This window comes from Ranitomeya imitator, chromosome 2 (genome assembly GCF_032444005.1).
Source record: "Ranitomeya imitator isolate aRanImi1 chromosome 2, aRanImi1.pri, whole genome shotgun sequence".
Taxonomy (NCBI): Eukaryota; Metazoa; Chordata; class Amphibia; order Anura; family Dendrobatidae; genus Ranitomeya; species Ranitomeya imitator.
Window position 1 is genome coordinate 834,312,927 of NC_091283.1, and position 71,042 is coordinate 834,383,968.

Below are 71,042 nucleotides of genomic sequence, written 5' to 3' on the forward strand. Positions count from 1 at the left end.
GGATACAAGTGCCCTGGCCCATGCGTCCTCTACTGAGGAGACCCAGACGTCCCTGAGGAACAGGAGACGGTTGCCCAGCCTGAGAAACGGGCTGGGGTCTAGTCGTGGGTCGTGCCTAGGTGGAACTTCCAGTCCTGGACCTGGAGAATCCACCTTAGGAGTAGCGGGCATGCCAGGAAAGAGTGAGTCGAAGAATACCTTCTCTTAACGTGCCTGTGGCCTCTGCTGTTGCGAAGAGGAATCTAATGCCGCGAAACTACGAAAAAGGTCTAAAAGACCGAAGTAGCCGCCTAAGGGGAAGTAGGCGAGGTCTGGAGAAGGGGACTGGTGCCGCTAGTGGCGTCCTTAATAATTTGGTCCAGCTTGGAACAGAAAGGACGTGAACCTTGAAAAGGCAGGCTCATAAGGGACTTCTTCGATGACTCTTGAGCCAAACAGTGCGACGGCTGGCAACAACATTACTGGGCGCCTGTGCGGCAGAAGACGCGACGTCCAGGGAACAAATTATTCCCCGGCGCGAGTAATCTGGGAGGCAAGTTCCGCCAGCCGGGCTGATGGAGCTCCAGCTTGAATGCCCCAACGGAGTTGTTTAGCCCCTCGGATACAGACTTCGAAACCCAAGTGGAAGCCAAAGCCGGGCATTGGGATGATGCGGCAGTTTTGAAAGCCGACTTCACGAAGGATTCCATGATCCCATCGATGGAATCTTTCAGAGCCGCCCACCGGACAGCGTAAGGACTGTGGTGGTGGCAAGTCTAGCAGCCGACGGATCCACAGGGGGAGAGGTCGTTCTCTAACGCCTCTCATTCCGGTTGGCAATGAGATCCGGAGGAAAGAGATATGAGACTCCAAGACGCTTGTCTCTTTGAGAACGTCTGGTCAAATTCGCTCTTTCTCTGGACAGAGGCTCCTTGAATTCAGGATGAGGAGCAAATACCTTGGGAGGTAGTTTAGACCGTCTAAACGAAACCGCCTGATCTGCGGGTTTCGTAGAGGAATCTTTGATGCCACAGGTCTGATTGGTCGCTCCAATGAGGCTTTGAACCATATCCCTCATGTTAGCGATTTGGTTCGAATCCGGCCCCAAATAATCCTCCGAAGGCGCATCAGAGAAAGCCTCGCCTGACTCAGGGGAGGAGGATCGGGAGGACGCCGACCGCAGAGGAGGACCGAGTGGCGAGATGGAGCGAGAAGAGGACTCAGACTGGCATTCCTGTCTGGACCTTTGCAGCTAGCCTTGGAGGGCTCAGACGGAGCTTCCTGCGACCCGGTGGCTACTGCGGGGGTCTGCAGGGGTAACCGATCCAGCACGGACACCAGGGTTTGAGACACCCGTGTTAAATTGGCCACCGATTGAGACAGAGAGGAGGCCCAGCCTGGGATGGGGTATCACTCTCGGGCGGATCGGCCGGGGGATCCTGGGCGGTGGGGACAATCGGGTTGCTGAAGGACTGACATAGCGGAGACCAGAAGGTTAGGGGACATAGCGGAGACCAGAAGGTTAGGGGACAGAACGGCGGAGGAGAGTGTCAGACTGCAGAGCAGAGCTACTCACGGCAGGTGATGCGCTTCAGTGGTCCTTAAAGGCAGGGGTGCAGGCAGAAGGAGCAGACCTCTGGAACTCTCCTGTCCGGGACCAGCTGTGGGGCTGAGGCGACCGCAATTGAGGAGGATGCCGGTATTCACGTACTTTCGGGGGGAATAAGGCGCTCCTGGATCGAGAATATGGAGGTGGTGGGCAGGGTTAATTGCCTGGCCAGGAGCACCAAGATGGTGCCGGGGGGCGGAGCTTGTTGAGACAGACGGGCGGGAAAAAAGCCCGCCCGAGAACTCAGGAAGTGGGCGGAGTCACGGCCGAGAGTAGGCCCCGAGAGAAGCCGGGACCTAAATTAGAAGCTGGTGGGCGCCGGAGAGGGCCACAGGACCGGAAAACGGTGCGGCCGCCGGAGAACGCTGTGCGGCCTCCGGAGAACGCTGTGCGGCCGCCTGAGAACGCTGTGCGGCCGCCGGAGAACGCTGTGCGGCCGCCGGAGAACGCTGTGCGGCCGCCGGAGAACGCTGTGCGGCCGCCGGAGAACCCTGTACGGCCGCCGGAGAACACTGTGCGGCCGCCGGAGAACCCTGTACGGCCGCCGGAGAACACTGTGCGGCCGCCGGAGAAAAACGGCACGGCTGCCTGTAGGGGCTGCGCTGCATGGGACAAAGGTACGGCCGCAGACAAGGCAGTGCCGCTGCCTGTAAAGGTGCGGCCGCCAAGCATGGAGAAGCGGCGCAGCAGCAGCGCAAACCGCCACGTCAGGGGGAAAGTGCAGCCGCAGAAAAGGCAGCGCGGTTGCCTACAGGGCGCCGCACAGAGCAAAAATGTGCCGCAGTGTGGAAAACTTTCCAATAAAGAGACGTCCAACGATCGCCTAGGGAATCAGGGACCCCCCATGACTGTCTTTGAAGAGAGACCGAAGGTTAGGGGGATTGGTGGGAAGGGAATACTCACCTAAACATCCCACGCCGTCCGTTACTAACCTCGTGAAGATATCAGACGTCCGTGGAGCTGGACGTCCTCGTCTCCTCCAACCGACAGGCTCTGGTGGGCGAGTGGGTGGGGGACGGATGCAGGACCGGACTTCTGAGCACGCTTGTGTGCTAGGATCTTGGTCCTGGAGAGGGATCTATGAGGATACGGGGTGGCAGTACACGCCGTACTCATAGTCCGCATTGTGGGAGTACAGGTGTGACTGTTCACCCTGTATCCCTCCGGAAAACCTGAAAGAAAACGACGCACATTGAGGTAGATATGGGTCTAATGAAAGACCCGTGTCCACCTCCTACTGACACTAAGCTAAACTGAATATCCTACTTCCTGTCGGTAGGGTGTACACTGCAGAGGAGGAGCTAACTTTTTTATTTGCATAGTGTCAGCCTCCTAGTGGCAGCAGCATACACCCCATGGTTCCTGTGTCCCCCAATGAAAGGCGATAGAGAAATATATATATACATACATACATACATACATACATACATACATACATACATACATACATACATACAGTGGTGTTCAAAAGTCCTGCATAGGATAAATTGATTGATTTTTCAAGTTTTAAACGTTTTCTGTCGAATATTTCTCCTTCGCCTCATTGGGGGACACAGACCGTGGGTGTATGCTGCTGCCAATAGGAGGCTGACACTAAGTGATATAAAAAAAGTTAGCTCCTCCCCTGCAGTATACACCCTCCTGCTGGCTCTCGGCTCCTCCCCTGCAGTATACGCCCTCCTGCTGGCTCTCGGCTCCTCCCCTGCAGTATACGCCCTCCTGCTGGCTCTCGGCTCCTCCCCTGCAGTATACGCCCTCCTGCTGGCTCTCGGCTCCTCCCCTGCAGTATACGCCCTCCTGCTGGCTCTCGGCTCCTCCCCTGCAGTATACGCCCTCCTGCTGGCTCTCGGCTCCTCCCCTGCAGTATACGCCCTCCTGCTGGCTCTCGGCTCCTCCCCTGCAGTATACGCCCTCCTGCTGGCTCTCGGCTCCTCCCCTGCAGTAAACGCCCTCCTGCTGGCTCTCGGCTCCTTCCCTGCAGTATACGCCCTCCTGCTGGCTCTCGGCTCCTCCCCTGCAGTATACGCCCTCCTGCTGGCTCTCGGCTCCTCCCCTGCAGTATACGCCCTCCTGCTGGCTCTCGGCTCCTCCCCTGCAGTATACACCCTCCTGCTGGCTCTCGGCTCCTCCCCTGCAGTATACACCCTCCTGCTGGCTCTCGGCTCCTCCCCTGCAGTATACACCCTCCTGCTGGCTCTCGGCTCCTCCCCTGCAGTATACACCCTCCTGCTGGCTCTCGGCTCCTCCCCTGCAGTATACACCCTCCTGCCGGCTCTCGGCTCCTCCCCTGCAGTATACACCCTCCTGCCGGCTCTCGGCTCCTCCCCTGCAGTATACACCCTCCTGCCGGCTCTCGGCTCCTCCCCTGCAGTATACACCCTCCTGCTGGCTCTCAGCTAACCAGTTCTTGCTTAGTGTCTGTAGGAGGCACATGGGTCTGTTTCAGACCCCAACGTTTTTATTTTATTTTTTACTGTAAATTTTTATTCTTTACTTAACGGAGTGAAGGGGGCCACGGATCCTTTCAAGGTTCCGATCTCCCCCGAACCATCAACAGGCGAGCACGGCGAGTATACCTCCCCGTACCCTTTCCTGCGACGTGGGAAGCCATGCCTGAGCTCACTTCAGGGGTGACGGTTCCTTCACGGTCCCGATCTCCCCACACCAGCAGCAGGCGACCACATGGAGTGTCGCCTCCATGTATCCTCTCCTGGAGCCAGGCCTAATGCCGGACAACTGGCCCTGTCCACCCGGGGACTGAACTCCGTGGCTGTACAGAGGCCCCTCTCTATGGCGTCCGAGCAGCCCCCACTGTCCCACCACGGTGAAAGCGGATGGCACAAGGAGGCGGACGGGTCCTCTCCACCTCCCTAACAAACGGATGATGGATTGAGGCTTATCCCTGCACCGTCCACGCTGCACAGAACAGCGCTGAAACCCACATCCGCGGTGGCTCCATGCCGGGACGCGCACCGATGGTGAGTGAATCCATCTTCAGTGGGATATCCACATGCTGACAGGCAGCCTCAGCCACTTCCCTGTGGCCCACCTCTCTGAGGTAACGCTCTGGATTGCTGCAAAAATTTAGTCCCCGGCTTCGGCCGATTTGTAGGCCGCATCCTGGAAGTCTTGCCTGGAACAACCCACTGGTGACGTCCGCCGGCTACAGAAATTTAGGCCCCGGCTTAGGCCTATTCAACATCGTGTCTGTGGCTCCGCCCCCCAAATTGGCGCTTCTCGCTCTCTGCGAGATTTTATCAACTCTGCAGCTCCCGGTGGCCATCTTGGTCCACCCGGCCAGCTCACACTGGGGTGACAGTATTTTTGCATTAAAGGGGCACATCGACTCTACATCAGTACCTGGGTAAGGAAGTACCTGGTCTTAAAGGCACATGACCAGTATTCTCTGGTCTTAAAGGCATATGGCCAATATTCCCTGGTCTTAAAGGCGCATGACCAGTATTCCCTGGTCTTAAAGGCGCATGACCAGTATTCTCTGGTCTTAGAGGCGCATGACCAGTATTCTCTGGTCTTAGAGGCGCATGACCAGTATTTTCTGGTCTTAGAGGCGCATGACCAGTATTTTCTGGTCTTAGAGGCGCATGACCAGTATTCTCTGGTCTTAGAGGCGCATGACCAGTATTCTCTGGTCTTAGAGGCGCATGACCAGTATTCTCTGGTCTTAGAGGCGCATGACCAGTATTCTCTGGTCTTAGAGGCGCATGACCAGTATTCTCTGGTCTTAGAGGCGCATGACCAGTATTCTCTGGTCTTAGAGGCGCATGACCAGTATTCTCTGGTCTTAAAGGCGCACGACCAGTATTTCCTGGTCTTTAAGATCAGGAAATTATGGTCATACGCCTTTAAGGCGCTTGATCAGTCCGAGGAGCCCTCCGCCACCGACCCCAGCTTTATCCTTTAGTTCCCCTCAGTGGACTTCTTCACTGACCAATCCATGGTTCTCTGACCAAGAGATTGAATCCCTCTGTGTACCCTCTGTGTTTGGAGTGCTCGCAGGACCAATATACATGGTCCCTATCCTACATGGGAGCCGTCGGCTAGCAGGGGCCGCAAGTATTCTAGAAACGTGCAGGCATCTAGAAACATACAGGCATCTAGAAAACGGAAGTTTTTCGTTTCCTGCTCCCTCACCAATGATTTGATGACAACAAGGCTCCGAATATGGATTGGATATTGCCTGAGCTTGCCAGGGCTTCAGAGACTAAACTCCCTCGAGAGCATTTGCCATTCAATTCGGATAAGCGATTCACTGGACAGAAGCCTCTACGTGGGATGCCATGCCTGGCCTGTTTTTTAAGGGCGACGGGTCCTTTAAAGGGCATCGATCTCCCCACACCATCAACAGACGAGCACACGGAGTGTCGTCTCCATGTTTCCTCTTCTGCATCCAGGCCTAACGCCAGACAACCTGTCCTGTCCACCTGGAGACCTGTACTCTGTGGACATATAGAGGCACCATTTTTGGCGTACGAGCTCCCCCTTCTGCATCACCACTATTTAGTGGATGATGCAAGAAGGCGGACAATTCCTCTCCACTTCCCTGTTAAGAGGTTGATGGATCGAGGGTGCCTAATTTTTATCTCTGCACCGTGAAAAGAGGAGATGGCAAGAGACTATGACCTGCTGCCGCACATTCTGCCATGGGGCAGATTAACCGGGTAGAATCTCCTGTGGTATTCCTACCAGTATCCCTACCTGATGGGTCATCAATTAAAAATACCACGGACTGTCAGATAGCAAATCTGGTTCGTTCCGTCTTGCGGCTTCGAGTCCAGCGCTCTATCCTCCCTAGCGGCCGCATGGATTGCTAGAGCAATGGTCTCCTGGCTGGAGACCTTAACTAACTTGATTCACACCAGCAACAACTGGCCAATCAAATCCTTTGAGCGGGAGACTGACAAAGGATTGTATAAGGATTGTCAAGCACAGTCTAGATCTAGATTTAAGGGATCTTGGTTCCAAACAGGGGAACGAAAAGTAAGATCGACCCTGGACCTCAAACTTCTAACAACCTTTGACATGGTCCTCCTTCTTTGGATGGAGTTCCTCCGCTCAGCCGTTACTTCAACAGAAAAAGGTGCAGTTTCCGGCATCCATCGACATTCGGGTTGCTTGCCCTCTGCAAAAATTCCTTCGCCTTTCCATTCGTCAACAGCATTTTCATGTCACAACCTTGTCCTTTGGCCTTGCTTCCGCACCCAGAGTGTTCGCTCGGGTCATGGCGGATGTCATGTTTCTCTTGCACTCTAGAGGCGTGCTCGTCCTGCCCTGTTTGGTCTGTCTAGCCGCCCTTCCAGGACTACGCTGAGTCGTCTATATCTCTTGCGATACCTTCTCTCCTGGGCTGGCAGCTACACTTAGACAAGTTCTCCTCATTTCCAGCCCAGCAGATATCCTTTTTGAGGATGATCCTGCACACTTCTAGAAGGATGGTAATTCTTCCTCGAGACAAGGTCATGGCCCTTCAACAGGGATCTCGCGCAAGGAGAGTTCTGAGGACTTGATTACTCACCCCTCATTTCATTCGATTTGCTAAGAGAGTTCTGAGGAAAAATGGTGACGACAATGGAAGCGGTTTCCTTCGCTCCGCTCGTTTTCAGCAAGTCAAATAGACTTTCAGACAATAGTCTCTGAGCTCCTTCTTTATCCAGGGCCTTTCTCCCGGTTCAATGGTTATTAGTAACTACCAATGCCAGTCTTCTTCTCCCCATCATTTTTCTGGAGATCCGAACGGTAGTCTTACATCAGGTCCACTGCCTTCTGGCGGGTCACCCTATCCGAATTCAATTGGATAATGCCACGGCGGTGCCTTACGTCAGTCATCTAGCAGGTACCCACGATCAGGCGTCATGACCGAGGTACCTCACTTTCTCTGATGGGCCGAAGTCTATTATTCGGTGATCTCGGCAGTATATATCCCAGAAGTAGAACTCTGAACGGCAAACAAATTCAGCCGTCAGGGTTCCGCCTCAAGTCAGTGGGAACTTCACCCCGAAGTCTTCCATCAGATCTGTCCTTACTGGAGCTCTCCAGTTGTAGGTGGGATGACATCCAGACTGAAGGCCAATGTACTCGAGTTCGTGGTTCGGCCTCGAGATCCAAGAGCCATCGCTCTCCATGCTCTGGTTCTGCCGTGGTACCAGTTTCCATAACTCCCCTTCCACTGCTTCCGAAAGCCTTTCGGAAGCAGAAAGGGGCCCCAGTGATCCTCAGAGATCCGCACTGACCACGTCCGTTTTTTGTTTGCGGAGCTAGTATCTTCTCGCCTTATCGCAGCACAACTGCAAGTAGGGACTTTCTCACAGGGAGTTTTCACACGTAGTTCTTCCCTATCGCATACCGTTAGATCATTGGGACCTTATTATTCCTAGGAGCCTTACAGTAGGCTCCTTTTTCATCCGGGCAGACTTTACTATCAGGGAAAGTCGTCCCGTTCTCCTCTGCGATATTCTCACTCTGACGAGTCTTCGGAGCTAGCTTCTCTGCTCTTTCAGACTTTTTTCCCTTATTACCTTCGAGGCAAGGTTGTCCTCAGGCCATCTCCATCCCTTGTTACCAAGGTGGTACTGTATTACCACTGTTATGAGGGCATAGTTCTTCCCTCATCTCTTTTGGCTCCAGTCCACAAAATGGAATGAGATCCCCCATATTCTGGACAAAGTGAGTGCTCTGAGTAGGTACGTCTTGAGGACAGCGTCCTTCTGAAGGTTGGACGTTTTATTTGGGCTTCCTGACGGTAGAGGAAGGCTTCCTGACATTTTCAGGAAGGGTTTAGCCGTTTCATCGACCATGATAACATGGTGAATTCTTTTCACCATCCAGGAGTCCTTCCGTGCTAGATGTCAGCCTATCTCCCTGTCTATCAAGGGTTCTAGGCACCAGGCGTCAGCAAGGCACGCCTGCAAGCTTGCGGATTCGTCCAGTCCGCATGCATTCTTGAAGCACTATAATTCCCACACTTCCACAGATGTGAGTCTGGGCAGGCGGACTCTGCAGGCCGCGGTGGCGCACTTGTAAGTAGCGGTTACACAGGGCCTGATCTATTGTTGTCCCCACCCAGGGACTGCTTTGGGACGTCCCACGGTCTGTGTCCCCCAATGAGGCGAAGGAGAAATAGGGATTTTTGTGTACTCACCGTAAAATCCTTTTCTCCGAGCCATTCATTGGGGGACACAGCTCCCACCCTGTTATTAGCTTATGCTTGTTTTTTAGAATATGACATGCTATACGCTCATATATTGTTATTGATCTCCTACTGCTTTTGCACCGAACTGGTTAGCTGAGAGCCAGCAGGAGGGTGTATACTGCAGGGGAGGAGCTAACTTTTTTTGTATCACTTAGTGTCAGCCTCCTATTGGCAGCAGCATACACCCACGGTCTGTGTCCCCCAATGAATGGCTCGGAGAAAAGGATTTTACGGTGAGTACACAAAAATCCCTATTTTCGATGCTAAGATGACATATTATATATCGTTTTGTTCAGAATACAATTTTGCATTCTTTCCCTGTAATATTTTTAGCTTTTGAAGCAGTTTTGCCTGAAATTATTGCAACAATATGGGAATTGAAAGCAGAACTAAACATTGTACAGCTTCAGATCCAAAATTAGCCAATCACAGATGAGGTTCTTGTGACTATCATAACCGGGATATGACAGCCAATCACATTGCATTACATTGCATCACATCTGCTGCTTTGTTTGTTTTATCTGTTGCTCTATCTAGTGAATCATACTGTAGAGTTTTATGATGGGAGCCTTCAGATTTTTGTCAGCGGAGGATCGTGTGCGAGTCGTGGTGCTACATGAAGAGGGTTATACTGGCCCCCAGATCGCAAGGAAGGTCGGCTGTAATCAGAGTAGAGTCGTAAGAATTTTGCAGAAACATAAGCAGCTTGGAATCACCCAGGACAGGCCCAGATCTGGTCGGCCCAGAAAGTCAACTAAAAGGGAGGATAGAGTACTGATAAGAACATCCCTCGCCAATCGAAAGCTCACCTCTCCTCAGCTTCTGCGAGAATGGCAAGAAAAGTGCAATATTGAGGTAGCAACATCAACTGTTAGGAAGAGATGTTTGGAAGCAGGATTGAGAGGGTGCAAGGCCCGAAAGAAGCCATTGATGACAGCCATACAAAGACAAAGGCGAAAACTGTGGAGGAAGGAGGAGTGGGAAAAAGTGCTATTTAGTGATGAAAGCACTTTTTGCATTTTAGAAAATGATGGCAAATCTTATGTGAGAAGGTTCCCACATGAAGAGTACAAGCCAGAGTGTTTGAGCTCCTCTGTGAAACATCCTATGAAAGTAATGGTCTGGGGCTGTATGGCAGCCAATGGTGTTGGAAGGCTTCATATTGTGGAGGGTATGGTTAATGCAAAAAAATACATAGACATCCTTAATAAGAAAATGCTGCCTTCTGCTCAACACTCTGAATTAAATAAAAAATAATAAATCTTAAAAAGTAAAATTTAAGTCTGTGTGAACTTGCATTGGAAGTTAGTGAACTTAGAAACCTGTTCACCATTCTACACACTATACTAGTATAGGTATGGTTATGCTGTAAAAAAATTATCAAAAATGCACATACCATAGCAATTTATACACTTGGGACATTCAAAAATGAGTATGGCATACAATGAGGGATTACAAAAACATATCTGTTCCACCAGTTTCACTGAAGAGATGCAGAAGTATGAAACATATAGTTTTCTTCACGCCTACGCAGGACTCTTGAACATTATATATATATATATATATAATTATTTTTATTTTTTTCAGTGAGACACATATATATTAATATATCATACAGCGCTAGATAGGAAATTTGAATTACCGGCTTTTAAGCTATCTCCTTCACAAACCCGACATGATATGAGACATGGTTTACATATAGTAAACCATCTCTTATCCCTTTTTTTGCATATTCCACACTACTAATGTTAGTAGTGTGTATGTGCAAAATTTGGGCGCTCTAGCTATTAAAGGGTTAAATCGCAGAAAAAATTGGCGTGGGCTCAAGCGCAATTTTCTCTGCCAGAATGGTAAAGCCAGTGACTGAGGGCAGATATTAATAGCCTGGAGAGGGTCCATGGTTATTGCCCCCCCCCCCTGGCTAAAAACACCTGCCCCCAGCCACCCCAGAAAAGGCACATCTGGAAGATGCGCCTATTCTGGCACTTGGCCACTCTCTTCCCATTCCAGTGTAGCTGTGGGATATGGGATAATGAAGGGTTAATGCCACCTTGCTATTGTAAGGTGACATTAAGCCAGATTAATAATGGAGAGGTGTCAATTATGACACCTATCCATTATTAATCCAATTGTATGAAACGGTTAATAAAACACAAACACATTATTACAAAGTATTTTAATGAAATAAATACACAGGTTGTTGTAATATTTTATTATACTGGTAATAAATGTCACCTGGAACAAATGTAAAAAAAAAAACAACAATATTCCATACCTTCCGATGATCAGTCTCGTCCCACGCTGTAAATCCATCTGAAGGGGTTAACTAATTTTACAAGCAGAAGCATGCTAATGCAGCCGCTCCTGCCTGTAATAACCCGGCGAATGAATGGAATGTAGGTGAATGACCTGTAGTTAACGCGAGTTGCAGTGATGCGCCCTCTGCTGGATGTCCTCATATGAACTCGACCCTGGGAACTTTTCAGAATATTTTCCCACGCTCAAGTTCATATGAGGACATCCAGCAGAGGGCGCATCACCGCAACTCGAGGTAACCACAGGTCATTCACCTACATTCCATTCATTCGCCGGGTTATTACAGACAGGGGCGGCTGCATTAGCAGGCTTCTGCTTGTAAAATTAGTTAACCCTTTCAGATGGATTTACAGCGTGGGACGAGACTGATCATCGGAAGGTATGGAATATTGTTTTTTTTACATTTGTTCCAGGTGACATTTGTTACCAGTATAATAAAATATTACAACAACCTGTGTATTTATTTCATTAAAATACTTTGTAATAATGTGTGTTTTATTAACCATTTCATACTATTGGATTAATAATGGATAGGTGTCATAATTGACGCCTCTCCATTATTAACCTGGCTTAATGTCACCTGGTCTAAAGTAAACTGGCCGACCAAGGTGCGACATTGAACAATACCTGATCAAATCAAGGACCGACCAAAGTGTAAAAGTAAACTGTGTCCTACGTGCTCAGTGCACTGCCAGTGTCTTAGGTAAACTATTTCCGACCAGTTCACTTCCCTCCGCTGTTACATTTGTAATTGTGTATTTTCTTCATGAACTCGTAAACTTTTTTGTTCAGAATAGTCACTTTTTTCAGATACACAATTTTTTTTTTCAACCAAATAATTTGATCAAATTTACCTTTTTTTTCAAGGTTTTAGTTTTCCATGTCTTGCATTGATGACCTAACACCTTGCATTGTTAATATTCTGTGGTGGAAGCGAAGCTGAACTTAGGGATCCTGAAACAATGCAGCAAAACCTGTTTTTGTAAGCAGCTTCTTTACTTCTAAGAGAGCAGGTTTAGCTGCAGAAAAAAACGAAACGTGACAAATTTTCTTTTCCTTCTTTACCTATATCAATGGACACCACCAGGTGGCGCTAAAGACTTTGTATAAATCACAGAATTCTGCAGCACCACCTAGTGGCAGAGCTGGTAGTGACATGGTAATTTTACTAAATTTTGACGAGCAGCAGAATGTGAATTGCGTGCTGTATAGGTGCTGTCGTTTTCTTGTTTGGTGAATATCTGTAACTTTTGGTGGAGATTTGGGCTATACATTTCCCAGCATCCACCTGTGACCCTTTCCCCCTTTGTCTCAGTAGGTTTCGGTGCACAGATCAGCCGGATAATGATTGATTGTGTCACTTTGTCTTCTGTCTATTAAGGAAGGGATGACAAATGCAGGAAGAAATATGGAAGTGGTTGTGAGCGCCGGGCTGACCGGCTTACACTAAAGGGGGTACTTTCAGCAACTAAACACCTGCCCCTCCGTGCTAGACTGTGGCAAGAGAGAAGGGGGCTGACCCGTAAAAACCAGACCCACCTAATAAGGGGAGGAATAAATATATAGAGGATGAAGAAAGTGTTTGTGTGTTATGTTGCTGTAAAGGAAACAGTCGGTATGGAGATGATTGTCGTTCATATTAGGAAGATTCTGAGAAGCACGTCCCACATCATTTACCAACATATAGAACTCATATTTATAAAGGGAACCACCCCAACCTGAGATTTAATGCACTGGTAGTACATGACTCCCTTCATCAAATCCCAAAATGAACAGATCCCAGAGCATACCCCTTATACAAATACAGACCAGACCCCTCAAAGTACAACAGACACCAGACCCAAATTAATATAGACCTCAGACCAGGCATCTAAAGTAATATAGACCTTAGACCATACCCCCTATACAAATACAGACCCCTCAAACTATAACAGACCCCAGAACGGACGCATAAATTAATCTAGACCTCAGGCCATAGCCCTTATACAAACAGGTATCACAGGCCAGACCCCTCAAACTAGCACAGACACAAGGCCATGCCCCTAATGTAATTTAGACCCCAAACAATATCCTCTATACAAATAGAGACGCAAGACCAAACGCCTTAGGCCGGCGTCACACTTGCGAGTTTTACGGACTTATGAGCGCATAAAATACGTCCGTAAAACCCGCCTAACAAACGTCCCGATTATTCTCTATGCCCCTGCTCCTATCTGCCGTATTTTACTGATCAGTATTATACGGCTTTCTACGGTCGTAGAAAATCGCAGCATGCTGCGTTTGTCACCGTATTGCGCAAAAAAAACGCCAATGAAAGTCTATGGAAGCCCCAAAAATACGGATTACACACGGACCAGCAGTGTGACTTGCGAGAAATACGCAGCGGTGTTAGAGAGAAAAGCCGGCAATTCAGTGCGGTGTACAGTAAAATCACACTGACAGCTTACAGTAGAATAGGTGGAATAAATGTGTACACATAGAATAGATATATATACTGTATATATATATATATATATATCAGTGAGATACATATATGTATATATATTATTACTTCATACAGCGCTAGACAGCTTTAAAGCCGGTAATTCAATTGCCGGCTTTTGCTATCTCCTTCCTAAACCCGACATATGAGACCTGGTTTACATACAGTAAACCATCTCATATCACCATTTTTTTTGCATATTCCGCACTACTAATGTCAGTAGTGTGTATATGCAAAATTTGGCCATTCTATCTACTAAATTAAACGGTTAAATGGCGGAAAAAATTGGCGTGGGCTCCCGCGCAATTTTCTCTGCCAGAGTAGTAAAGCCAGTGACTGAGGGCAGATATTAATAGCCTGGAGAGGGTCCACGGTTATTGCCCCCCCCCCGGCTAAAAACACCTGCCCCCAGCCACCCCAGAAAAGGCACATCTGGAAGATGCGCCTATTCTGGCACTTGGCCACTCTCTTCCCATTCCCGTGTAGCGGTGGGATATGGGGTAATGAAGGGTTAATGTCACCTTGCTATTGTAAGGTGACATTAAGCCAAATTAATAATGGAGAGGCGTCAATTATGACACCTATCCGTTATTAATCCAATACTAGTAAAGGGTTAAAAAAAACACATTATTAAAAATTATTTTAAAAATAAAAACAAAGGTTGTTGTAATAATTTATTCTTCGCTCAATCCTTCTGAAGACCCTCCCTCTGTAACAAATAAAAAAACAATAAACCAACAATATACATACCTTCCGAAAATCTGTAACGTCCCACGATGTAAATCCATCTGAAGGGGTTAAAATATTTTGCAGCCATGAGCTCTGCTATAATGCAGCTATGCTCCTGGCTGCAAAACCCCGGGGAATGAAGGTAAAGTAGGTCAATGACCTATATATACCTTCATTTGCGGTGAGGCGCCCTCTGCTGGTTGTCCTCATATGAACTCGAGCCTGGGAGCTTTCAAGGAAAGTTCCCACGCTCCAGGAACAGGGTCCCCCCCCCGTTATCCAGTCTATTATCAAATGGTTACATCATTTACATTGCTTTCTTCATGCCACAATGATGGTATCAGGGGAGACTGTACGACCATCATGAAATAATGCATGGAGGGCCAGGACCGCAGCGTGGATTCCTAGGGCTGCTACAAGGACCCCCAGGACCAAGGGAAGGGGCACATACAGGAATGGTGGCCACACATGATGACCCCAGCTCTGCTTCTCTGTCCATTGAACTTCAATGGAAGCTGCTGCCTCTAGTGGTGAATGCAGGTGCACTACAGCGGTCATATGATCCCCTGTATGGGTCTGGGAATAAGGACCCTGTATGGGGGTCCACGGAATGAGAATGAGGATCTACAAGGACCCAGCAGTTACAGTTGAAACCAGAAGTTTCTATCCGCTATATAAAGACACATGTGCAGGTTTTTCTCAATATCTGACATGAAAACAGAATAAACTTTTCCTGTTTTAGGTCAATTAGGATTATCATTATTATTAATATTTGCCAAATGCCAGAATAATGAGAGAGAATGTTTTAAGGCCCAAGATGGAGAATATAAGTAACAGGGATAAGGCCAATTTTATTACTGCCAAGTCAAAAGTTTACATCCATTAAGATTACTATGCCCTTAAACAACAACAACAATTCAGGACGGTGATATCATGTGTTTGGTAACATCTGAGTTAATTAGAGACACAACTGTGGATGTATTTTAATGCGCACCTGAAAAACACAAACTCAAGTCTGGCTCATCTTTGGGCACAATTTCAAGATACCTGAAGGTGCCTCGTTCATCTGTACAAACAATTTTACGTACGTACAAACAAGATGGGAATGTCCAGCCATCGTTCCACTCAGGAAGGTGACGGGTTCTGTGTCCCAGAGATGAACGTGCTTTGGTCTGACATGTGCATATTAACCCAAGAACAAAAGCAAAAGAAATTGTGAAGATGATGGCGGAAGCTGGTAAGATTGTGTCAATATCCACAGTGAAACGAGTACTATATCACCATGGGCTGAAAGGCCACTCTGCCAGGAAGGAGCCATTACTCCAAAAGAAACATAAAAAAGCCTTAAAAAAAATAAATGATCGCAAATGCACACAGGAACACAGACCTTAATTTTTGGAGATGTCCGGTGGTCTGATGAAACTAAAATTGAACTTTTTGGGCATAATGACCATTGTTACGTTTGGAGGAAAAAGGGAAAAGCTTGGAAGCCTAAGAACACCATCCCAACTGTGAAACATGGTGGAGGCAGTGTAATAAGCAGGTGCTGGAATGCAGTAACATAAATGCTGCACAGCAGGGATAAACTATATTGAATTATTTAACAGTGGGAAAACTCACGGGGAGATAATAGGGCAAACAAAGGGTACAAAGGTGAAACTGAATAAACATTGGTTAGCTACTGTAAACAGTCTCTTGTTAACGGTTCCCCTTATCGTGACGCTGTAGCCTGTCACTCTCTGAACGCCCCGTGGATCGTAGAATGTCGGCGGTGTTCAGTGTAATGTCTGCTGGCGTCCTCCCCTAGCACACGGTCCTTCTGGCAGCAGCGGGTGGTCTCCGGTTCTACCCATTGAGCCCCCAGTTGATATATTTGTGGAGTAAGGGAGTGGAGCTCCCCACTAGATTCCTCTCGGCGCGGGTCTCCTTGAGCAGCCGCTGTGACCTTAAGGGCTGCACTGCAATGCTTTACCCGGCGTGCGCCTCTCTGGATATCGGCTGACACCCCAACATCTGTACTGCAATGCTCCGTCGCATGCTTCCCTGCGCACCTGCCGGTTTCGGTGAGCCCCTCACTATGCCGCCCTTTCTCTTCTCGCCGCGGCCTGTCGCTCTCCTCTTAGCGTTTGCGGTCTCTACCTCATCAGCGTTCTGGCGGGAAGACCACTTCCGTTGCCACGCAACCCATTTTACCTCACACTGACTGGCCACGCCCCTTTCAGCCTGGTTACTATCCCTCTCCGGCTGCAATCTCGTTCTCCTCAGCAACAGGAGGTTCATCCTCAGCAGTTCCAGACACAGTGTTTCAGCTGCTCTGGCAGCCCCGTCTTCCCTTCTACATCCCCGCCTTCCTTTACCTCGCCATTCCACGGACGAGAGCTCCTTCACCAGTTGTTTGCACTTCTCGACTTCTTGGATAATTCTTTGCCAGATAAATTGATGTTGTTCGTAACGGGAGGGAGGCACTCTAGCTGTGGTTTGCTCTGACCGACGTAGTTCGGGCTGACTTGTGGTTGGTAAAGAGATGCGCTGACCCAGTGGTTCTGCTGCTTTAGCGAGTTCCAATGTGGGCGACTCGGTGTTCATGTCCCCAGGGGTAACACTCCTTCATCGAAGTCGGGGACCTGAGCTGGGAGCACCTCCTTGGCTTTTGACAACTCTCCTCCATTTTTGGGTTCTTTGGACAAGCAGGGCCGCAACCTGTTACGATGGACTACTCTAGTGGGTGCTCCTTCCTCCTGTTCAGGCTGAACTTCATACACCAAACTATCGGAACCAACCCGTCGGGTCACTTGATGTGGAGTCTGCTCCCGCCAGCTTTCCAATTTTCCCCAGGGCCGCTTATTCCAGACCAAGACTCAGTCCCCGGGACTCAGAGCCAGGCCCGGATTTAGGGGTGGGCCCAAGGGGCCCGGGCCCTGGGCCACCCACCAAGCGGGGGCCTCCCACCAATATAGGGATAAATATTTCAAAACATGTAAAATACACATCTCTTTGCTGTGAACCGTTTCTAATGTTAAGGAACATTTAACAAAAGAGGAAACTATTGAAAGTGTAGGGACCTGGCTACGGTCCTACATCTCAGTGGCTGGCGCAGAGCGGCAGAGTCATGGCACCTGACTTGCGTCAGCATCCACTGACCTGGCTAGCCTAGCCAGACTTCCTTAGTACCTGTACCTAATGCTTAGCTTATGGCATGCGGCAGCCTTCTCCGATCCCAACAGAAGCTTCTAGGCGCTACCTATTCAGCAACAAGCAAAACTCGATCTAAACAGTGCTGTGGCGTCACTGACCAGTTTAAAAAACTATGTTGCATCAAAGCGTGACTCCTTCAAAATTTACGAGAAGCAAGGCAAAGAGCTATTTGGTTCATCTGAGTATGTTCAGACGATAACTCGACACAGGCGCCGAAACGTGTGTCTCAATCCATTGGATTATGGCCAAACGGAAGAAGTACAACTCAGCCCTTCTGAAAAATACAGAACAGAAACTTTCTTGCCTATCATTGATCAGTTTATCGCTTCTCCTGACCAACGTCTTCAAGCATATAAAGATATATCAAGCAAATTTAGGTTTTTTAGCCATCTGAAAGAACTGTCTTCAGACGAGTTAAGGCCACAGCAGAGCAAGTCGTCAGGTCTTATTCAGATGACTTGGACATTACTTTTATCGATGAACTGTGTCAGTTTGTAACATTTGCCAATTTATTCACAGACGAGCCAAAAGATATCAGCACTGAACTTTTCATGTACAAGCCTATCATGGAAAAGGGTGTGCAGGACACTTTCCCAAATATTGAGATAGCTCTAAGGATATATCTAATTTTGATGGTAACAAACTGCAGTGGTGAACGTTCCTTCTCAAAACTCAAATTAGCTGAAAACCGATTAAGGACATCCATGAAGCAGGAACGACTTGTAAATTTGGCTATCATGAGCATCGAGTCAGATGTACTGCGTGAATTGGACTTTAGTGACATCATTAGTGATTTTGCAGCACAAAAATCAAGCAAGTGCCTGGATTGTAAAAAATGAATAATTTTACCTGAATTACTCTGCGTAAATGATTTTTGTAAATAAGCTTGCGTTCGTTTCATTTTGTGTTTTTGCATGACATCTTGCAACACCTTGAAAAATGGGCCTCCCTCCAAAATGGGCCCCGGGCCACCCACTTCTTAAATCCGGCCCTGCTCAGAGCTGTTCTGCGAATAGGTGGTGCTTCATGGTGTTTAAATTCCTGAAACTTTGTCTGCACCAGTCGACGGAGAGTCTGCAATCTGTGCCGATGTTTCTTAACCCAAGAGGACACCCTCGTCTGTGGATAGTTCTCCGGGTCCAGTCCCAGCTCTGTAATCTCTTGTCCTTTTCACCCAAACAACAAGGTGTATGGCATGAACCTAGTCATGCTGTGCACTCGGATGCTCTACACCCACACCAGCTCTGCCACAAACTCAGGCCACAATATCTTCTGGTCTTCTTGCAAAGTGCGTAACATCTGGATTAATGTTCGATTGAAGCTTTCACAGGCCCCATCCTCTTCAGGGTGATGGGGAGTAGTTCGGGACATCTCAATTCGGTACAAATGGTGTAGTTTTTCCATAACTCGCTCCTGAAAGCAGGCGCCTTGATCGGAGTGGATTATTTTCGGGCATCCGAACATACAGATGAAATCTTGACAGATAGCCTGTGCAGCTGACTCGGTGGTCTGATCTCTAGTTGGAGTTACCACAGTAAATTTGGTGAAGTGTTCGGTCATCTCCAGATGTTTGTAGCCAAGATGCGCTGGTCATACAGTCAGATAGTCAATCATCAAGACTTCCAAAGGTGCGGAGGTCACAATGGTCTGTGTTGGGGCCAACTGTTCTGGGGGTTTAGCCAGCTCACAGCTTTTGCACTGTTGGCACGCATCTTCCGCCGCATTCCTCAGTCATGGGTGATACACCAATCTCTAGCCAACGGAACGTTTTCTCTGCACCGAAATGAGCCCCTCGCTCATGAGCCTCAGTGGCCACCATCTTGATCGACTTCTCTGGGAGCACTACTTGCCAAGTGACTCCCTCTTCTCACAACAGTTGCACCTTCCGATATAACAATCTATCTCTCAAGCAGAGTCGTTCCCATTGTCCTAGAATCCGCAGGGTGCCTGAGGACAGCCCATTCCTCTCCCTCCAACTAGGAAGTTGCTTCCATGCCACCCACTGTCGCAGTTGAGCAGTCCCCTTGTCCACCTGTTGGAGTTGGATCTAGTCATCTCGGGACCACCCCAGTATCTGATCTTCAGACTCTTCCTCAATCTGTCCCTGCATTGCCACCCACGAGGTGGACAGGTTTCGGAATCCAGAAATCTCCTCAGCCTCAATCTCCTCATCTTGGTCACGGCCAGGACGTTCATGTCTCACCCTGGAGAGGGGAAGATTGCTTTGCGCAGGCGTGTACTACGGAGGACAGAGAATGAACTTCAATCCAATATTGCGGCCAGCATGCAGCCAGCGGGTAAGGAAAGGGTGAATCAAACACCTGAAAACTCCGCCCATATGACCGAAAACCGGTCCCGCCAAATTCAGGCGACAGGTTCCCTTTAATAGTGGGAAAACTCCTCACAGGTAGACAGTAGGGTAAACAAAGGGTACAAAGGTAAAACTGAATAAATGTTGGTTAACTAAACAGTCTCTTGTTAACGGTTTCACTTATCGTGACTGTCACTCTCTGAAGGCTCCGTGGATCGCAGAATGTCGGCAGTGTTCGGTGTAATGTCTGCTGGGGTCCTCGCCTAGCACATGGTCCTTCTTCTGGCGGCAGCAGGCGGTCTCCGGTTCTACCCATTGAGCCCCTAGTCCATATATTTGTGGAGTAAGAGAGTGGAGCTCCCCACTAGATTCCTCTCGGCGCGGGTCTCCTTGAGCAGCCGCTGTGACCTGAAGGGTTGAACTGCAATGTTTTACCCGGACGTCTGTACTGCGATGCTCCGTTCATCGCATGCTCCCCTGTGCGCCCGCCGATTTCGGTGAGTCCCTCACTATGCCGCCCTTTCTCTTCACGCTGCGGCCTGTCGCTCTCCACTCAGCGTTTGCGGTCTGTACCTCATCAGCGTTCTGGCAGGAAGACCGCTTCCGATGCCTCGCATTTTACCTCACACTGACTGGCCATGCCCCTTTCACCCTGGTTACTGGCTCGCTGCTGCTGCAATCTCATTTCCCCCAGGAACAGGAGGTTCGGCCCCAGCAGTTCTGGAACCAGCTTTTCAGCAGCTCTGGTAGCCCGGTCTTCCCTTCTACATCAGCATCATGTTATGGAGTTGTTTCACTGCAGGAGTGACTGGTGCACTTCACAAAATAGAGAAAAGCAGATTATGTGGCAACACTGAAGAAACATCTGAAGACATCAGCAAGGAAGCTAAAGCTTGGGTGGAAATGGGTCTTCCAAATGGACAATGACCCAAAGCATACTACCAAAATGGTAACAAAGTGGCTCCAGGATAACATAGTCAATGTTGTGGAGCGGCCACCACAAAGCCCTGATCTCAATCCTATTGAAAATGGATAGGCAAAGCTGAAACGGCCGGTGCGAGCAAGGAGACCTACAGACCGGGATCAGTTACACCAGTGTTGTCAGGAGGAATCGGACAAAATTCCGACCAACTATTGTGAGAAGCTTGTGGAAGGAAATCCCAAACGTCTAACCCAAGTCATTCAGTGTAAGGGCGATGGCACCAAATACTAATGAAAGGATGTAATAAAAATGCCCTAAAACACTCTCTCTCATTATTCTGGCATGTGGCAAATATTAATAATTATGATTATACTAATTGACCTAAAACGGGAAAGGTTTATTCTGATTTCATGTCAGATATTGAGAAAAACCTGCAGATGTGTCTTTATATAGTGGATGGAAACTTCTGGCTTCAGCTGTACATGTCAGCAGCTGCATAATTCCACAATTCCAGGAGTGAGGGTCCGTCTCACAAGCTACAATCTAAAGGTACCGTCACACTAAGCGACGCTGCAGAGATACCGACAACGATCTGGATCGCTGCAGCGTCGCTGTTTGGTCGCTGGAGAGCTGTCACACAGACAGCTCTCCAGCGACCAACGATCCCGAGGTCCCCGGTAACCAGGGTAAACATCGGGTTACTAAGCGCAGGGCCGCGCTTAGTAACCCGATGTTTACCCTGGTTACCATCGTTAAAGTAAAAAAAACAACCACTACATACTTACCTACCGCTGTCTGTCCCCGGCGCTCTGCTTCTCTGCTCTGGCTGTGAGCGCCGGGCAGCCGGAAAGCAGAGCGGTGACGTCACCGCTCTGCTTTCTGGCCGCTGTGCTCACAGCCAGAGCAGAGAAGCAGAGCGCCGGGGACAGACAGCGGTAGGTAAGTATGTAGTGGTTGTTTTTTTTACTTTAACGATGGTAACCAGGGTAAACATCGGGTTACTAAGCGCGGCCCTGCGCTTAGTAACCCGATGTTTACCCTGGTTACCAGCGAAGACATCGCTGAATCGGCGTCACACACGCCGATTCAGCGATGTCTGCGGGAGATCCAGCGACGAAACAAAGTTCTGGACTTTCTTCCCCGACCAGCGATATCACAGCAGGGGCCTGATCGCTGCTGCGTGTCACACTGGACGATATCGCTAGCCAGGACGCTGCAACGTCACGGATCGCTAGCGATATCGTCTAGTGTGACGGTACCTTAAGGAAAGAGGGGGCACACAACAGGTAAAAACTGCCTGTAATGTGCGTCCAGCCATCAGTATAATACATGGGGGTCATATAGAAAGGGGGAGATCCGTCACCAGCCAGAGAGAGAGTGCTGCTGAGCAAGGGGGAAGACAAATATTCTGACGGTCTCTTTCCTTCCTCCATACTGTGATTGGCTGTCTCTCTCTCTCCTCCCTCCATCTTGTGACTGGCTGTCTCTCCTCCCTCTGTAACACCCCAGGGTCCTGGTTGTTACAGTGGCATTGCTTTCCTGGGGAGAGTGATGTCACGCTTGGAAGATCTTCTTTATCAGGTAAACCACAAGCATACAACATGTTCACACTCCAGGCCAGAAGGGGGAGCTCTGATCCAGTTTATAGGTGGCTCCCCTATACATATATTCTGGTCTGGAGGGAAAGGAAGTCAGTGAGTCAGAGATTGCCAGAGAGGAGCTTGTCATGGAACATCAGCTTAGGCGGGGCTGGCAAGAAAGGAGTGTAGCTGAGCAGACGTGGGAGTCTGCATCTTCTGGCAGAGAGAGAAGAGAGCAGTCAGAGGGACTGGAGGGGCCGTGTAGCCACGAACGTGCTGCAGCTCCTGGACAGAGATAACTGAGAAGGAAAAACAGTGTGTAGCGAGCGAGCAGGAGAGCGAAGCACAGGAGAGTAACCATTGGGGAGGACAGCTGCGACTGGGCTACCTCCCTGGCAGAGCACAGACACTGGTAGCCGGAAGACCGAGGTTGTGAGAGACTCCAAGAGTTACAGCAGAAACCGGCAGGACAGCTGAATTACATTTCACCTGTCCACCCTAATACACAGGAGACACAGTGGCGCATAGAGCCCGGGTCGTGATAGAGACCCTGTAAAATAGCTCGAGACACCTATTATACGGGTTTGTGTCCCACCTTTAAGGAGGACAGAGAGAACTGTGAGGACCTTGATAGAAGCCACAGGCAGCAAGGGACTACTGCACCACCGCGCTATGAGGAAGGCTTCTAACTCCACCTGGTAAAGGGGACTCTGAATTTGCTTCCAAGCCGGCAGGACCGTGCCTGCCCTGTGATCTGGTGCCCTGGACTGTGGTTGCCTGAAGTCTTCAGTAAACCAGGTAAAGAGACTGCAAACCTGTGTCCTCCGTTATTTACTGCACCACTCACGATCATCTTCTATACACCGGGAGCCCTGGGGATACACTTCACCTGTGGGAAGTTATACCAGCTAGCTGCCATAACATCACCCCAACAGACCCCTTTAAGCGGCGTCGGTCCCCTCTGACCGAATACCACAGGTGGCATCACGAATACAAACTTTATTCAAAACCCCTTTAAAGACTATCCCTTTTACTTGGGCACCCAGGGCCACGGACCGGGTCGCAGCCACCGTGATATCCCCCTTAAGTACCGGACCCGGTACCGAGTACCCCACGGTCCAGGCGGGCATCCCAACTTCATCTTGTGACTGGCTGTCTCTCCTCCCTCCATCTTGTGACTGGCTGTCTCTCTCCTCCCTCCATCTTGTGACTGGCTGTCTCTCCTCCCTCCATACTGTGACTGGCTTTCTCTCTCCTCCCTCCATGTTGTGATTGGCTGTCTCTCTCTTCCTTCCATACTGTGACTGGCTGTCTCTCCTCTATGCTGTGACTGGCTGTCTCTCCTCTCTCCATACTGTGACTGGCTGTCTCCTCCCTCCATGCTGTGGTTGGCTGTCTCTCCGCCCTCCATGCTGTGACTGGCTGTCTCTCCTCTCTCCATACTGTGACTGGCTGTCTCTCCATACTGTGACTGGCTGTCTCTGCCCTTCATGCTGTGACTGGCTGTCTCTCCGCCCTCCATGCTGTGACTGGCTGTCTCTCCTCTCTCCATACTGTGACTGGCTGTCTCTCCATACTGTGACTGGCTGTCTCTCTGCCCTTCATGCTGTGACTGGCTGTCTCTCCTCCCTCCATGCTGTGACTGGCTGTCTCTCCGCCCTCCATGCTGTGACTGGCTGTCTCTGCCCTCCATGCTGTGACTGGCTGTCTCTGCCCTCCATGCTGTGACTGGCTGTCTCTGCCCTCCATGCTGTGACTGGCTGTCTCTCCGCCCTCCATGCTGTGACTGGCTGTCTCTCCGCCCTCCATGCTGTGACTGGCTGTCTCTCCTCCCTCCATGCTGTGACTGGCTGCCTCTCCTCCCTCCATACTGTGACTGGCTGTCTCTCTGCCCTCCATTCTGTGACTGGCTGTGTCTCCTCTCTCCATGCTGTGACTGGCTGTCTCTCCTCCCTCCATACTGTGACTGGCTGTCTCTCCCCCCTCCATACTGTGACTGGCTGTCTCTCTCTCCTCCCTCTATGTTGTACCTGGCTGTCTCTCCTCCCTCCATGCTGTGACTGTCTCTCTCCTCCCTCCATGCTGTGACTGTCTCTCTCTCTCTCCATGCAATGACTGGCTCTCTCCCTCCATCTTGTGACTGTCTCTCTCTCTCTCCTCCCTTCATGCTGTGACTGTCTCTCCCTCTCTCCATGCTATGACTGGCTCTCTCCCTCCATCTTGTGACTTGCTGTCTCTCTTCTCCCTCCATGCTGTGACTGTCTCTCTCCTCCCTCCATGCAATTCAATTCAAATGAGCTTTATTGGCAGGACGAAGTACATGTTAGCATTGCCAAAGCATATGGTAAAAATAGGGGGATACTGTATGACTGGCTGTCGCTCCGCCCTCCATACTGTGACTGGCTGTCTCCTCCCTCTATGTTGTGACTGGCTGTCTCTCCTCCCTCTATGTTGTGACTGGCTGTCTCTCCTCCCTCCATGCTGTGACTGTCTCTCTCCGCCCTCCATACTGTGACTGGCTGTCTCCTCCCTCTATGTTGTGACTGGCTGTCTCTCTCTCTCCTCCCTCCATGCTGTGTCTGGCTGTCTCTCTCCTCCCTCCATGCTGTGACTGGCTGTCTCTCTCCTCCCTCCATGCTGTGACTGGCTGTCTCTCCTCCCTCCATGCTGTGACTGGCTGTCTCTCCTCCCTCTATGTTGTGACTGGCTGTCTCTCCTCCCTCCATGCTGTGACTGTCTCTCTCCGCCCTCCATGCTGTGATTGGCTGCCTCTCCTCCCTCTATGTTGTGACTGGCTGTCTCTCTCTCTCCTCCCTCCATGCTGTGTCTGGCTGTCTCTCTCCTCCCTCCATGCTGTGACTGGCTGTCTCTCTCCTCCCTCCATGCTGTGACTGGCTGTCTCTCCTCCCTCCATGCTGTGACTGGCTGTCTCTCCTCCCTCTATGTTGTGACTGGCTGTCTCTCCTCCCTCCATGCTGTGACTGTCTCTCTCCGCCCTCCATACTGTGACTGGCTGTCTCCTCCCTCTATGTTGTGACTGGCTGTCTCTCTCTCTCCTCCCTCCATGCTGTGTCTGGCTGTCTCTCTCCTCCCTCCATGCTGTGACTGGCTGTCTCTCTCCTCCCTCCATGCTGTGACTGGCTGTCTCTCCTCCCTCCATGCTGTGACTGGCTGTCTCTCCTCCCTCCATGCTGTGACTGTCTCTCTCCTCCCTCCATGCTGTGACTGTCTCTCTCCGCCCTCCATACTGTGACTGGCTGTCTCCTCCCTCTATGTTGTGACTGGCTGTCTCTCTCCTCCCTCCATGCTGTGACTGGCTGTCTCTCTCCTCCCTCCATGCTGTGACTGGCTGTCTCTCTCCTCCCTCCATGCTGTGACTGGCTGTCTCTCTCTCTCCTCCCTCCATGCTGTGTCTGGCTGTCTCTCTCCTCCCTCCATGCTGTGACTGGCTGTCTCTCCTCCCTCCATGCTGTGACTGTCTCTCTCCGCCCTCCATACTGTGACTGGCTGTCTCCTCCCTCTATGTTGTGACTGGCTGTCTCTCTCTCCTCCCTCCATGCTGTGTCTGGCTGTCTCTCTCCTCCCTCCATGCTGTGACTGGCTGTCTCTCTCCTCCCTCCATGCTGTGACTGGCTGTCTCTCTCTCTCCTCCCTCCATGCTGTGACTGGCTGTCTCTCTCTCTCCTCCCTGCATGTTGTGACTGGCTGTCTCTCTCCTCCCTCCATGCTGTGATTGGCTGCCTCTCCTCCCTCCATGCTGTGACTGGCTGTCTCTCTCTCCTCCCTCCATGCTTGCTGTGACTGGCTGCCTCTCTTTCTTTCTCTCTCCTCCATCTTGTGACTGGCTGTCTCTCTCTTCCATCTTGTGACTGGCTGCCTCTTTTTCTTTCTCTCTCCTCCATCTTGTGACTGGCTGTCTCTCTCCTCCATCTTGTGACTGGCTGCCTCTCTTTCTTTCTCTCTCCTCCATCTTGTGACTGGCTGTCTCTCTCTCCTCCCTCCATGCTGTGACTGTCTCTCTCCTCCCCTGATCTCTGTACTATTAACTCTCTCTCCTCCCCTTGAACTCTGTCCGCAGGAAGAGACATCCGGGACCAGAGAGACAGATACATGGCAGCGAGAGTCTCCCTCCTGAAATAGAGGGCTGTGCAGGGGAAGGAGCGCTGCAGACGGAGGTGACACAGGGTAAGGTTATGGGGGAGACAGTTGTGCCTGGTGGGGCCGGTGTTTCACATGTTGCTGCCTCCATTTTGCAGACCGTCACCATGGCGATGCGCGGACTGGTGGACACGGAGTGTGGGGGGGCAAATCCCCTAATGAAGCTGACGGGTCACTTCACCCAGGACAAGGGTCTGCGGCAGGAAGGATTGCCCAGCGTGGCCTGGCCCCCGGGAGCCATCGCCGTAAGTGACTCGGTGCAAATACCGTCCTCAGGGAGAACTACAAACCCCAGCACAGCAATAGAACATTGATCATAATAATAATAATCTTTATTTCTATAGCGCCAACATATTCCGCAGCGCTTTACAGTTTAACAGTTATCATCGCTGGTTTCTTACAAGGATTCCTTAACGTTCAATTCTTGGCCGTTTTCAAGACCTCTGCTTGCTGGCAGTAAGATGTATCATTCATGTTTACGACTAGAAGCGGCTCCTACGTCTCACAGCTGAGCATTCGTTTCATTTGTGAGAAGTTTTGCCCTCCGAATGTAAACAGAAGGGTCCAATTCACCTGCAGCAAGCAGAGGTCTTAACATCAGTGAGAAGGAGACATGTTAAGCGGGAGATTCAGGTCTCGAAGCTGTGCTGCTCGCAGCAACCAATCACAGTGCAGCTTTCATTTATTAAAAGCAGAATATGAAATGAAAGCTGCTCTCTGATTGGTTGCTATGGGTAACAAAGATGGCTTCATCAATCTCCCTCAGAGCTTTTCAGAAAGTGATTATTCCGGATTTCCTGACGCCTTTAATTTTTTTTTGTGTCTTTTCTTGCAGATCTCAAAGCCTCTGGGAGAAGCCACAGAAGATGAGGTGAGCGCACCGCCGTTCAGCAGCACAGAGGGAATAAGCGCAGCCTTACTGCCTAGATTCTAGTGTTCTCTGTTATCAGGCTCTTTAACCCATTCCCGACATCAGCTGTATATCCAATGTCGGGGGTCCATTACTCAGCTGGCGCCTGCAACAGAGGGTAGCAATGGGGGCTGGTGCTGATCGCTGCTTTTTAACCCCTTAAATTGTAAATCCTTGAGAGCGACCTGTAGGGGGCGCCATCCCGGTGGTGTGCAGGCCTTATGGGAGACCGTCACTTCTGTCACCTACATCAGGACTGACGGATCAGGAAGCGATCAACAATTGTTTTCAATGTTAAAATGTAATTTTTTTATTTTTATTTTTGCCAAAAAACAAAAAAGTTTGGACTTCCCTCCTACTTCCAATATGAAAGTAAAGAAAAATAAAAATAAACCTTTTTGGTTTTGCCGCTTCTATAACAGTCTGAAATATACAATTCACTATCCCAATGTGGCAAATGCCGTAAAAGCAAAAAAAAAATTACTTTTTTTTTTTTTTTTTTTTGGATGCCGCATTTACAAAAAAAAAAAAAAACGCAATAAAAAGTGAGCAAAACATTGTACGTACCTCCAAGATGGCACCAATAAAAAGCGTCAGCTCAGCTCAGGGGACAATAAAAAAAACCATTAGCGAAATTGTGATTTTTATTTGTTTTTTTTATATCAGTACATTATATGGCAAAGTGAACAGAACAGCGATGTGGATGGAAAAATAAAAAATGTTATGGCTCTATGGAAGGGGGGGGGAGGGCAAAAAATGAAAATGGATGATGGCGGCAGGATTGCAGCCGTTATTGTGCCTTTCTCTGTAATCCCGCTCTCCTTGCCGCCAGCTGGTGTCGGAGTTCCTGCAGTCCCGCGCGCCCTCCCTGCATACTCGCGCTCCGCACACATTTAAGATGGACGGCCTCTTGGCGGAGATGCAGCAAATCGAGCAAAGCAGTTTCCGCCCCGAGCCGCTCAGAGGTAAGAACCATCTCCGTCCTTCCATGTTCTTCTTCTTGGCATACTTTCTGTATCAGTTCCTCGCTTGCTGTCAGTGAGTGGAAGCCTTAGGGTATGTGCACACGCTGTGGATTTTGCTGTGGATCCGCAGCGGATTTGACGCTGCGGATCCGCAGCAGTTTTCCCTAAGTTTACAGTACCATGTAAACCTATGGGAAAAAAAAACGCTGTGCGCATAAATCTGCGCGAAAAACGCTGCGGATTATTTTCCGCAGCATGTCCATTCTTTGTGCGGATTCTGCAGCAGTTTTACAACTGCACCAATAGGAAAATGCAGTTGAAAATCCACAGTGGAATCCGCAGAAGAAACCGCAATAAAATCTGCAATGAAAACCGCAGTGGTTTTGCACTGCGGATTTTCTAAATCCGCTGCGGATAAATCCGCAGCAAAATCCGCAGCGTGGGCACATACCCTTAGTGCCCAGTGGCAAAAAAACAAACCCTTTTCCGATCATTGCCGACTGACATTGTACCGAGCCGTGCAGCTGTCTGATCGGCAAGCTGTCCCTCCATACTTCCTCTCTTCCCTTGTTGTTCTGTAGCTCCTGGTGTCGCAGATCTCGCTCTCTCTGAACGCTGGACGGATGAGTTTCTTGAGCAAGAACCAGCGGTAGAGGAAGAAGACTGGAGCCGCGAGTTCATCGATCAGGCGGGTAAGGAATCTTCTCACTCTGGTGTCATGTGATCAGTGGTGTCCACCCTGTCAGGAAGCCAGCCGCGCTGCCCCCGTAATGGAGCCGGCCATCCTCAGTGCCCCCGTAATGGAGCCGGCCATCCTCGGTGCCTCTGTAATGGAGCCGGCCATCCTCGGTGCCTCTGTAATGGAGCCGGCCATCCTCGGTGCCTCTGTAATGGAGCCGGCCATCCTCGGTGCCTCTGTAATGGAGCCGGCCATCCTCGGTGCCTCCTGTAATGGAGCTGGCCATCCTCGGTGCCCCCCGTAATGGAGCTGGCCATCCTCAGTGCCCCCCGTAATGGGGCCGGCCATCCTCGGTGCCCTCTGTAATGGAGCCGGCCATCCTCGGTGCCTCCGTTACGGAATCAGCCATCCTCGGTGCCCCCATTATGGAGCTCGCCATCCTTGTGTCCCCATAATGGAGCCGGCCATCCTCGGTGCCCCCTGTAATGGAGCCGGCCATCCTCGGTGCCCCCTGTAATGGAGCCGGCCATCCTCGGTTCCCCCGTAACGGAGCCGGCCTTCCTCGGTGCCCCCCCTGTAATGGAGCTGGCCTTCCTCGGTGCCCCCCGTAATGCAGCCGGCCATCCTCGGTGCCTCCATTATGGAGAAGGCCATCCTTGTGCCCCCGTAATGGAGCCGGCCATCCTCGGTGCCCCCCGAAATGGAGCCGGCCATCCTCGGTGCCCCTTGTAATGGAGCCGGCCATCCTCTGTGCCCCTTAAAGGAGCTGGCCTTCCTCGGTGCCCCCCGTTATGGAGCTGGCCATCCTCGGTGCCTCTGTTATGGAGCCGGCCATCCTCGGTGCCCCCCGTAATGGAGCCGGCCATCCTCGGTGCCCCCCGTAATGGAGCCGGCCATCCTCGGTGCCCCCCGTAATGGAGCCGGCCATCCTCGGTGCCCCCCGTAATGGAGCCGGCCATCCTCGGTGCCCCCCGTAATGGAGCCGGCCATCCTCGGTGCCCCCCGTAATGGAGCCGGCCATCCTCGGTGCCCCCCGTAATGGAGCCGGCCATCCTCGGTGCCCCCCGTAATGGAGCCGGCCACCCTCGGTGCCCCCCGTAATGGAGCCGGCCATCCTCGGTGCCCCCCGTAATGGAGCCGGCCATCCTCGGTGCCCCCCGTAATGGAGCCGGCCATCCTCGGTGCCCCCCGTAATGGAGCCGGCCATCCTCGGTGCCCCCCGTAATGGAGCCGGCCATCCTCGGTGCCCCCCGTAATGGAGCCGGCCATCCTCGGTGCCCCCCGTAATGGAGCCGGCCATCCTCGGTGCCCCCCGTAATGGAGCCGGCCATCCTCGATGCCCCCCGTAATGGAGCCGGCCATCCTCGGTGCCCCCGTTACGGAGCTGGCCATCCTTGGTGCCCCCCTTAATGGAGCCGGCCATCCTCGGTGCTCCCCGTAATGGAGCCGGCCATCCTCAGTGCCTCTATTATGGAGCCGGTCATCCTTGGTACCTCTGTAATGGAGCCGGCCATCCTCGGTACCCCCCGTTATGGAGCCGGCCATCCTTGGTACCCCCCGTTATGGAGCCGGCCATCCTCGGTGCCTCTGTTATGGAGCCGGCCATCCTCGGTGCCTCTGTTATGGAGCCGGCCATCCTCGGTGCCTCTGTTACGGAACCGGCCATCCCCGGTGCCTCTGTTACGGAGCCGGCCATCCTCGGTGCCTCTGTTATGGAACCGGCCATCCTCGGTGCCCCCGTTATGGAGCCGACCATCCTCTGTGCCCTCCGTTATGGAGCCGGCCATCCTCGGTGCCTCTGTTATGGAGCCGGCCATCCTCGGTGCCTCTGTTACGGAATCGGGCATGTTCGGTGCCCCCCATAACGGAGCCCACTTGCAAGTGATAATAGTGGAAATTTCATCAATATTCTTCTCTCTTACAAGACCCCCACTCATCGCCGTCTCGCTGGGCAGAAGAATACCTCCAGCAATCAGAGGAGAAACTGTGGTTGGGAGAGAGCGAGGGAGTGATGGCGGAGAAATGGTGAGAAGCTGTCACAATGGTGAAGGGGCTTTGTGTTATTGGAGGGAGGTGGGACCCCTAATCCTCTACCACTGCCAGTCCCAGATAACCCACTGTACCATGTGAATGGCCAGAAGGCATCATGTGACTGGTGGAGGGGGGCAGCCGCCTTCAGGGTAGTAGTAAAGTTGTCTGGGTTCTCATCTCCCCTCTAGAACAATGACTCCCATCATTGTATGGATTCCTCTGTCTGCATTTTAATACATAATCCTTTCTTCCCCTCTTACAGGACGGAGGAGTACCAGCCTGACGATAACCTGCAGAAAGAAGCAAAATCTCTTGTTTCTAAAGTCAATGACCCTAAACTAGTTAACAGCCAGGTACAGGGAGGGCGGGTCAGGACGGGCTGTAGGTTGTAAATATGGTATTAATCAATTTCATGACGATTTTTCTGACCATAATGTTCTCTCTCATTCCACGGCTCTTGAAGAAATATTTTTTTTCTGATACAGAGCTCCAAACCCCCTGCATAGATACAGCAATGATAAAATTATGCCTGCAGTCACCACTAGGGGGAGCTCGCTGCGTTCATTCAATAGTCAGCTCTGGAGCTCCCCCCAGTGGTGGCTACGGAGAATCTGCCATGGGCAAAACTATTCAATTTACGTGCAGATATAGGGTTAATCTGCAAGTAAATAGCATTAATATGAGCTTCCTCTATAATACTGGGGTCCATCAGGTGTAAGCTGTGCCCCCCATATTCGGCTCATAGCATGCCCCCCACTCCTCCACTGCCTTGTATCTGCATGTGTCAATGTCACTGTCTCCATCTCTCTTTCTCTATCAGTTCTTACAATTTGTGAGGAAGATAGGAGACGGGGAGGTGTCTCTCTCGCAGACTCCAGGCGCTCCCTCCCAGACGGTCTCGCAGGCAGAGCAGTGGTCAGAACAGTTTATACAAGAGCAGGTAGTGACCCGCACCGAGGGGCGAGGATAGTGAGATCTGCCGTCCTTTTGTGCCTACATCACCCTTAAAGGGATTATCCTATATTTTTTTTTTTTATTTATCAACTTTCCCATATAGTTTTTTTTTTTCACCTTTTTCAAAATTTCTGCTTGTTGTCAGTGAATAGAAATTCTCAAAACTTCCATAGATCTCATGCAGCTGTGCATTCGTTACAGTTGTACCCAGTCCTAGACTGATGAAACTGTAACAAAAACCCTCAGTTGCGAGAAGTAATAATGCAGCATGGCTGTTTAGTTTCTGAATGATTTTATTCACTGACAGCAAGCAGAAAAGGTGAAAATGGCATGAGAAAAGTGCAGCACTTTATCTACGTAGAAATGGAAATCCTTTACTATCTTCACATTAATGGTCTGCAACCTTGGCCCCTCCAGCTGTGGGGGAAGGGGGACTACAACTCTCAGTCTCCAGCTGTAAAGATGTGCCAGAGGATGTAAGGGCATGCTGAGAGTTGTAGTGTCTCATAAGCTGACCATGATTTACTGGACCTGCATATAAAACAGGTTCTGTCTTTCCAGCTGACATTGATCGGCGTCTCGCTCACCGGATCCAATCTTCTGGTTCCCTTCTGCCGCTTGGGATGTCTGTATGCCACACTGTCCCCTTAGCTTACATTCCTTGGGTACGCCCTCGTCTATTTCTGACCTTATTATCTTCTCCGCAGGCCGTGTCTGAACAGTGGGTCGATCAGTTTACCCCCTTGGAGAAAGAGTTCGAGTCTGCCAAGGCCGCAGTGGAGGTAAAACAACACAAAATAAAATGCTTGCAGCAGCACAGAGTGTTTCAGGTAGAAAGAGACGGGGTAATGTTACTTCTCAGATTTTGCACAGCATTCCCTGGGAGATGTAGTTTTGCAGAGTCATAGGGTGATATTTTTTTCTGGGCAGGACTCGTTAGTGTTTGGGTTTAGTTTTACCTTCACTCTCTGATCTTTTCTCTGATTAGGCTGATGTGGATTTCTGGGACAAGTTGCAAGAAGAATGGGAGGAGATGGCCAAGAGGGACGCAGAGGCGCATCCGTGGCTATCAGATTTCCAAGATTTATCTGCCAAGTCTTACGACAAGGTAAGACATTGATGAAAGCTGAGCTCCAAATCCTCAGCGCAGACATAGATACATGATAAAAGTTGTTTACCTGCGGCCACCACTAGAGGGAGCTCACCGCATACTGTGTGTACACTGGATTCAATAATAACACAGGGTGCGGAGAGCTCCCCCTGGTGGTGGCTGCAGGGATTCATGTTCATCATGTAACTCCCCGTGCAGGGGATTTGGAGCTCTGCGTCAGAATTACTCCAGTAACTATACGCAATGAATCGGCACGTCTCGGCTTGTCTTCCACTAGGGCTACGCGTTTGAAGATGACAATCCATTCTCCGAGGAGGCGCAGCCATTTCAGGAGGGTCTAAAACGCCTCCGGGAAGGAGACCTCCCCAGCGCAGTGCGACTTTTTGAGATCGCTGTACAGAGAGACCCCAAACACATGGAGGTAAGAGGACGATCAGGGGGGTCAATACATGCTCCTGGCGTTGTGAGACAGCGGCTGCCCTCTCTGCTCTCCTTCCACAGCAGCTGAACCAGGTAGCCCAGGATGAACAGAGCAGTAACTTCCAGGGTGTTCTGCAGTCCATGGGGCCTCCTGGTGTACTTGCTTTTTAGTGCAGACTGAAAATGCTCTGCAAACATTAGATTAATCCCTGCTGTTCACTCATTAACAGCCGGTGAGACCAAAGTCCCGAGGACGTGACGACACATCTCCCCGGCGTGATGCATGGCTGGAGGCCATGATGGTGCAAAATCTGTGATCGGCCCATGCACAACTATGTCCCATTATTAATATTGGTGTCTTATGGCTGGGACCGTTACCCCCTGTAGCTATGCTCCTGCCTGCTGACTGTTGCCTTCAGGCACACTGTGAGGATCCTGTCTGTGCAGGATCCAGGGAGGGACCGGTGTAGGATCCGTGCCGTCACTTAACCCCTTGTATCTTCCAGGGCTGGCAATACCTGGGCACGACTCAGGCCGAAAATGAGCAGGAGCTGGCGGCTATCAGCGCCCTCCGCAGGTGAGGTCCCGTCTCCTCCTGCGCTCTTCTCGCGCCAGCCTACATGTCTCCTCTACCTTGTGATCTTTATTCTCAGGTGCCTGGAGCTGAAGCCGGACAATCTGAGCGCCCTGATGGCGCTGGCGGTTAGTTTTACCAACGAATGCCTCCAGCAGCAGGCCTGCGAGACCCTGCGGGAGTGGCTGCGGCACAACCCCAGATACAGCCACCTGGTGAAGGCGGAGGGCGACGCCGCGGAAGCTTCCAGAAAGAAATCCCTGGGGACGTTACTGTCCGAGTGAGTGACGACTGTCATCTGTATGTGAAGTTATAGGTTTATGGCGTAAATGGGGGTCAAAGTGCATCCGAGTTCTTGTCACTCAGTCCCACAGTTGGTTTAACAAGTGTTCGATTTCCCTGCAGTGCCCCCCAAAGGAGATATTGAGTATTACACAGATCTTACTAAAATCTTTAGGCTTTTTTTATTTTGTGTAATGCTTGGATGTGTTGTTCTTATCAAAAGTTCTCGCTTGCTGTCAGTGAATGGAAACCTCTCCGAGGGCGAAAAACCTTGGTTATTCTCTATATTTCACGTTATGACTTCTCCTGCTGATGGGTGGGCGTCAGACTGCCAGGACCTCCACTAATCCAGGGAACGTGGCTCTGAAAGTCTATAGAGCTGCCAACCACAACTGGCTAAAGCCACCGGACATTTCAGAGCCCTGTTCTCGGGGTCAGTGAATGACTCTGCAGGATAGGGGATAACATGCAACCCTTTATCACACGTCCTGCTGATAATCGGAGGTCCGAGCGATCCCAACAGGGCTCTGAAATGCCTCCTCACTGTCATCTGCCATCTTTGGTAGTCCCATAGACAATGGGGTGTTTCATAGACCCATTTTCCGGGTCAGTGGGGGTCCCAGTGGTCAAATGTTTATGATCAGCAAGTTATCATATCGCCACTCCTGAGTGGATTGTCTAAAACACCTGTAACAAACCCTCAGCTGTGACAAGTATTAGGTTAGGGCGGGCTAATAGAGACACTGGTCCAGTAGCCTTGGACTTAGGACCCCTTCCCCGGCTCATCTTCTGATTAGCAGGCGTGACGTTATGCTGCCTCCTATTCAGAAGGGGCACACGGGCTGCCGGCAGGTTGGGAAAGGTTCTCTGGGCTCTGGCCTTGTGGCCGCTGGCGCGGCGTCCGTCCTGGGAATCTCTCATTTTCAGTCCATAGATGTAAACAAGAATATTCCCATTTGCTGCCAGCAAGCAGAGGTTATGCAAAATATACAATAAAGTTGGAAAATGTTGTAAAATGATGAATCCGCGACCGGTCGGTGGAACGATCACGTCTGTTCTTGCTTTTGGCTTTCAGCTCCTTGTTCTCCGAGGTTCGGGAGTTGTTCCTCACCGCCGTCCGCATGGACCCCAATCAGGTGGATCCCGACGTTCAGTGTGGTCTTGGGGTCCTCTTCAACCTGAGCGGGGAGTATCAGAAAGCCGTCGACTGCTTCACGGCCGCGCTGAGCCAGAGACCGGACGTGAGTAGTGATTGGGCACGAGTGCGAGCTCTGTGGGCGAGCAGTGGGGTAGTGATCCCTGGCAGCCAATCGGGTCGCTGCTTCTATTTTCTGGGATTAGTTTTCCATAGGGGATTACTCCACATTTCCATACCACGGCCTGGTGATTGTTGGGGGTCCGGCCTCTGGCTGCTCCACCGATTCCCCAGAACGGAGGGGCCGCAGGGTTAGTAAAGTCTTTTTCGGCTTTCCTTGCTTCCATTTCATGGCTCCTGGTCGGAAGTGACGCTGGGGTTATTTGCTATACATCTAATACTTCTCACAGCTGAGTGTTTGTTACTCTTGCATCCGGTCTCTTCTGCGATCTAATCCTTCATGGTAACAAACTGGAGGATTTGTGCTGGAGATGCAATTGTAACAAACCCTCATCTGTGAGAAGCGCTGTGGTTTTAGGGTCTCTGCTGTCCCCCTAGCTGCGTGTTAATGCCGAGTTGTCTCCTGCAGGACTACTTACTGTGGAATAAGCTGGGAGCCACTCTGGCCAATGGCAACGACAGCGAGGCTGCGGTGGAGGCGTACCGACGGGCCCTGCAGCTGCAGCCGGGCTTCATACGCTCCCGATACAACCTGGGCATCGCCTGCATCAATCTGGGGGCGCACAGGTGAGGGAGAACATCCAATCAAATGTACGAATGCAATGCACAAAAAAAGAAAAAAAATAATCTCATAAAATGTCCACAGCTCCGATGCAGAAGAATGTGTCTGATCCTCCACTCTGTGCTGGAGGAGGAGGCAACAACACAGGAGTTGTTTGTAGTCTGTAACCATGGAGACACACCAGTCCGCATGAGCGCTGTGGATATAAAACTATTTTATTAAGTTGCTTCGTTAAAAAAAAAAATTAATAATTATTCAACAACATTAAGACAATAAGTTTCAGGAGTCCACAGAGGCCTCTACTAATTAATATTGTTGGTTTGCAGGGAGGCTGTGGAGCATTTCATAGAGGCCCTGAGCATGCAGCAGCAGAGCGGAGGCCACGGAGGAGCCATGTCTGACAATATCTGGAGCACCCTGCGGATGGCGCTGTCCATGTTAGGACAGAGTAGCTTGTACTCGGCAGCGGATGCCCGTGATCTGGCCACTTTACAGGCAGCGTTTCCTCCTCCCTCCGCGCCTGCGCAATGACCGCAGTATGACCGGTTGCTGTGCGAGTGCATGCTCGCAGGTGTCAGCCAATGTACCGGGAAAACGGAACCCAGAACGATGCACTAAACTGCCGCAGACCCAGACGGAGCCACGGATCACCCCCATCGTGTAGTGGCCGGACCTGGCTTGATCTTTCACTCCATTGGCTGGTACAGGGATGAAGGGACAAAGCTGATTTTTTTTATTTTTTTTTCCTAATTAACATTGATTTTTATTTAATTACCCTGTGTATCGGGAGAGGGACGCTACAGGCGTTACCCTTCGTCCCCCCGATGCTGATGAGACATTATAACTAGCGACGTATCATTATTATCTTATGTCTCTAGTATTTGTGTTCCTGGAGAAAACGTCCAGCATGTGAGAACCGATCCTGGGCCGTGAGAACAACGCTGCAGCCTTCTGACACATTGGGCCCGATTCATCCTTTGTGGGGGGTTTATTCTCATGGTACTAATAGAATCTTTTTTTTTTTTTGCCAAATTCTTCAGATTGGCGCAGATGGTTCATGAATTCTGCGGAAAATGTTTTTTTTTTTTGGGAGGGTGCAGAAAGTCTCACATTTCACTAAAAGTTTGCAAAAATAATAAAATATCATTTCAGACATACATAGAAATCACTCAGGAAGGATGAAAATTTGCGCAAAAATTTGGAAACGTTAAAAATTTTTATTTCACAAATTGGGCAAAAATGTCCATAAAAAAACAAAAAAAAACTAGACTTTAGAAAAACACAAACAATAGACGCTTTTGCAATAATGAATCAGACCCGATGCATTTCCGTTCTCTACACTGTCGAGGTCCCTGCTTGCGGTCAGTGAATGGGAACGTTTTTTGTTTGTAATTGGAGGATTAAAAATTGGTCCTAAGGACGTCCAGCAAAGGTGAAGCGGGTCAGACGCAGCTGCGATGTGGTTGGTGCAGTCTGCAGTAGCCGGGTGGCTTGATGCTGTAAGATCGTGCAGCCGTAAAGTGATTTATTTGCCAAAAAGTGTGGCCATTATGTATAAAAAAAACAACCAAACCCCACGTGGCCGTATCGCTGCACACGGTCGGATGGGATGAGCCCTGGGTCACTTGCACATGATTAAGACGTGTTTCTTGCCTCTGAACAGCTTACAATTCACTGACAGCAAGCAGAAATCATGTAAAAGGTGAGAAACGGAGTAAAAAGGTCTCATTAAAGGGATTCTCCGGAACCAATCGCTTGTGCAGCCGGAGGCGCTGCAATGACGCACTGTGAAATCCGCAGTTGTCTGGTAAGCGGCTGAGAATTCAACGTGCGCGGCCCTTTTTGCCTCTCTGGCCATCCTCTTTTGAGCAGATATCATGCCATGCTGAGAGTTGTAGTACTGGAACATGTGAGCAGTCACGGGTTTATGTTGTCGCTTAGATCCTCCCTTTATTATAAGTACATGACTGAGGATGCAGATAGATGAATGACTGCTCCGGAGCACTTAATGTGACTGTGGTGTTGTGTTTTGGTCTCGTGTCTCGCTGCATTTACTACATATCTATTCAATGGCTGCAGTCTGAAGTAGCAGGGACCGGGGCTATAAGACCAGCGCCCCCCGTCTGTCGGTGATGGTAATGTTACTTCTAGCGTAGTCACTATTTATATTCAGTCTTATTGTCGTCCGTGCTCCAATATTACAGAAATGTCTTGGAGGAGACGACGTGTGGAAGGTCTAGTGTTACCGTACGGACCGTAGTAGTCCATGTAGAGTGTGATGGTGGCACAGCTCTGAAGTAGCAGGGACCGGGGCTATAAGACCAGCGCCCCCCGTCTGTCGGTGATGGTACTGTTACTTGTAGCGTAGTCACTATTTATATTCAGTCTTATTGTCGTCCGTGCTCCAATATTACAGAAATGTCTTGGAGGAGATGACGTGTGGAAGGTCTAGTGTTATCGTCCGGACCGTAGTAGTCCATGTAGAGTGTGATGGTGGCGCAGCTCTTATAGAGAAATGCATAGACGAGCCGCCACCAGGTGCAAAAGTAACCGCAGGACCTGCCGCCAGCATGATCAACCTTCTAACATGACAGCAGTGGGAGCGGTTTGGGAAAATGGCAAATGTCTCATCTGGGAGAAGAGTCCATGGTCAGAGGGCACGTGGGCGGCGGGTTGCACTGTCCTCAGCTGACCATGGACAGCTCATCCCTTTTATTACATAATGCTGAAACAGACAAAAGCATGTAGACCGGGGTCCAGTATTAGAAATACAGCGCCCCACTGGCTCACGGGCTGTGTCTGCTCCTCCATGGATGTAATAAGTACTGAGATGCAATACCACACACAACCTGTGGACTGGTGTGGCGCTGTATTTGGAAGAATATGACCCCTTTCGCCTATCCATGTGGCCCGAGTATGAACAGTGATGCACAGACCGGCCTCATAAGAAAATATGAAGCGTCAAGTTCAGGTCAGGAGCCCCCCAGCCCGTCCGAGCTTTGGGTTAGTCCAACCTAAGCCACTGTTATGCAATTGTGTTCATCCCCCTGTAATGGCAATGACCCTCTGTGGTGCGGAGGCGACAGGCGCTCGCTGATCACGGATGGTAGGTGGGCGCATTGTGGGGTGGAACAAGCCGTAATCATGGCGTCCTGCTGGAGGAGCGGAGCGCAGACGCCGCTTTATTTCACAATTATGTATACATTTGTAATAATATAATATAGATTATGTGGAAACCTGAAACGCTGCAGACGATCTTTATTGTGTTAAGAATTTCCGTATGGGTGAATGGAGCGAGCAGGCGGGCTCTGGGCTCCGCACATATCCGGCAGATCCCGTAGATAGAAGAGGGACAACCCCTTAATAGTCTGACGAGATCCTAACATGAGACTTGTATAATAATATTTATCATTTTATGGCGGATTATCGTGATTTCTGGACCCCTCCCTGCCAGACGAAGGCTCTGGCTCCGCAGCGACGCACTGTGATCTCACGTCTAACCATTCCTTTGGCGTCTCAAGTGGTACGAGACTCAGGCGCCGTAGACTTCAATGCGACTCACCTACAATTTGGACATTTTTTACAGCACAATCACAGTTCTAAGAGAAATTGCATAGAAGTTGTGTGTCGCACATCTTTTCTCAGAATTGACGTCCTGCAACACTTGCTGCCTTGTAGCTCTAGACTTTTACTGAAATTATAACTAAAAAATTAAAGACTCAATTTTTTTTTCTATATCGTTAATGTCTCTGCTTGTTGTTGGTATGCTGTCAGCACTATACGCGCTGGAACTTCCTTCACCTCACTTCCCAGCATGCATTTCTCCTACCAATGTCTTGCAATAAAACCCACCTGTCTATTGTGCCTGGATGCAGCGTGACAGACCGCAGCGGGAAGGCAAAGCCCGGTCTCTACTGCTGGAGACAGATTACACCTGACAACAGGCAGATAGCAAAAAAAGGGAAATACCTGGTGGCCGGCGCTTTTGGGAACTCTATTAAATGAGATCAAGTCATGTAAAAATCCAGATACCAAATAAGCACTGATGACGACGGTGAAAATAAGGAGACGTGAAAACACGGCCCTGAAGTGTCCATACATTAAATTTATTTTATATACACTTTGTTCTTCCAGAATGATCACTATATAATAAATATGTTTCATGATTACAAGACAAGATACACGAGTCCATCTACCCCCCTCCCACATCTACCCTGCAGCAGGACATGATACGAGCAAATACCCCATACGAGAGCCCCCCAAAAAACGACAGGAAATCATATCCTAGTAATGCTGCACCCCGGGCGCCAGATCTGCTGAATGCAAAGTCTCCCCCAGCCGAGGATGGATCCACAGCGGCCCGGAGGGCAGAAGCTAACTTGGAAAGTAATAACTAAAAAAAGTAATGAAGCAGCTCTGGTCCAGGGTGGGCGCTGGGGCCGGGTGGGCATCTTGGCGCCAGTGCACAATACCCTGCATGTACGTGTGGAATGATTACAGTGAGGAACCAGTAGTTTGGGGGGTAGACGGCAAAACAATGACATGGAAACGGGGCGCAGGCAGGGATGGGGGGACAGGGCAGAAAAGGAAGAAAATGAGATGCACAATACGATGCCCCCTGGGAGACCCGCACAGCCCATATGATGAGGAGACGTCACAATGATGCGCGGCACGGAGCAGCGGAGCTTCTGGCGGCGGACATGGGACTGGCAGTTCTCCAGGGGAGAGAAAGGAAGAGATCCAGGTGCGGCCATCAGAACTGAACCCAGCTAGAAGACTGCGGAGCTTGAGAGGACAGACTGCTGGACAGAAGAGAGTGCAAGCAGGTGAAGCCTCAGTCATACATCGCACGGGCTGGAAGAACTGCAAGTCTCAGCATGCTGGAGTGGCCCCACCACCATCGATAATGCCCCGAGTGGAGCACAGAAGCCACGAGAGCAAGGTCAAGTTCAGAGTTGGTGGCAGCGAGACAGAAGAGGGCGCAACCCGGCCAAAGAGAAGAGGACAAACCGCTGCAGGGTTCTTGCCTTTATGTTAAAAAAAATCTTACTTTTCTGTAGACAGTTTTATTAAGATCACAATATTATCCTGGGATTTTTGTGAATGAGAAATATCTATATTTATTTATTACAGAGCAACCACCAAGTGTGAACTTCACCCAAGATGACGCAGAGCCCAAATTCCCTGAACACCAGCACTTATTCCTATATACTCCAGAGCTGCAATCACTATTCTGCTGGTGCAGTCTCTGTGTACATACATTACTGATCCTGAGTTACATTCTGTATTATACCCCAGAGCTGCACTCACTATTCTGCTGGTGCAGTCACTGTGTACATATATTACATTACTGATCCTGAGTTACATCCTGTATTATACTCCAGAGCTGCACTCACTATTCTGCTGGTGCAGTCACTGTGTACATACATTACATTACTGATCCTGAGTTACATCCTGTATTATCCTCCAGAGCTGCACTCACTATTCTGCTGGTGCAGTCACTGTGTACATACATTACATTACTGATCCTGAGTTACATCCTGTATTATACCCCAGAGCTGCACTCACTATTCTGCTGGTGCAGTCACTGTGTACATGCATTACATTACTGATCCTGAGTTACATCCTGTATTATACTCCAGAGCTGCACTCACTATTCTGCTGGTGCAGTCTCTGTGTACATACATTACATTACTGATCCTGAGTTACATCCTGTATTATACCCCAGAGCTGCACTCACTATTCTGCTGGTGCATTCACTGTGTACATACATTACATTACTGATCCTGAGTTACATCCTGTATTATACTCCAGAGCTGCACTCACCATTCTGCTGGTGCAGTCACTGTGTACATACATTACATTACTGATCCTGAGTTACATCCTGTATTATACTCCAGAGCTGCACTCACTATTCTGCTGGGGCAGTCACTGTGTACATACATTACATTACTGATCCTGAGTTACATCCTGTATTATACTCCAGAGCTGCACTCACTATTCTGCTGGTGCAGTCACTGTGTAACAAAAGGGGAGAAGCCAGCGCTGCTTGTGGTCAGAACGCAATACAAAAAGTGCAAATGCACATATTAATCTCTGACTGTATATCAAAATGAGACATTTAGCTAACAATTGATCAATTCTTTGAGCCACCCCACCACGTCACGGCATTCTCTTGGGGCAGTCCTGCTCTACGATTTTTATATTCGCTGTGCCATTACGGCCTCCTTAATATGTTAGGAGAAAGACCACGTTAGTCCCACTCTACGTTTTTTTTGTTTTATGCTTGGACCTGGTTGACCGTTATTGTTGCATACCCTTTCTGGCGCCAAGGGAGTGATTCGGAAAAGCTACAGGTACGGTTTGCATTCTATATGTTCCCGCTTTTAACACATGTAGGAGGCCGTAATGGCACAGTGAATAAAACAAAAAAAACGTAGAGTGGGACTAACGTGGTCTTTCTCCTAACATATTAAGGAGGCCGTAATGGCACAGCGAATATAAAAATCGTAGAGCAGGACTGCCCCAAGAGAATGCCGTGACGTGGTGGGGTGGCTCAAAGAACTGATCAATTGTTTGCTAAATGTCTTATTTTGATATACAGTCAGAGATTAATATGTGCATTTGCACTTTTTGTATTGCGTTCTGACCACATGCAGCGCTGGCTTCTCTCCTTTTGCAGTCACTGAGTACACACATTACATTACTGATCCCGAGTTACATCCTGTATTATACTCCAGAGCTGCACTCACTATTCTTCTGGTGTAGTCACTGTGTACATACATTACATTACTGATCCTGAGTAACATCCTGTATTATACTCTGGAGCTGTACTCACTATTCTGCTGGTGCAGTCACTGTGTACATACATTACATTACTGATCCTGAGTTACCTCCTGTATTATACCCCAGAGCTGCACTCACTATTCTGCTGGTGCAGTCACTGTGTACATACATTACATTACTGATCCTGAGTTACATCCTGTATTATACCCCAGAGCTGCACTCACTATTCTAATGGTGCAGTCACTGTGTACATAAATTACATTACTGATCCTGAGTTACATCCTGTATTATACTCCAGAGCTGCACTCACTATTCTGCTGGTGCAGTCACTGTGTACATACATTACATTACTGATCCTGAGTTACATCCTGTATTATACTCCAGAGCTGCACTCACTATTCTGCTGGTGCAGTCACTGTGTACATACATTACATTACTGATCCTGAGTTACATCCTGTATTATACTCCAGAGCTGCACTCACTATTCTGCTGGTGCAGTCACTGTGTACATACATTACTGATCCTGAGTTACCTCCTGTATTATACTCTGGAGCTGTACTCACTATTCTGCTGGTGCAGTCACTGTGTACATACATTACATTACTGATCCTGAGTTACATCCTGTATTATACTCTGGAGCTGTACTCACTATTCTGCTGGTGCAGTCACTGTGTACATACATTACATTACTGATCCTGAGTTACATCCTGTATTATACTCCAGAGCTGCACTCACTATTCTGCTGGTGCAGTCACTGTGTACATACATTACGTTACTTATTCTCACCTGCTGGCAGTATTAAAATCACCCCACAGGTCAGCGGAGGCAGGGGCAGCTTTAGGAGGTGGCAGCGGGGATCCCAAATCTAGCAGAATGTCTGGGGGAAAGAGATAAAAAAAAGTAATATTTAAATTCACCCCAATTAGCAATTTAATCATTTATGTCCACTAGGGGCGCTGCTTTGGAGGGTTACAGTTGCTGACAGGTTACAGCTGAACACTGGGAATCAGCTTGTTGTTAGGTAACCATTCCTTAAAACAAGAAGGGTAAAGGACCCCTGACATATTTTCCAGTTTATAGCCCCTGCCCTTTTGGCTTTAGGATCCAATTTGCCAAAGAAGAGTGATTAAGTTTATGAGATGATATTTGTCTGGTGGGCGACCGGCGCACGTACCTGGGCCGGTGGGCGACCGGCGCACGTACCTGGGCCGGTGGGCGACCGGCGCACGTACCTGGGCCGGTGGGCGACCGACGCACGTACCTGAGCCGGTGGGCGATCGTCGCACGTACCTGAGCTGGTGGGCAACGGGCGCACGTACCTGGGCTGGTGGGAAACGGGCGCACGTACCTGGGCTGGTGGGCGTGTTACTGGGGGGAGGAGTAACATGATTCGATATTGGAGTCGTCAAGGTGGCAGTTGGTGTTGGGATCTTTCCACCAGGAGGAGGAGGAAGCAGAGCGATGCCCCCAGTGCCTGCATTCCCCCGGGGCTTACAGGAGCCATCTTTCTTCTTTATGTTCTGCTAAAAACACAAAAAAAAAAAAAAAGAGGTTTAAGAAATTGCAAGCATTTTTTTAAAGGAGTTTTGTAAAAACAGGAAACTATGCGCTCATCCTCTTATTAAAAATCATAGCGGGATTCCTAATTCTATAGTTTACCTCTTGTAGCCTTGGCTACCGGCCACTTCAGCAGTCTTATCAGCGATGGCCGTCTCCTAGGCAAGGAGTGCAGCACTTACAAGCCCAGCTACTCTAAAGCTCATCCCAGCTTGAGGGTCCCTGTGCTCCACCAATTCCGTAGAGATAATGCAGCTTCTTTTTAAAGCTTGGGGGGAGCGTACCACTCAGACCACTGAAATAGGGAGCACAGTGCCCCCCACTGGCAACCAGGAAGTCAGGAGGACGGAGAGGGGCGCGTTGCCAAAGAAATAGGATGAGAACAAATTGACCCCACATAGGACCCCAAAGCGGAGCGGACATGACGCACATACCCCGATGTTCAGCTTGATTGTCTGGCCTTCTTTAAATCCTAAATCCAGCTTGGGTTGATTGTCCTGCCCTTGAGGTTCTTTGGAGAAATCAGATTCCTGCTTCACCCACCTGTGAGAAGGAAAATGGCAGTATGACTTAGTTTCCTGACATTTTGTCACATTTCTATCAGTTCCTAGTGACAACTATTGCGGCGACCATTCCCCATGTGGGGTGGTCCCAGAAAGCTCCCATATTACTTGGGTGTAAATCTGCCCAGTTCTGCAGGGACTCCTATAAGGACAGCGCAGCGCTGTCCCCTGTGGTGGCGGCCATACTGGTTGTCAGCTAGACAGGAAATGACAGGATCTGATGTTATTAGAGGGGTATTTCCGCCTGTAGGGTGATAGAACGTCACCACGTCACTATAAATGGGGTCCGATCTCTGGGACCCCCAGCCAAGTGATGGAACAGGAGCAATGAGGGGGTCACACTGTATACTGCAAGTCTCCTTGTAGGTTTATATTCCTTACAAGTTGCAGGATTTTTACCAAAGAGTCAAATCTTATACAGGAAATTTTACTGCAAAAAAGAAAAAAAAAGACAAACAAATCCTGTTGTGGCATTAGAGGGGCACGGACTCGCGCTCACTTGAAGTGATCCTGTAAGGATACATTGAAGTCGAAAGCGTCCCCCCGATCTGCAAACCCGATGCCGATGAAGGCGCTTCTTCCTGGGGGAGAGAAGTAATGATGAGATGGAGGGAGACGCCGAGATGTGCGGACCCCGGGCTGCCCGTTACCCCACCCGTATGTATATCTGCAGTGCACCCCATGGGGGGGGACGATTCCCAGAATTATCCATGAGGGAGGTTATTCCTGCCGTGATGTCATGGCTGCGGTGTGACACATGATGTTGTTAGGAGGCGGCGTGCAGGGCTTCTGTCCGGTGGCCATGGACTACTGAGGAGGCCGCTGGATCAGGGTCCTGCAAATTGACTCGCTCATCACCAGAATTAACCCTTTAAGGACAAGTCCATATTTTTGCATAAGGGGCATGCTTCGTTTTATCTCCCCCATCTTGTACTCCAAATTGGGAAATTCTATTTCTACCAGGATGACATTTGTCCTGAAAGGGTTAAAGGGAGATCATCTGACAGAGAAGAGATTCTATTCCATCGGGGAGCCTCCTTCCTGACGCTTCCTCCACATCAGCACTTATCACTCACCGTTTCCGTCCTGAATCCTGATCACAAAGTAACGGCTGGAATCCGTCACCGTCTCCACCGCGATCCCGGGAAACTGATCCACCGGAGCCTGAGCAAAGAGCTCCCCTGGAGAGAGACGCGAGGTGTGAGGCAGATGGGGCCTCGCTGCAGGGACCGGCTATGACATGAATGGCCGCTCTGTAGGGATCAGTGTAGACCCCATAGCGGCCCCCCGTGTGCTCAGCACAGACTGCAAGACCCGACAACGTCACCGAGGCTTGTGCATCCCTCCATCTCCACTAAGAGAAGAAGTCAGTGACCAGACAGATATCTGGGGTGTCAGCGTCCCACGCCCGCACTGTTACCCCCGACACGTCCATGTCATACCCCGCTCTGTATAATGAGGGGCGACAGCTCTCTAATAGGCTCAATTCTTCACCATTTCCAAGATGTCTGATTGATGTCACTCAATAATCCCTCCCCGAAAAAAGGAGGCGACGGGGCAGAGAGGGAGGAGAATAGAAAGCGGGCGCAGAGGGAGGGATAAGATGACAGGAGGTGTAATGGGGGGGTGAGATGACGGGAGGTGTAGTGGGGGGGTGAGATGACGGGAGGTGTAGTGGGGGGGTGAGATGACGGGAGGTGTAGTGGGGGGGTGAGATGACGGGAGGTGTAGTGGGGGGGTGAGATGACGGGAGGTGTAGTGGGGGGGTGAGATGACAGGAGGTGTAGTGGGGGGTGAGATGATGGGAGGTGTAGTGGGGGGGGTGAGATGATGGGAGGTGTAGTGGGGGGGGGGGGTGAGATGATGGGAGGTGTAGTGGGGGGTGAGATGATGGGAGGTGTAGTGGGGGGTGAGATGATGGGAGGTGTAGTGGGGGGGGTGAGATGATGGGAGGTGTAGTGGGGGGGGTGAGATGATGGGAGGTGCAGTGGGGGGGGGGTGAGATGATGGGAGGTGTAGTGGGGGGTGAGATGATGGGAGGTGTAGTGGGGGGTGAGATGATGGGAGGTGTAGTGGGGGGTGAGATGATGGGAGGTGTAGTGGGGGGGTGAGATGACGGGATGTGTAGTGGGGGGGGTGAGATGACGGGAGGTGTAGTGGGGGGTGAGATGACGGGAGGTGTAGTGGGGGGGGTGAGATGATGGGAGGTGTAGTGGGGGGGGTGAGATGATGGGAGGTGTAGTGGGGGGGGGGTGAGATGATGGGAGGTGGGGGGGGGGGGTGAGATGATGGGAGGTGCAGTGGGGGGTGAGATGATGGGAGGTGTAGTGGGGGGTGAGATGATGGGAGGTGTAGTGGGGGGTGAGATGATGGGAGGTGTAGTGGGGGGTGAGATGATGGGAGGTGTAGTGGGGGGGTGAGATGATGGGAGGTGTAGTGGGGGGGTGAGATGATGGGAGGTGTAGTGGGGGGGTGAGATGATGGGAGGTGTAGTGGGGGGGTGAGATGATGGGAGGTGTAGTGGGGGGTGAGATGATGGGAGGTGTAGTGGGGGGTGAGATGATGGGAGGTGTAGTGGGGGGTGAGATGATGGGAGGTGTAGTGGGGGGGTGAGATGATGGGAGGTGTAGTGGGGGGGTGAGATGATGGGAGGTGTAGTGGGGGGGTGAGATGATGGGAGGTGTAGTGGGGGGGTGAGATGATGGGAGGTGTAGTGGGGGGGTGAGATGATGGGAGGTGTAGTGGGGGGGGGTGAGATGATGGGAGGTGCAGTGGGGGGTGAGATGATGGGAGGTGTAGTGGGGGGTGAGATGATGGGAGGTGTAGTGGGGGGTGAGATGATGGGAGGTGTAGTGGGGGGTGAGATGATGGGAGGTGTAGTGGGGGGTGAGATGATGGGAGGTGCAGTGGGGGGTGAGATGATGGGAGGTGTAGTGGGGGGTGAGATGATGGGAGGTGTAGTGGGGGGTGAGATGATGGGAGGTGTAGTGGGGGGTGAGATGATGGGAGGTGTAGTGGGGGGTGAGATGATGGGAGGTGTAGTGGGGGGTGAGATGATGGGAGGTGTAGTGGGGGGTGAGATGATGGGAGGTGTAGTGGGGGGTGAGATGATGGGAGGTGCAGTGGGGGGTGAGATGATGGGAGGTGTAGTGGGGGGTGAGATGATGGGAGGTGTAGTGGGGGGTGAGATGATGGGAGGTGTAGTGGGGGGTGAGATGATGGGAGGTGCAGTGGGGGGTGAGATGATGGGAGGTGCAGTGGGGGGTGAGATGATGGGAGGTGCAGTGGGGGGTGAGATGACGGGAGGTGTAGTGGGGGGTGAGATGATGGGAGGTGCAGTGGGGGGGGGGGGTGAGATGATGGGAGGTGTAGTGGGGGGTGAGATGATGGGAGGTGTAGTGGGGGGGGTGAGATGACGGGAGGTGTAGTGGGGGGGGTGAGATGATGGGAGGTGTAGTGGGGGGTGAGATGATGGGAGGTGTAGTGGGGGGGGTGAGATGACGGGAGGTGTAGTGGGGGGTGAGATGATGGGAGGTGTAGTGGGGGGTGAGATGATGGGAGGTGCAGTGGGGGGGGGGGGGTGAGATGATGGGAGGTGTAGTGGGGGGTGAGATGATGGGAGGTGTAGTGGGGGGGGTGAGATGACGGGAGGTGTAGTGGGGGGGGTGAGATGATGGGAGGTGTAGTGGGGGGTGAGATGATGGGAGGTGTAGTGGGGGGTGAGATGATGGGAGGTGTAGTGGGGGGGGTGAGATGACGGGAGGTGTAGTGGGGGGTGAGATGATGGGAGGTGTAGTGGGGGGTGAGATGATGGGAGGTGTAGTGGGGGGTGAGATGATGGGAGGTGTAGTGGGGGGGGGGGGTGAGATGATGGGAGGTGCAGTGGGGGGTGAGATGATGGGAGGTGTAGTGGGGGGTGAGATGATGGGAGGTGCAGTGGGGGGTGAGATGATGGGAGGTGCAGTGGGGGGTGAGATGATGGGAGGTGTAGTGGGGGGTGAGATGATGGGAGGTGTAGTGGGGGGTGAGATGATGGGAGGTGTAGTGGGGGGTGAGATGATGGGAGGTGTAGTGGGGGGTGAGATGATGGGAGGTGTAGTGGGGGGTGAGATGATGGGAGGTGTAGTGGGGGGTGAGATGATGGGAGGTGTAGTGGGGGGTGAGATGATGGGAGGTGTAGTGGGGGGTGAGATGATGGGAGGTGTAGTGGGGGGTGAGATGATGGGAGGTGTAGTGGGGGGTGAGATGATGGGAGGTGTAGTGGGGGGTGAGATGATGGGAGGTGTAGTGGGGGGTGAGATGATGGGAGGTGTAGTGGGGGGTGAGATGATGGGAGGTGTAGTGGGGGGTGAGATGATGGGAGGTGTAGTGGGGGGTGAGATGACGGGAGGTGTAGTGGGGGGGTGAGATGATGGGAGGTGTAGTGGGGGGTGAGATGACGGGAGGTGTAGTGGGGGGGGGTGAGATGATGGGAGGTGTAGTGGGGGGTGAGATGATGGGAGGTGTAGTGGGGGGGGTGAGATGATGGGAGGTGTAGTGGGGGGGTGAGATGACGGGAGGTGTAGTGGGGGGGGGTGAGATGATGGGAGGTGTAGTGGGGGGGTGAGATGACGGGAGGTGTAGTGGGGGGGGTGAGATGACGGGAGGTGTAGTGGGGGGTGAGATGATGGGAGGTGTAGTGGGGGGGTGAGATGACGGGAGGTGTAGTGGGGGGGGGTGAGATGATGGGAGGTGTAGTGGGGGGGTGAGATGACGGGAGGTGTAGTCGGGGTTGTCGGTACCTGACACCTTGTCCTCCAGTTTGATGAAGGCCACTTTCCCCTTGGAGGTCAGCCGCATCCTCCCTGTCCAGTCCGGCTGATCCAGCTTCCAGTCCGAGGCCCTGAGGACACACCGTGCAGTCAGGACTATGGTGACCCAGCGCCCTGTCCACACTGCTGCTCCGCCTCTCACCTGTAGCCCCGGTTGGACGCTCTCGGCGGGATCCGGTATACGCTGATCTCAGGCTTCACACACAGCACGGACTCGTACTCAGCCTCCGCCGCCATCTTTACCGAACCTACCTACCAGCTGACAGCCCGACTTCCGTCGTCACCATGGAGACAGCATCCGGCCGCCATCTTCACCGTCACCTGAGACACGTGACAACAGACGCCGCATTCCAGCTCTACAGGTGACGTCATGTGCAGTACCGACATGCGGACTGTGAGTGTCGCTGTCGGACTCCTGGCGATCTGTGTCTCTGTTATTGCTCGGTTTCGCCTCAGCTACAGTGTAAATGCCGTGATGCGACAGCGACGCCCACAGGCCGTAGACAGAACTGACGAGGTGCAATCTTCACCCGCTCCCGTATATCGGCTGTGAAGATGCAGAAAAAGCAAACAAGGCGTCCAGCCGTGACAGAAAACGTCACCAACGTGTTCACACCGCGTACAAGGTTCCAGGGACAGTAAAAATATCGCATCAAGGCAAAACTGACCCGTTTCAGACATAGAACTGTCGTTATACATGGGACGGCCTGGGATTTTCTATGTCTGAAAAGCCCCATTTTGCCTTGGTGCAATATTTTAATGCCCCTGGAACCTATTTAGCTGTTACTAATAAAGTGGTAAAGTTTTATTTTCACTCGGCTCGACACCTTCGTCTTCTTCATAGAGGGCCCTGTGTCGGATGCGTCCTCACTTAGTCATCAAACACTACAAGTCCCAGCATGTACAAACACACCATGGTCTGCTGGGGAGAGATGAGAGTCCGCAAACAAAAAAAATGTTTGAAATAAAACGTTCTAATTTTTCTGACCATTTAAACAAAATATTAATAAATGTCTGTAAAAGTCTGAACGTCTCCATTCACTGAGAGCAAGCAGAGGTCCTGAAGATGAAGCATTGAGGCCAGACATTTATTAGAGAATTGCATCTCTGACATTTGTATGTTTTTCCATTTCGGCGTTCACCGCGTCAGATAAATACGATGTTATATTAGTTTTTTCGAGGGGTTAAACCCGCGATCGTTCTACAATACACAGAGATCCGGTAATAACGCAGCGGATTGTGAACTCACCCATCTCCAACGGATCCGAGCCACAGGCCTCATAGGTGCACAAACATGGCGGACGCGGGGCCCTCCAGTAGCCCCCTGGCTTCCATGACAATGCCATCAGCACATCACAATCATGGCAGGTTGGAAAGGACCGCGTCCCCCATTATTAAACTCCTAATTGTCGCAGGCGCGATTGACAGTATTTACATTTGTACTTATTTATGGGGCTGGTTTGGGGGTCTGTTTTTAGAGTGTCTAGGGTTGTATTTATTTAAGGGGTCTGTTCTGGAGTCTTTTTTAGCGTGTCTAGCCTCTGTTTTTGGAGGCTCTTGGTTCATGTATGACCTATGCTTTTAAAGGCTGTGTATTTGCAGGAGGATTTGGGTTTGCAGTTTTTAGGGGGTCGGTGTTTGGAGTCTGAGCTAGTATTTGTTTACGGAGTTTGATGTCACTATTTGTTTTTTTTTAGTGGGGTTGGGGTCTATGTTTATAGGGTCAGGATTTCTATATTTTAGGGGGTCTGTTCTGGGGTAAAAAATATTTTTTAAATAAAATATATATATAAGTGTCACAGGGTTACCGCGACAGTGTGGACCAGAAGACCACAGCGTCTGATTGCTCCTACTCCGGCGCTGAGAAGAAGCACTTCTCCTTCATTTTAAATGTGTTTATTTCTTCTGGCAGAACAGGGGTTAATCGGCCATATTGGAAATCCCTGTGCTCGGTTAGCCACTCCCTTCCCCTTTATAATCTGGGCTCTGTTACAAATCCTTGTCAGAGTTAGCATTTGCTGCATGGCTAATGGAGGGAGAGGAGTTCATATGAGAAGGAGAGTTGAAGGAGTTATTAGTGACTGTTGATTGGTTTGTATGTGTGGTAACTCCCTATCCTTCTCTATTTAGTTTTTTTCCCCTACCTTCACACTCCGGTGCATTCCTCTGTTATATGTGAGTGAATGTTTTGTATTCCTGGAGTGTTTTGTTGACCCTTGTCTGTGTTGCCTTGTTTGTTGGGTTGGTGTACTACAGTGCACAGTAGCGCCCCTCTTCCCTGGGTGGGGGAAGGGAACAGACGTAGGCCTGTTGTAGGAGATAAGGCAAGGGCAGAGGCGCCTGCATCTCCACCTTCAGAAGTATCCCGGGGAGCAGGGCGCCTCCTAGTGTTAGGGCCAGGGAAGGAGTCCCAGGTCACCCGACAGCTGTGACAATAAGTTTATACTCCCGCATCCCCTTTTCCAAGTACGTTAACAGAATATAAAAAAAAGGAAAAAACAAAGAAACATTTGTTACGCAACTGTCCCTACTGATATTAGAGTATCTATCAGTTATGGTGAATGTAAAATTCAGTAAAAAAAAATTGAAATGGCGGAATTGTTGTTTTATGGACATTTCGACCTCCCCAAAAAAATGGTATTAAAAGATCAGAAAGTTTTATGGATACCAAAATGGTGACCACAAAAACGATGGCTTTACTGGAAAATACAAGACAGGACGTAAAATGAAAAAGTGATCGCCCTGAGAAGGTGAGGAGGAAAAGATGAAATAGAAAAGGAGGGAACCCTGCCTGGGCCTAGGCCGCCCCACAATCAGTGTCACCACCAAGACTTTCCAAAATTTCCTAATACAATTCTGTCATGTACGGCCAATGCCGCGAGGTGAAAAGGGACCAGAACTGTAAGAAGGTCGGTGCTGAGATGAGACGCTGCTGCTGCTTCCCGTTTTTCCCCAGAGATTTATCTCTGAATCAGCAGTTTCTGCATTTGCATTAAATGTATTTTTAGATTTTGGCCTAAAATGTCGAAGAAAAGCAGAAGTTTAATGCGAGTTCTGGTTTGTCACATGGCGGCCGCTTCCCACACAGCGGCTTTCAGCGGCTCCAATAATGGATAGGATCTGCCACTGCATGGAAAAGACACAGAAAGCGAGAGTCTGGGCAGGAAGCTGCCGCCATTCAAAGAAGCCGACCTGAAGATTTGTCTGCGGCTGATTAAGCAGAATCTCAGGCTATCGGCTCCATATTGTGTGCAGGATCCTCTACAGACCCCAGATCAGACACCTACAACAACAAATACAAGCCCAGAACCCCCAAATATAGACCCCGCAACCAGCCCCTATAAACAAATACCAAACCCAGACCCCCCAAATATAGACCCTGCAACCAGCCACTATAAACTAATACCAAACCCAGACCCTCCAAATATATACAACACAACCAGCCCCTATAAACAAATACAAAACCCAGACCCTCCAAAAATAGACCCTGCAACCAGCCACTATAAGAAAATACAAAACCCAGACCCTCCAAATATATACAACACAACCAGCCCCTATAAACAAATACAAACCCAGAACCTCCAAATATATACAACGCAACCAGCCCCTATAAACAAATACAAACCCAGAACCTCCAAATATAGACCCCACAACCAGCCCCTGTAAACAAATGTAAAACCCAGACCCTCCAAATATATACAACGCAACCAGCCCCTATAAACAAATACAAAACCCAGAACCCCCAAATATAGACCCCGCAACCAGCCCCTATAAACAAATACAAACACAGAACCTCCAAATATATACAACACAACCAGCCCCTGTAAACAAATACAAAACCCAGACCCTTCAAATATAGACCCCGCAACCAGCCCCTATAAACATATACAAGCCCAGACCCTCCAAATATAGACCCCGCAACCAGCCCCTAAAAACAAATACAAGCCCAGACCCTCCAAATATATACAACACAACCAGCCCCTATAAACAAATACAAAACCCAGACCCTTCAAATATAGACCCCACAACCAGCCCCTATAAACAAATACAAAACCCAGACCCTCCAAATATAGACCCCACAACCAGCCCCTGTAAACAAATGTAAAACCCAGACCCTCCAAATATATACAACACAACCAGCCCCTATAAACAAATACAAAACCCAGACCCTTCAAATATATACAACACAACCAGCCCCTATAAACAAATACAAAACCCAGACCCTTCAAATATAGACCCCACAACCAGGCCCTATAAACAAATACAAAACCCAGACCCTCCAAATATAGACCCCACAACCAGCCCCTGTAAACAAATGTAAAACCCAGACCCTCCAAATATATACAACACAACCAGCCCCTATAAACAAATACAAAACCCAGACCCTTCAAATATATACAACACAACCAGCCCCTATAAACAAATACAAAACCCAGACCCTCCAAATATAGACCCTGCAACCAGCCCCTATAAACAAATACAAAACCCAGACCCTCCAAATATATACAACACAACCAGCCCCTGTAAACAAATACAAAACCCAGACCCTTCAAATATATACAACACAACCAGCCCCTATAAACAAATACAAAACCCAGACCCTTCAAATATAGACCCCACAACCAGCCCCTATAAACAAATACAAAACCCAGACCCTCCAAATATAGACCCTGCAACCAGCCCCTATAAACAAATACAAAACCCAGACCCTCCAAATATATACAACACAACCAGCCCCTGTAAACAAATACAAAACCCAGACCCTTCAAATATATACAACACAACCAGCCCCTATAAACAAATACAAAACCCAGACCCTTCAAATATAGACCCCACAACCAGCCCCTATAAACAAATACAAAACCCAGACCCTCCAAATATAGACCCTGCAACCAGCCCCTATAAACAAATACAAAACCCAGACCCTCCAAATATATACAACACAACCAACCCCTGTAAACAAATACAAAACCCAGACCCTTCAAATATAGACCCCGCAACCAGCCCCTATAAATAAATACAAGCCCAGACCCTCCAAATATATACAACACAACCAGCCCCTATAAACAAATACAAAACCCAGACCCTTCAAATATAGACCCCACAACCAGCCCCTATAAACAAATACAAAACCCAGACCCTTCAAATATATACAACACAACCAGCCCCTATAAACAAATACAAAATCCAGACCCTTCAAATATAGACCCCACAACCAGCCCCTATAAACAAATACAAAACCCAGACCCTCCAAATATAGACCCTGCAACCAGCCCCTATAAACAAATACAAAACCCAGACCCTCCAAATATATACAACACAACCAGCCCCTATAAACAAATACAAAACCCAGACCCTTCAAATATATACAACACAACCAGCCCCTATAAACAAATACAAAACCCAGACCCTTCAAATATAGACCCCACAACCAGCCCCTATAAACAAATACAAAACCCAGACCCTCCAAATATAGACCCTGCAACCAGCCCCTATAAACAAATACAAAACCCAGACCCTCCAAATATATACAACACAACCAGCTCCTGTAAACAAATACAAAACCCAGACCCTCCAAATATATACAACACAACCAGCCCCTGTAAACAAATACAAAACCCAGACCCTCCAAATATATACAACACAACCAGCCCCTGTAAACAAATACAAAACCCAGACCCTCCAAATATATACAACACAACCAGCCCCTATAAACAAATACAAAACCCAGACCCTTCAAATATAGACCCCACAACCAGCCCCTATAAACAAATACAAAACCCAGACCCTCCAAATATAGACCCCACAACCAGCCCCTGTAAACAAATGTAAAACCCAGACCCTCCAAATATATACAACACAACCAGCCCCTATAAACAAATACAAAACCCAGACCCTTCAAATATATACAACACAACCAGCCCCTATAAACAAATACAAAATCCAGACCCTTCAAATATAGACCCCACAACCAGCCCCTATAAACAAATACAAAACCCAGACCCTCCAAATATAGACCCTGCAACCAGCCCCTATAAACAAATACAAAACCCAGACCCTCCAAATATATACAACACAACCAGCCCCTATAAACAAATACAAAACCCAGACCCTTCAAATATATACAACACAACCAGCCCCTATAAACAAATACAAAACCCAGACCCTTCAAATATAGACCCCACAACCAGCCCCTATAAACAAATACAAAACCCAGACCCTCCAAATATAGACCCTGCAACCAGCCCCTATAAACAAATACAAAACCCAGACCCTCCAAATATATACAACACAACCAACCCCTGTAAACAAATACAAAACCCAGACCTCCAAATATATACAACATAACCAGCCCCTGTAAACAAATACAAAACCCAGACCCTCCAAATATATACAACACAACCAGCCCCTGTAAACAAATACAAAACCCAGACCCTTCAAATATAGACCCCACAACCAGCCCCTATAAACAAATACAAAACCCAGACCCTTCAAATATAGACCCTGCAACCAGCCCCTATAAACAAATACAAAACCCAGACCCTCCAAATATATACAACACAACCAGCCCCTGTAAACAAATACAAAACCCAGACCCTTCAAATATAGACCCCACAACCAGCCCCTATAAACAAATACAAAACCCAGACCCTCCAAATATAGACCCTGCAACCAGCCCCTATAAACAAATACAAAACCCAGACCCTCAAAATATATACAACACAACCAGAGCCCCTATAAACAAATACAAAACCCAGACCCTCAAAATATATACAACACAACCAGCCCCTGTAAACAAATACAAAACCCAGACCCTCAAAATATATACAACACAACCAGCCCCTGTAAACAAATACAAAACCCAGACCCTTCAAATATAGACCCGGCAACAAGCCCCTATAAATAAATACAAAACCCAGACCCTCCAAATATAGCCCCCACATCCAGCCCCTATAAACAAATACAAACCGAGACCCTCCAAATATATACAACACAACCAGCCCCTATAAACAAATACAAAACCCAGACCCTCCAAATATAGACCCTGCAACCAGCCCCTATAAACAAATACAAACCGAGACCCTCCAAATATATACAACACAACCAGCCCCTGTAAACAAATACAAAACCCAGACCCTCCACATATATACAACACAACCAGCCCCTGTAAACAAATACAAACCGAGACCCTCCAAATATAGACCCCACAACCAGCCCCTATAAACAAATACAAAACCCAGACCCTTCAAATATAGACCCGGCAACAAGCCCCTATAAATAAATACAAAACCCAGACCCTCCAAATATAGACCCTGCAACCAGCCCCTATAAACAAATACAAAACCCAGACCCTCCAAATATATACAACACAACCAACCCCTGTAAACAAATACAAAACCCAGACCCTTCAAATATATACAACACAACCAGCCCCTGTAAACAAATACAAAACCCAGACCCTTCAAATATAGACCCCACAACCAGCCCCTGTAAAAAAATACAAAACCCAGACCCTCCAAATATAGACCCTGCAACCAGCCCCTATAAACAAATACAAAACCCAGACCCTCCAAATATATACAACACAACCAACCCCTGTAAACAAATACAAAACCCAGACCCTTCAAATATAGACCCCACAACCAGCCCCTGTAAACAAATACAAAACCCAGACCCTTCAAATATAGACCCCACAACCAGCCCCTGTAAACAAATACAAAACCCAGACCCTTCAAATATAGACCCCACAACCAGCCCCTATAAACAAATACAAAACCCAGACCCTTCAAATATAGACCCGGCAACAAGCCCCTATAAATAAATACAAAACCCAGACCCTCCAAATATAGCCCCCACATCCAGCCCCTATAAACAAATACAAACCGAGACCCTCCAAATATAGACCCCACAACCAGCCTCTGTAAACAAATACAAACCCAGACTGCAGACCAGACCCCTTAGACACATACTAACCCAGACCACTCCCCTAAACAAATACTAACCCAGACCCTCCAAATACAGATCCCAGACCACTCCCCTTAACAAATACAGACCCCTAAACAAATACTAACCCAGACCCTCCAAATACAGACCCCAGAACAACCCCTCTAAACAAATATAAACCCAAATCCTTCTCCAAACACGGACCCTTTAAATACATAACTTAGATCAACCCCCTTAGTAAATAAAAACCCAAACCCTTCAAACACAGACCCCACCCTAAATAAAGACTCCAGGACAGACCCCTATACAAAGAGTAACCCAGACCAGACCCTTCAAGGAATGCAAACCCAAACCAGCCCCTTTAATAAGAGCAAACCCAGATCCTCCAAGAACAGACCCAGATCATATAGAAACACAGATGTGTTACTCTACAAGCTCTTCTATCTAACAGGTGTCTGCTAAGGAGGGCTGGATGGCAGAAAGCCGCCCCCCTGGGACCCCCATACAATACTGATGATAGTGACTGAGGTTTCATAGAGGACAAAACTAAATCTGGTAATGAAATAAATGTAAAAACTCATCCAAAAATATATTCCGATCTCACGTGAGACATTCGGATCCGCAGCTTTTATCACGAAAATTGTCATAATCAAGATGTCACATAGGAAGGAAGTGATGACTCACGAAGAGAAAGGACGGCGACGTCTTCACCGGACAGCGAAGGCTCCAGACCACAGTCATCATCGTAAGCGAGGCGAGGGCGACTGTTATCAGAGGGACAGAATATACCAGCGCCACCGGATTCACTATCAGGTAAGAATATACTGAATATTAGTACGGAGCCATGTGTACAGAAATCGCTTTCCATTAATTGTTCTATTATTATTATTTTCTACATTTTTTAAAAACAATTTTATTTAATGTTTTTTTTTCTTTTGTGTTTTAAACTATGAATCCTAATGGAAAATTAAATATTTCAAATTGTGGAAACTTTTTATTATTTATTAGAATTTTTTTCCATGATGTTTTAGCGATGATGGAATCATAAAAGCCGGCCCAGTAAAAGCTTTTCTTTTTTTGCGCCCATTTTACAGTCGCACATTTCACATATTTATGTTAGTTCTGGGCATCCGGAAGGAATTTTTTCGTTCATAATATGAGTGAAAATTATAGAAAAGCAGAGATAATATATTAGCAAGAACAGTTCTTTAAACAAAAAAAAGGGTGACTAAGCCAGGAGCTAGAGCGATGGGGCTCTAACAGGTAAGGCTCAGTTCCCACGATGAGTATTAGGTAGGTTTTTGATGTAGATTTTCGGCTCCCGTAGGTTACTTGCATTTTTTGGAAAATACGCAGCGTAAAAGAAAAAATCACCAAAAAAAACTCATCGTGGGAATGTAGCTCAACAGGTCTTGGATAACTCCTCGAAAAACTGCCCCTGGGAGCTGCACTGGATTGACTTGTTCCTGTTACTTTTAGTAAGCCAGTCCCTAGAGATAACAAAAAGAGGTCTTCAGATGAAGCCAAGCTTCCAAAATCGCACCCCCTTTTTAGCACACAGCTCGCTATATGCAGATGCATTTTTTCAGTACCCATTGGGCTTCCATTGTGCGTATAAATACACCTCCAAACACTAATACACCGGCACATGGAAACTGTTATACTTCCACTACATGAACAGTAAAGAAGCCTGCCTCATCAGAACATAAAAGGATTCTTTACGGTAACAGCTGTAATGGAATGCTCCTTCCATTCCCAGGATACTTTGGATTGAAAGTTATTTCAATTAATTCATAATTATTATTATTATTTATTATTATAGCGCCATTTATTCCATGGCGCTTTACATGTGAGGAGGGGTATACATAATAAAAACAAGTACAATAATCTGAAACAATACAAGTCATAACTGGTACAGGAGGAGAGAGGACCCTGCCCGCGAGGGCTCACAATCTACCATGATTCAATATATAGTAATATATAGTAATTCTGCTCATTAATCATTATTCTGTTACATTCATCATGTGGGGGGAACCAGGCAGCGACCAGTCAATTCTTCTGCAGCGCCACCACGGGTTGAAAAAAATATATATATTTTTAATTCTGTCTTAATTTAATAATGACAAAGCGCTGGATATTTTTTGGGGGGTTTTGTTGAGAAGGCAGAGGAGGTTTATTGCCACTTCTGTCTTCTCTTTCATTAACTACATCGTGATCAATGCCAGGAGGAGAAGCATCAGCATCACCGCTGCTTCCATGGGACCTAACGAACACATGATAGTGGGGGTCTCTGCTGGCAAAAACCTACACATAATACAGGTTAGGTGTCCGCACGACCGTAATAACCTGGAGAATTCGTTCCACGGCTTTTTTGTGTGAAACATGAAGAGTAAGGAATATAAAATAAAAAAAATGGATAAATGACACAGTAACTTATATGTAGAAGAGTGCTAAAAACATTACAATTCCAGCCTCATACTGCCCTGTCACTGAAAAAAATAAAAATGTTAAGGCTGCTGAAAAGCAGAGAGGCAAAAACTTAAAAAGGAAAAAAAATCATTAATTAGGGGCTTAGAATTTTCATGTACGATAATTTTTTATGTAGATATGACATTATACTGCAGTTTTCATATTTACCAGTAGATGTCAGTATTCCTGTCCAGCAAATCATGAAGATCTCGATTTACAGCTGCTGCAAAGATTGTTGCTCATTGCCTCTTTATAATAGTGAAAAAACAAACAGATAATTAAATTAATTAAACCACAAAACCTTTATATTTTTACAGATAGCCGGGATGTTCAATGGAAGTGATGAGAATATTGATTTTCCACACTCTCACACCCAGGAGGCTACTTTCACCACGGTGTTTTTTGTGGTCACCTTTCTGGTGGGTGTCCCCGGTAATATCCTGGTGCTTTGGGTCACTGGTTGGAAGATGAAGAAGACTGTGAACACCGTATGGTTCTTGAATCTCGCCGTCGCCGACATCGCGTGCTGCCTGTCCCTTCCGTTTTCCACCGTCCAATTATATTACCAGGAATGGTTGTTTGGCGCTGCACTCTGTAAGATAATCCCGGCCATGGTCGTTCTTAACATGTTCGCCAGTGTCTTCACCTTGGTGGCCATCAGCGTTGACCGTTGCATCCAGGTAGTCCTGCCAGTGTGGGCCCAGAATCACCGCAGCCTGCGAATGGCTTGGCTCATCTGCCTGGTTATTTGGGCCTTATCCTTCATGATGTCGTTACCCGCCTTTCTCTACAGACACATCTCTACAGACCACAACGTCACAGTATGTGAGCATCAGTTCGGTGGCCATGATGACGTCAGTGATTATGATGGCAGCTTTGATTTGGATTACGAGGACCTTTTGAGCTTTAATGATTCTGACGCTCCTTTCATGGGTCTTAATGACCACCACTTGGGTATACAACACCAAGTCTCCAACCACGAAGTCACTATCACTGTCCTTCGAACGTTGTTTGGGTTCCTGTTCCCGCTCTTGATCATCGTTGCCTGTTACATTCGCCTCACCCTTAAAGTACAAAACAGCAGATACCTCAAGGTGGGCAGAAAAACCACCAAGGTGGTGTACGGTATCATCATAGCCTTCTGCCTGACCTGGGCTCCCTACCACATTATCGGCATGGTCATGTTGTACGTCCAAAACCAAATAGTCAATAAACTCAATCACGTCTCGGTGGCCTTGGCTTTCTCCAACAGCTGCATCAACCCAATACTCTACGTCTTCATGGGCAAAGACTTCAAGACCAAGATGAGTCAGTCCTTACGGCAGCTCATGGAAAGCGCCTTCAGTGAAGAAATGACCAAAACCACTGAACATAGCCAGACTAAAAGCTCTGTCCAAAACAGTATGACCGTCTAAGAATACAGGGCAGGGAGACATTCATAGGTGGAGGAGTTGACCTGATGGGGTTCCATGTAAGACCTGGCTCAAGAACCCTTCAAGGATAAGGGTGTCTGCTTGCTGTTCTTACAGACAAGAAGGATGGTGTGACTTTCAGGCTTGTTCCTATCTGTTTTTTTGTAAAGTCGCTGTTCTTTGGAAGCTTTTTTGAGAAAGAGAACAGGACTTATCTGAAGCCTTCTTGTCCAAGGGTCCCATGTCTTGGGCACCTTGACCTTGGAAGGAGTCTCATCTGAAGATGTTGAAAAGAACCACAATGATGCTACCTGGGTCCAATGTGGCTGGCTAACTTCAAGTACTGTGCAGGGTTTAACCCAACAGAGGAAGTGGCCACCTAACGTCCTATGCTTTATTGATATCTTAAAGGGGTTGTCCAGAATTTCTAATTTGAAGACCTATCCTTTGGATCAGTGAAGATCTAACATCCCCACTGATCAATTGTTAGCAGATTTCATGGTGGAACCGGAAAGTGCAGCTCAATACAATGTGTAAAGGTCATTTTCGGGGACTGAAATTTATGTGATCTGAGCTGGACTTTATTTGCTTCTGGTTGTTGTGGGGTCTGCAAATGGCTGATTAGTTTAGACTCCGGGTTTCGGACCTCCATTTATCTGATATTGTTGATCCATTCAAAAATTACATTATCAATGTCCAAGTCCGGGACATCCCCTTTAATTGAATCTTAAGCTTACATGTCCTGTTATTAAGTGCCATTGATCCTACTAAAGGTCTAAATACCACTACAAACACAATCAGACATTGCAGAGTAACAAACTAATTACTAGACCAAAGAGAAGGATTGAGGACTCTCAAGAGCTAACAATCTAAAAAGACAAAGGAAATAGGGGCGACATAAAAAGTAAAATGTGCTTGTGTTGTACAGAACGTCATTATACTACATAAGGTAGTCCATGTAAGGCTGTAGCTGCCGATCACCAGCCAATATCTGAGTATATAAAGATATGATAAGTCTATGAGGATGGAAGCTGTATGGGGGAAAAGTGTTAAATGAAGGGATGAAGTTCAGAGGAATAACTGTGATGAAAAGACAAGTCACTTTATGAACAGTATTGAACAACCTAAAAAAAATTGTGTTTTCAGGGCAAACCTCAGTGGGAAAATCAATATCATAACCTTGTAGTTATGATACCTTTTATTGGCTAATAAAAATAAAATAAATTATGGTATAAAACAAGCTGTCAAGACTTCCTAAGTCTCATCTTCAGGCATGGTATCCTAAAACTGGGGGGGAGAAAAAACTCCAAAAGATAGCCAAAGTCCAACGCCCCCTGGACGAAGTCGGGGCCCCCTGACGAAGGTTTCCCGAAACGCGCGTTGGGGCGGGCGCTGGGATCCCCTACCTGCCTGCATTTGCTGACACTGCCTGGGTGATGTATTTTATTTCTTTGGTGTGCCGTATGTTATTTTGACTATACCTGAGCATACATCCAGCTTCCACTTTGTGGAGCTGGGATGATATACATCTATTTGTTAACCGTGTATGACACCTGTCTAGTTTACATCTCATAGAGGCTGCCTTGTATATATACTTTTTCTGCCCGGTAATGTTCATTATGACATTGTTTTATATACTTTAAAGGCATTTGTGGGCTCCCAGTGCCTTTGCTTTTTATCGTCTGGTGATTACGTGTTGCTGTCACCATCTTCATGCCGCATATAATAAAGCATTTTTATGGACTTTGGCTATCTTTTGGAGTTTTTTCTCCCCCCCTGTTATGTGTTTTGTTTGATAGCTAGTCTATCATTATTCTTGATATCCATGGCAAAGGAATTTTTTCGGACAAGTATTTACTGATATATATTATTTAATACTTTTACAATTGTCCCAAACCATGTTCTACAACTTGCCGCCTTATGTCGCCTTCCTAGTTATTTACTTATTTATGGTATCCTAAAACTGTAGATTTTGGAAATTAGCTGGATTTTCCTGGGTAATGCATTTTAGAAAACTTGTGCAACACAAAAGAAATCTGGATACCGGTGGAAATATTTGGATTATGGAGAATGTTTGTCTTAGGACAGGATGTTAATAAGTTGGAAAGCTGGGGTAGAGTGGTATACAGAGATGAGGAGGAAACGTAGGGCAGTGCAGCACTGTAGAGGGGATGGGTAGGGTGGTAGAAAGAGATGAGGAGATGTAGGGCAGTGAAGCACTGTGGAGGAGATGGGTAGGTTGGTAGAGAAAGAAGAGGAGATGTAGGTGGGTGGTGCAGCACTGAGGAGAGGACAGGTAGGGTTGGTAGACAGAGATGAGGAGATGTAGGGCGGTGCAGCACTGTGGAGAGGAGGGTAGGGTGTTAGATAAGGAGGAGATGTAGGGCGGTGCAGCACTGTGGAGAGACCAGGTAGGGTGATAGACAGATGAGGAGGAGATGTAGGGCTGTGCAGCACTGTGGAGAGGACGGGTAGGGTGGTAGACAGATGAGGAGGAGATGTAGGGCTGTGCAGCACTGTGGAGAGGACAGGTAAGGTGCTAGAGATGAAGAGGAGATGTAGGGTGGTGCACCACTGTGGAGAGGACGGGTAGGGTGGTAGACAGATGAGGAGGAGATGTAGGGTGGTGCAGGACTGTGGAGAGGACAGGTAGGGCGGTAGCCAGATAAGGAGGAGATGTAGGACGGTGCAGCACTGTGGAGAGGATGGGTAGGGTGGTAGACAGATAAGGAGGAGATGTAGGGTGGTGCAGCACTGTGGAGAGGACAGGTAGGGTGGTAGACGGATGAGGAGGAGATGTAGGGGGGTGCAGCACTGTGGAGAGGACGAGTATTGTGGTAGACAGACGAGGAGGAGATGTAGGGGGTGCAGCACTGTGGAGAGGACGGGTAAGGTGTTAGAGATGAGGAGGAGATGTAGGGTGGTGCAGCACTGTGGAGAGGATGGGTAAGGTGTTAGAGATGAGGAGGAGATGTAGGGCGGTGCAGCACTGTGGAGAGATCGGGTAAGGTGTTAGAGATGAGGAGGAGGAGATGTAGGGTGGTACAGCACTGTGGAGAGGACGGGTAAGGTGTTAGAGATGAGGAGGAGATGTAGGGTGGTACAGCACTGTGGAGAGGACGGGTAAGGTGTTAGAGATGAGGAGGAGATGTAGGGCGGTGCAGCACTGTGGAGAGAACGGGTAAGGTGTTAGAGATGAGGAGGAGGAGATGTAGGGTTGTACAGCACTGTGGAGAGGACGGGTAAGGTGTTAGAGATGAGGAGGAGATGTAGGGTGGTACAGCACTGTGGAGAGAACGGGTAAGGTGTTAGAGATGAGGAGGAGGAGATGTAGGGTGGTACAGCACTGTGGAGAGAACGGGTAAGGTGTTAGAGATGAGGAGGAGATGTAGGGTGGTACAGCACTGTGGAGAGAACGGGTAAGGTGTTAGAGATGAGGAGGAGGAGATGTAGGGTGGTACAGCACTGTGGAGAGAACGGGTAAGGTGTTAGAGATGAGGAGGAGATGTAGGGTGGTACAGCACTGTGGAGAGGACGGGTAAGGTGTTAGAGATGAGGAGGAGATGTAGGGCGGTGCAGCACTGTGGAGAGGACGGGTAAGGTGTTAGAGATGAGGAGGAGATGTAGGTGGTGCAGCACTGTGGAGAGAACGGGTATTGTGGTAGACAGACGAGGAGGAGATGTAGGGCGGTGCAGCACTGTGGAGAGGACGGGTAGGGTGGTAGACAGATGAGCAGATGTAGGACAGTGGATGGTGACATAGCGGCATAGTAATCCAGCGAGGACAGAACAGAACAGAGAGAGGTGAGTAACGATGTACAACAGCCATACAGCGCAGAAATAAAACAATCCACAGAGCACCAATATGTTATAGTCCCATCTTGTAGATTGTGAGCCCTCGCGGGCAGGGTCCTCACTCCTCCTGTACCAGTTATGACTTGTATTGTTTAAGATTATTGTACTTGTTTTTATTATGTATACCCCTCCTCACATGTAAAGCGCCATGGAATAAATGGCGCTATAACAATAAATAATAATAATAATATCCTGTGGACATGTTTGTATTAATACCACCTATAGGAACCACATAATCTCCCATGGGTCATAATAGAAGCCTAAGAGGTTGGCACAGAAGTCACTTACTGATATACAGACCAGGGAATGCTGGGACTTGTAGTGTTCCAGCAGCTGTGGACCCACTGGCTGAAGACCTTTATTTATAGACCATAGATAGGACTGGCTACACAATGGTGCCTCGGATTCATCATTCAGTGCATTTAGTTCCCCATTTGTTTCTGATATTTGCCCATTATGACAGAAAGTGTCACCCAGCGGACCCCCGGCCAGGACATGGGGCAGCAGCTTCCTCTTTTGCAGTTTTGCTTAACTTTGAATAAATGACTTCTTATTTTTCCTTTCTAATTTTTGAGGGCTTTCCATTATGAGTAAGTGTGTGAAAGTGGATCCTATCCTTATCGGCAATGACTCGGGTTCATAAATAGGATGAAGGGGTTAAATTGTGCCTATTTTGACAGTAATGCTGCCTTTTTTGTATGTTTTTTACAGACGCATGGAGCGCCCCCAGACACAGGGCCACGCGTTTCGGTACCGGGCCTCTCTGGATCGGTTCTGAGGCTGTCACGGTGGCTAGACCCGGTCCGCGACCCTGCTAAGGGGCGTCCAATAAAGGTGGTACAGTCTGTCTGGGATTCGTGATGCCACCTGTGGTGTTCGGTCAGGGTGACCGACGCTGCTATGGGGTCCACTGGGGTGGTGGAATGGCAGCTGGATGGTATACCTTCCCATAGGTGAAGTATGTCCCCAGGGCTTCCCAGTAAGGTGGATGGTGATGGTGTGAGGCGCAGTCAATAACGAGGACACAGGGTTGCAGTCTCTTTACCTTTTACTGAAGGCTTCAGTACACTCAGTCCAGAGCATGTTCAACCGGGCTATCAGAGACCGGCCGGTCCGATGGGCACATCCAGAGTTTCCCTCGCAGATGGAAATCGTTGCCTACCACTAGCGCCTGTGTGTTGTAGTCCTATCCTGCTGAGCATTCGGAATAGTCCTCACAACTGCTGCTCTCGTTCGTTCTCTACAGCTTTCTCTCTCTCGTTCTTTGGTTCCAGATGTTACTAGTTTCTAATGTCCCCCAGGTATGTTATGGCTAGGACGCCTGTTGTGAATTCTACTCCTGGGCTCCCTCCGGTGGTTGTAAGTGGCACTTTTGTGAGTTCTGCTCTTGGGCTCCCTCTTGTGGTTTCAAGTGGTAGGCTGCTCCTTGGAGTTAGCTGTTGTCAGCTGCCTCCACTTATCGTCTCCTCTCTCGCCTATTTTAGCATGGCTGTTCCTTCAGCTAGTGCCACTTGTAAATGGTTCCTGGTTGGATTCACATCTCTTTGGAGTTCCCTGTTATCCTGACCAGTTCAGCAAAGCTAAGTTTTTGCTTACTTTTTCTGTCCATAGTTTGTGGACTTATCCATTCTGTGCTTTCTTTGTTTGTCCAGCATTATCAGTTTGAATTATTTTCTGTCTTGCTGGAAGCTCTGGGAAGCAGAGTGACCCTCCACACCTTTAGTCAGGTGTGGAGATTTTTTGTTTACTCTGCGTGGATTTTTGTAGTGTTTTATACTGACCGCACAGTGTTCCATCCTGTCCTATCTATCAAGCTAGACTGGCCTCCTGTGCTCATCCTGGTTTCATTCTGTGTATGTCTTTTTCCTCTCCACTCACAGTCATTATTTGTGGGGGGCTATCTATCCTTTGGGGATTTTCTCTGAGGCAAGATAGTTTTCCTGTTTCTGTCTTCAGGGGTAGTTAGCTCTTAGGCTGTGACGAGATGCCTAGGGAGAGTTAGGAGCATTCCACGGCTGCTTCTAGTGTTGTGTTGAGCTTAGGGTCTGCGGTCAGTACAGTTACCACTTCCCTCAGAGCTCGTTCCATGTTGCTCCTAGACCGCCGCATCATAACACTTCCCTCAGAGCTCATTCCATGTTGCTCCTAGACCGCCGCTGTAGGGATTCGGACAGAAATCCGAGAGTGGACCCTCTGGGTCGTGACTCTAGAGCCCCCGGGGTCGAGCGGACCAGATGGAATCACCCCCTATACAGGGAGTGTTAGGAGCAGGACTTCGGGGGAATGGAGACACAACAGCTAGAGCCAAAGGGACGACCCAAGAGAAAGAAGGAGACCACAGAGCTATAGAAATGGCGGGGAACAATAGGAAAACAGGACTTAACTGATTATGACAGGAACACGAGACGATGCAGGACACGGCAGGAACTTAGGACTGGGCAGGACACGGCAGGAACACAGGACTTGGCAGGATACGGCAGGAACACGGAACTTGGCAGGACACAGCAGGAACACGGAACTTGGCAGGACACAGCAGGAACACGGAACTTGGCAGGACACAGCAGGAACACGGAACTTGGCAGGACACAGCAGGAACACGGAACTTGGCAGGACACAGCAGGAACACGGAACTTGGCAGGACACAGCAGGAACACGGAACTTGGCAGGACACAGCAGGAACACGGAACTTAGCAGGACACAGCAGGAACACGGAACTAGGCAGGACACAGCAGGAACACAGGACTAGGCAAAGAGAGAACTAAGCAGGGAAAAGATACAAATACTGGGGAGCCTAGGGCATAGGGACACTGACGGCAGACAGTGCACCTACACTCTAATCTCTATACCATACACTCTATACCCTACACTCTATAACATACATTCTACACCCTACAATCTATACCATACACTCTATACCCTACACTCTACACTCTATACCATACACTCTATACCCTACACTCTACACTTTATACCCTACACTCTATACCCTACACTCTATAACCTACACTCTATACCCTACACGCTATACCCTACACACTATACCCTACACTCTATACCCTACACTATATACCCTACACTCTACACCCTACACTCTATACCCTACACCCTATACCCTACACTCTATACCCTAATCTCTACACCCTACACTCTATACCCTATACTCTATACCCTACACTCTATACCCTACACTCTACACTCTATACCCTACACTCTATACCCTACACTCTATACCATACACTCTATACCATACACTTTATCCCCTACACTCTATACCATACACTCTACACTCTATACCCTACACTCTATACCCTACACTCTGCACTCTATACCCTACGCTCTATAACCTACACTCTACACTCTATACCCTACACTCTACACTCTATACTAAACATATCACACTTTTCATCATAGTGCTTTTACCAATGCATAAAATGCATGGAGAAGTCATTTCGAATGACTGGTCCTCAGTGTTGTGAGAACGATGACTGGTTAAAATTTTTGGTGGTTTCTTGTTCAGTCCATAGGCCTACATCATGTGGCAAACCGGTGAGCATGTGGCTCTATTAGTATAGGAGATACCTGAAAACATATCACACTTTTCATCATAGTGCTTTTACCAATGCATAAAATGCATGGAGAAGTCATTTCGAATGACTGGTTCTCAGTGTTGTGAGAACGATGACTGGTTAAAATTTTTGGTGGTTTCTTGTTCAGTCCATAGGCCTACATCATGTGGCAAACCGGTGAGCATGTGGCTCTATTAGTATAGGAGATACCTGAAAACATATCACACTTTTCATCATAGTGCTTTTACCAATGCATAAAATGCATGGAGAAGTCATTTCGAATGACTGGTCCTCAGTGTTGTGAGAACGATGACTGGTTAAAATTTTTGGTGGTTTCTTGTTCAGTCCATAGGCCTACATCATGTGGCAAACCGGTGAGCATGTGGCTCTATTAGTATAGGAGATACCTGAAAACATATCACACTTTTCATCATAGTGCTTTTACCAATGCATAAAATGCATGGAGAAGTCATTTCGAATGACTGGTCCTCAGTGTTGTGAGAACGATGACTGGTTAAAATTTTTGGTGGTTTCTTGTTCAGTCCATAGGCCTACATCATGTGGCAAACCGGTGAGCATGTGGCTCTATTAGTATAGGAGATACCTGAAAACATATCACACTTTTCATCGTAGTGCTTTTACCAATGCATAAAATGCATGGAGAAGTCATTTCGAATGACTGGTCCTCAGTGTTGTGAGAACGATGACTGGTTAAAATTTTTGGTGGTTTCTTGTTCAGTCCATAGGCCTACATCATGTGGCAAACCGGTGAGCATGTGGCTCTATTAGTATAGGAGATACCTGAAAACATATCACACTTTTCATCATAGTGCTTTTACCAATGCATAAAATGCATGGAGAAGTCATTTCGAATGACTGGTCCTCAGTGTTGTGAGAACGATGACTGGTTAAAATTTTTGGTGGTTTCTTGTTCAGTCCATAGGCCTACATCATGTGGCAAACCGGTGAGCATGTGGCTCTATTAGTATAGGAGATACCTGAAAACATATCACACTTTTCATCATAGTGCTTTTACCAATGCATAAAATGCATGGAGAAGTCATTTCGAATGACTGGTCCTCAGTGTTGTGAGAACGATGACTGGTTAAAATTTTTATATATAGTATATAGGGTATAGAGTGTAGGGTATAGTGTGTAGGGTATAGCGTGTAGGGTATAGAGTGTAGGTTATAGAGTGTAGGGTATAGAGTGTAGGGTATAAAGTGTAGAGTGTAGGGTATAGAGTGTATGGTATAGAGTGTAGAGTGTAGGGTATAGAGTGTATGGTATAGATTGTAGGGTGTAGAATGTATGTTATAGAGTGTAGGGTATAGAGTGTATGGTATAGAGATTAGAGTGTAGGGTATAGAGTGTAGGGTATAGAGTGTAGGGAATAGAGTGTAGAGTGTAGGGTATATAGTGTATGGTATAGAGTGTAGGGTGTAGAGTGTAGGGTATAGAGTGTAGGGTATAGAGTGTAGGGTATAGAGTGTAGAGTGTAGGGTATAGAGTGTATGGTATAGAGTGTAGGGTATAGAGTGTAGGGTATAGAGTGTAGAGTATAGAGTGTAGGGTATAGAGTGTAGAGTGTAGCGTATAGAGTGTAGGGTATAGAGTGTAGGGTATAGAGTGTAGGGTATAGTGTGTATGGTATAGAGTTTAGGGTATAGAGTGTATGGTATAGAGCGTAGGGTATAAAGTGTAGAGTGTAGGGTATAGAGTGTAGTGTATAGAGTGTAGATTGTAGGGTATAGAGTGTAGGGTATATAGTGTAGAGTGTATGGTATA

At 48.7% G+C, this 71,042-nt stretch overlaps 3 protein-coding genes across 10 annotated transcripts; 2 read left to right on the forward strand and 1 right to left on the reverse strand.

The window, feature by feature from the left end:
• Positions 1–22,422: 22,422 nt before the first annotated feature.
• Positions 22,423–40,026, forward strand: PEX5 (peroxisomal biogenesis factor 5). Of its 5 annotated transcripts, none has more exons than XM_069754187.1 (17): positions 22,423–23,128; positions 26,409–26,515; positions 26,587–26,733; positions 27,324–27,359; positions 28,231–28,363; positions 28,945–29,055; positions 30,968–31,067; positions 31,336–31,426; positions 31,894–32,013; positions 32,735–32,809; positions 33,016–33,135; positions 33,416–33,559; positions 34,065–34,135; positions 34,212–34,412; positions 35,490–35,655; positions 36,139–36,296; positions 36,618–40,026. In XM_069754187.1, the coding sequence occupies exons 3-17, from the start codon at positions 26,596–26,598 to the stop codon at positions 36,820–36,822; spliced, it is 1,869 nt and encodes a 622-aa protein (XP_069610288.1). In that variant the 5' UTR covers positions 22,423–23,128; positions 26,409–26,515; positions 26,587–26,595; the 3' UTR covers positions 36,823–40,026. The 5 variants fall into 5 exon arrangements, with proteins under 5 accessions (XP_069610288.1, XP_069610286.1, XP_069610290.1 ...); XM_069754185.1 differs by having other exon boundaries at positions 22,549–23,128; positions 26,409–26,505; XM_069754186.1 differs by lacking the exon at positions 22,423–23,128 and adding an exon at positions 24,569–24,674 and having other exon boundaries at positions 26,409–26,505.
• Positions 40,027–40,376: 350 nt separating this feature from the next.
• Positions 40,377–50,338, reverse strand: NECAP1 (NECAP endocytosis associated 1). 4 transcript variants are annotated; one of them, XM_069754190.1, is made up of 8 exons: positions 50,151–50,338; positions 49,979–50,079; positions 46,274–46,378; positions 45,697–45,778; positions 45,069–45,177; positions 44,426–44,600; positions 43,864–43,954; positions 40,377–41,093 (listed from the first exon to the last, which is right to left on the reverse strand). In XM_069754190.1, the coding sequence occupies exons 1-8, from the start codon at positions 50,243–50,245 to the stop codon at positions 41,045–41,047; spliced, it is 807 nt and encodes a 268-aa protein (XP_069610291.1). In that variant the 5' UTR covers positions 50,246–50,338; the 3' UTR covers positions 40,377–41,044. The 4 variants fall into 4 exon arrangements, with proteins under 4 accessions (XP_069610291.1, XP_069610293.1, XP_069610294.1 ...); XM_069754192.1 differs by having other exon boundaries at positions 44,426–44,597; positions 50,151–50,316; XM_069754193.1 differs by having other exon boundaries at positions 40,905–41,090; positions 44,426–44,597; positions 50,151–50,316.
• An 8,359-nt stretch (positions 50,339–58,697) lies between these two features.
• C3AR1 (complement C3a receptor 1) lies at positions 58,698–63,575 on the forward strand. The gene is made up of 2 exons (XM_069755917.1): positions 58,698–58,765; positions 60,739–63,575. The coding sequence occupies exon 2, from the start codon at positions 60,748–60,750 to the stop codon at positions 61,834–61,836; it is 1,089 nt and encodes a 362-aa protein (XP_069612018.1). The 5' UTR covers positions 58,698–58,765; positions 60,739–60,747; the 3' UTR covers positions 61,837–63,575.
• The last annotated feature ends 7,467 nt before the right edge of the window (positions 63,576–71,042 follow it).

Bases quoted from the DNA above. Each gene is read 5' to 3' on its own strand.
- NECAP1 (XM_069754190.1), bottom strand. From the start codon at position 50,245: ATGGCGGCGGAGGCTGAGTACGAGTCCGTGCTGTGTGTGAAGCCTGAG. The intron at 50,080-50,150 runs GTGAGAGGCGGA...GTGTGTCCTCAG, and splicing joins GCGTCCAACCGGGGCTACAG to GGCCTCGGACTGGAAGCTGG. The intron at 46,379-49,978 runs GTACCGACAACC...GTCTCTCTCCAG, and splicing joins ACTGGAGGACAAGGTGTCAG to GGGAGCTCTTTGCTCAGGCT.
- C3AR1 (XM_069755917.1), top strand. From the start codon at position 60,748: ATGTTCAATGGAAGTGATGAGAATATTGATTTTCCACACTCTCACACC.
- PEX5 (XM_069754187.1), top strand. From the start codon at position 26,596: ATGGCGATGCGCGGACTGGTGGACACGGAGTGTGGGGGGGCAAATCCC. The intron at 28,364-28,944 runs GTAAGAACCATC...GTTGTTCTGTAG, and splicing joins CCGCCCCGAGCCGCTCAGAG to CTCCTGGTGTCGCAGATCTC. The intron at 34,136-34,211 runs GTGAGGTCCCGT...CTTTATTCTCAG, and splicing joins GCTATCAGCGCCCTCCGCAG to GTGCCTGGAGCTGAAGCCGG.